A 71,934-nucleotide genomic window follows, 5' to 3' on the forward strand; every position below is an offset into this window, starting at 1 on the left:
ATTTTACATTGTTCAGTGTGTTTTGGGCTTCCGGATCAGTTGACGGAAGGTAAATTAACTTATTCCATTTCATTCTGCAGGGTTTAGGGAGATCTGAGCTGGATTGTTTACTAAGGTCATGGAAGAGGCTGACCCACAATTTGTGAGCCATCAGCTCCATTATCCTGAGACAGACAAAAAAATCCTCATTACAATGAGTATAAAGCATAGTGTATTTCTTCCATTTAAACTGTAAACACAGAAAAACCGGGTGTGACAGATTGACTTAAAAAGAGGTCATATTGGTGGACAATTTGAGGACAGAGAAGAAATAACTGTCTGTTTTGTCAAGACACACTTGTGGCTCCAAATCCAAATGAGTGCTGTAGGAAAATAGCGCTTGTTAAATGTCCACAGGGATAATATAGAAGTGGCAGAAATTGAGTGGCTGGTGCCCATTATTGGAAAACATGTCTTACACTCATTTTCTTCATCCCTTGAGATAGAATATGGAGAGAGAAAGAAGAAGGAAAAAAAACTTTGACTATTTCTTTCTTTCTCTCCTGGCACAAAGCCATTCAGAAACTCCTGCAGCATAGAAGCATTACAGAGATAGTGTTACCCTGGAAATATAAATTATTATTAATTTATTCAACTTTTGGCCACTGTTAACCAAATTAGACAAAAACCACCACACCGCCCTCCCTCACTTTCTTTTGCTAAGCAGATATTCTCTCTGGGATTAGCACAAGGCCACCACATTCAAAACTTAGGTCATTTACATATAATTCTGCAAACTTGCAGTGGCCCATGACAGTCTTTGTGGCTCAAATGTTGTTCTTGATCTCAACACCCCCTGCCCCAATTTTCATTTCACAGAGGAGGATAAACCCTGCTTTAGATTTACAATGGCTTTGGGATAAAAGTCTTGTCCCCTTGTTTCACATACACACACACACACACACACACACACCCCTCAGATATTTCCCTGACTCTCTGAACCTCCTGTCTCCATCTCTAGCCCTGAAATGCCTCCTCTCATTTCTGCCTTCTGCAATAAAGACCGAGAATTACTTTGGAAGTAGTTTCAATTTCCTTCCATTAAGGACAATAATGTTAGTCTTGGCCAGAGAAGTATGAGGAGGCAGAGTTAAGAGTTCAGTGTGTCTCCCTCCCATCTTGTCTTCCCACAATGTGTCGGTTCATGCCGCCTCCCCTTCTTATGCGCTCTCCTTTTAAGTAAGTTGTATAGTGCTGGTTTCCAGGAGCCCTCAACAAAACACAGAGAAAACTTCCCAGTGGTTTGGGCTGGAGGTGATCCATTGTTGCATCTCTGAAAGGGGCAATCTCTTGTTCCTTGGGCTTCATCCTTGATTGGGCAAGAATAAAAATAATCATCCCCATGAAATCAAAGGTTCTCTCTGCCCATGGGAGTAAGGAACAAAGCTGCTTGCTAGGACCAGGCCTCAGTCTCCTTGAATTTGCCTTAACTGCTGGAGGAGCCTTACAGTCAGCATGGGTCTACCCAGTGACCGGCAGCCTTCTTAATACAGAGGTCACTTGTGCTTTCAAGCGTTATTGAACAAACAAACCACTCATGGCTAGAGACTCTTCAGCCTGGACTGCCCCAGGACCATGCAACAGGGTGAAGTGAGAGACAGAGACCAGTCAAGAGCCAATGGGAAGGTGGCAGGCAAGATTCAAATACTAATACTAATACTAATACTAATACTAATACTAATAATAATGCAATATGGACACAGGGCTTTGTACACTCTTCCCATACTCCCAAATGTCTTCTTTCAGCAGTCAGAAACATGTGCTGTCCAATACCAGCTGTGAGTCATGAAATGGCATCAAGCAGGCCCCTAGCTGCACAAAACCCCAGAGAGCTAGGTACACCTTCACCTGATATAACACAATAGCATTCTCATCACTCATGATAGAGGTGGTTTTAGGGTAGTACGACTGGTGTGGCCACACTGTGCACTGGCACTGGGGGTGGGGTGGGGGGACGGCGCTGCAACAGTGATGTAGGACAGAGCACAAGAGGCAGGGAGGGAGCTGGATTTTAGTGTCGCCCAAGGCGCCACGGAAATTTGAGGTCCCCAAATCTGCCACTGAACACAGCTTGCTTGTTCTTTCATAGCAGGAAAAAACGATTTATTATAATTCATATAAGCACTTGCACAGCTATGTACAGGACCGCGTTGCGGTTGACTCCTGCATATAGACAACTAAGGCACACCCCTCCAAATACATGTACCCTCTTCAAAATGATAGGCAGTTTTCACAGAAAGGCTGAAAAGCTGTTCTGTGGGTTTGGTTTTTTTTTTTTTTTTTTTTTTTGAAAAAACCCAACCAGGTAGCTGTGTTAGTCTTCTGTAGGGGCAAAAACAGCAAAGATGGGGGACGACGACACCTTATTATAGTAGGTATTTTTGCAGGCATGAGTCCATTTCAAAAGCTTATGCCAGAAGAAGTTTTTTAGTCTTAAAAATGCCACAAGGCTCATTTTTCCTGCTGCCTGCAACGGACTAACACAGTCTTCCTAACAATGTCTACTTAACAATGTTAAGTTTTATTTAGTGCAGTGTGTCTAACTCCCAGGTAAATGGGCTAGGATTGCAGCATAACACAGCGAACCCTCTGGAAATGTTTTGCTTTTAAATGAGCTTCTCACCCTTCTAGTATTCTCATAGTATTTTCATAGTATTCTATGAAAATACTTCCCATATATTTTGGAAAGGGTAAATTTATTTCGAGAGTATTTCATCCTCTTGTCAGACAGGTGCTCATGTTAGCTTTCATGTTGAAACAATATTCTTTTGTTGCTTTTAGTGGGGTGTGGGTTTTCGGTTTGCTTTTGGGGAGAAACTTTTATGAGATTGTGGTAACACTGCTTATCTGTTGCTGCTTGTTGATGCACACCTGTCAAAGTTCACTTCTGTGCAGCAATATAATACCTATGCCGTTGTGCACAAGTTCATCTTAGGTTTTTGTTTCTGGGTGTGTGCTTTTTCCTTTTTATTTTTAAAGGATCCACAGCCCTTGAGCCAAGACAATGTAGAAGTGAAAAGATGCAGCAGAGTCCCTGTGGTGGGCTCAACTTAAAGAGTCCTGCAGGGTTAAAGGGGAGAATGTTCAGATTCATCCAAGACCTGAGAAACTTGACATATGTAACCCTTACATGCATTGCGTATAGAAGCCAGAAAATAAAGGTGCCCTCCTAATGAGGTTTTTTTGCGGTTGGGTGAGCGGAAGGGGTTGCTTCAGAAGACTAATAACTGAAAAACCTTCCAGGGCTTTTGTCCGGAGCAATGGCAGGCACTTTCCATCCCTTTTGAGGAAGGGGTGGAGAAAAGGCAGCCTTTGGGGAGCCTCCACGAGAGATGTGGGTTTTAAGGGCGACCCAGGTCATACAGAACTAATCAAGCGAAAACAATAATAAAATTAGCCTGACAGTCAGCAAGTATCTGAGAGGACTTTATCAGAAAAAAAGAAAGAAAATGGGGGGGGGGGAGAGAAATGGGGAAAGAAAGAAAGAAACTCACTTGGAGCAAATCCGCAAGGTGTCATTGTGCAAATGGGGAGGGCGGGAGGATTAAATTATTTATTCATTGTTAATTTATTTATTTATGTATGTGTAAACGACTTAGCTGCTGCAGGTGCTCAGAGGCGTTTATGAAAAGGCCCAGTTTGAGAGCCAAGGAGAGAATATTGGTCCATTTAACTCATTATTTCCTTTAAGGCGATCAAAACATTGACTTTTATATAGAAGATAGAGACTGGGTTGGGGTGGGTGGGGACACATGTGTGCCGGGACTCATGCAGGGTCTAAGCAACCTTAAGAAGGAAAGCATTTATCTCGCATTCAGGAACTGCAGGGTAGGGAGGCGGGAAAGAGAGAGGAGGCTCAGTGGTGGAGTTTAATGTCCTGCAAATTAGCAAATGAATGCTTATGTCAATAAGCAAAAGAAAAAAGAAAAAAAGGGGGGGAGAGAACCACTAGTTTGTTTAAACAGATTATTAAAAGAAAGCGTCTTGGCAATATGCAGAAAATGTGTTGTTGTTGCTGCTTTTCTTCCTATTCTTTAGTAAAGAACAGCTACAGTTTTTACTTAAGACACTTGTCCTCATGTGATCTTGAACATAGATGACATATTTCCAGGGCTGAAACCTAAGAAGCATCCATTGGCTGTTCTTGGGAACATGCTTGCTATTTAAGAGGCTGAATCCAACAAGTTAACAACAGGGCCCATCCTGTACCCACCTAAAGGTGCAAGAGGACCAGAAGCCTAAAGCGGCCCTGCCATTAGCGTCCCATCGTATTTCCAGAAGGATCTAGATATGTGGGTGCAGAGTGCAGCTATTCTGTTTTCCTCCTATGTTTATGGTATTTCAAAGTGTCATCTCATGTTTCTGTGACCCAGCAGAGCATGCCGCAGTGGGGATGCTGTGTAGGACATGACCCTGGGAGGGAGAGGAACAAGGCATCTCAGCATGGAAGGGGTGGGGAGGCACAAGGCAAGAAGTCAAGTCTCTCAGAAAAAGCATCATCGCATCAAGTTAATGCCTGGTGAGGAAGGGATCCTGCTGCTTTTGTGTACTTCTCTAAAGAAAGACAGGAAGCCCAGAGAATTATGTGCCACAAGAGACTCTTAATTAAGCAGCAGAACAGGATATTGCTGAATAAGGAGGTGCTAATTAGATATGCCTCACCAAAGCAAAGCTGGGAAGCAGTGCTGTTGTGTTCTGTAGCAGCAGGGCAAGGAAAACTGCTATTGTACCTCAGGGACTAATTGGCTTAAAGTGGCACAAGCTTTCCTAGACAACTGCCTGCTTCAACAGTTAAAAGGAACTGCAGATGTAAGCAACCTAAGGACCGTGGGTTGATTTCAGGTGGTTCTTCCAGCCCCCTTGTAAAATGGCCACCCCTACCACTTTCTCTGAGGTAATAGTGGTGTGTTATCATATGGGATGCGGGTGGCGCTGTGGTCTAAACCACAGAAAGCACTGTTTAAAAGCACATCAAAGTGCAAGTAGATAAACAAGTACTGCTCCATCAGGAAGGTAAAAGGCGTTTCTGTGCGCTGCTCTGGTTCACCAAAAGCAGCTTGTCATGCTGGCCACATGACCCAGAAGCTGTCTGTGGACAAACACCAGCTCCCTTGGCCTATAAAGCGAGATGAGCACGCAACCCCAGAGTCATCCGCGACTGGACCTAACAGTCAGGGCGATCATATGGCAGCAGGGAGAGAATGAAGCAATACAGAGAAAAGCCTTTGCAGGCCCTGGGACCCACATTGCCAACCACTGAAGAAAGGGACTAAAAAGGTAAAGTGTATGGAACATGGTTAATGTTGACAGTTACTGGTATAACACAAGGAGTTATATGCTGGCAGTAGCTTGCCCTCACCTAGCCAGGGCGAAACCAACAAGGCTGGGAGGTTGCCTGCTAATGATGGGGTTACACTCCCTCTGAAGGACATAGCTTGTGGGTACTCCTGGACAGCGGTGCCAACTTGAATAAAATATGGGGAGGAGGGACAGGTAAGCCCCACCCTGCATAATTGATCACATGATGCAACACATGCACACCATTTGAATGGCAATGCCCATTAATGTTTTTGTGGGCAGGCCCCTCAAATATTTTATGGGCGGGGGCCAAAGGGTCCTCAACCCCTAGGAGTTGGCTCCTATGCTCCTGGATCCTCTGCTGTCGCTTGAGGCTCAGATCGCCTCAGTGGCATGGAATGCCTTCCATCAGCTTCAGCTGATGGCCCAGCTACACTCCTATCTGGACAGATAGGGATAGGGACAGATAGCCCAATTTCTGTAGTTTATTATCCAGTAAGCTCTAGGTTGGATTACTGCAACATGTTAAATGCAGGGCTCCTCTGAAGATGGTTTAGCTGGTCAGAGTTCAGCGGCCAGGTTGCTCACTGGGCCAAAACTGTTTGAGCATATTACACCGATCCTGGCCTGACTGCACTGGCTGCTAATCAGCTTCTGGACCCAATTCAAAGCACTAGTGTTGACCTATAAAGCCTTAAGTGGTTCAGGACCTCAAGGACTGCCTCTCCCCATACAAACCATCCCATACTCTGTGTTCATCACCTTCTTCATGTGCCTCCTCCTTGTGAGGTCTGGAGGGTGGCAACACAAAAACAGGCCTGCTCTGTAGTGGCTCCCCATTTGCGGAATGCTCTCCCCAGGGAGGTTTGCCTGGTGCCTTCATTATATATATTTTAGGTGCCAGGTGGAAAAGTTCCTCTTCAACCAGGCCCTTGGCTGATTAATATTCTACAGCATTTTAAATGTGTTTGTTGGAAGGGGGAGGGTTTATTGTTTTGCTGCTTTGTTTTAATTATTTGCTCGTTTTTATCCTGTATTTTATTTATGTGAAATGCCCCGAGATCTTAAGATGAAGGGCAGTATATCAATCAAGCAAGCAAGCAAACAAACAAACAAACAAACAACAAGGCTAGTTCCACATAGAGAGCATTGCAGAAATCCAGCCTTGAGGTTACCAGCATGTGTTCAAGCTATCCCAGTCCAGAAACAGCATGCAACCACAAAATATACTGCTGAGCTATAGCTTATTATATGGACACCCTTCCTTATGCTTTGCCATAGAAGTTCCAGAAAGTCGGCCACCTTCTGGTATTATTTTGGTATTGCAGGTGAGTGCTAGGGCAATGGCGTCCGTTTTCTCAAAAACCTGACCAAAATACCCACACATTTACAATGATTCCTATTTAGGAACAACGATCCAATTTTTCTGGTACCTGTTCTTGGCAAAACACTGTCTCAATTTTTCTCAGGGAGGCAGAGTTTGTGCAGGCCTCTTACCGCACTGCATCTGTCAGTCTTTGGTGTTCAGCCCTCCTTCCTCAGGTCTCTCGAAGGCACGTTACCGATTGCGGGGCAAATGCACCTCGACTGTAGTGCATATACATAGGAACGCATGCACCTAAGCACTAAGACATCACAGGCTGCCATTCCAACATAGCTGTTTCATTTTAACTATTAAATATAATACAGTGGTACCTCTGGTTACAAACTTAATTCGTTCCGGAGGTCTGTTCTTAACCTGAAACCGTTCTTAACCTGAGGTACCACATTAGCTAATGGGGCCTCCCACTGCTGCCAGCGTGTGATTTCTGTTCTCATCCTGAGGTAAAGTTCTCAACCCGAGGTACTACTTCCGGGTTAGCGGAGTCTGTAACCCAAAGTGTTTGTAACCTGAGGTGTTTGTAACCCGAGGTACCACTGTATAGGAAGCAGAAGGGTATGTTGTGGCTGGCCACTGCAGTAAAAAAGAATGCAAGGAGGCGGCCGATGTGGCTCCCTCCACTGGGCCAGCTGCTCCTCTACCTAATGGGAGGGCTGGCCCTTTCCCCGCCACCCTCAAACTCTGACAAGTGTAACTTTTCACATATTCAGGTGGAGGCTTGTTTCGTGGCTTACTGACAGCCTATGAGCTTTCACAGCTAAGCGATGCTGAACCACGGCGTGGGCTGGGCCTGGTTGTGTTGACAGAAGCAGAAGTGCAGCTGTTTCCGTGCTTTGCTATGTCACATGCTATAAGTGGACAGTGGCACTCAGGGTGGGCAAAGTTTCTATTAATTTAAAAATATCAGCAGACAAATAAAGTGAAAGAAATGGAAGGGTGGGGGGAGAAAAAGGTGAAGGAAACTGAAAAAAATATATAGGTATATAAATAATGCTATTATTCCCGCAAGCATACAATTATTAACGAGTCATTTTAATTCTTATAAATGCATTCCAAGGATCGTTATATCTATCCATGTGTCTAAAAGCAACCCGTTCACATGTTGCAAGAGTTGTCATATCTTCTATTCATTGATCAAAGGGGGGGGGGGGTGTAGTGTTCTCTTTCCAGTGAGTCAATATCAATCTTTTGGCAGATGTAAGGGCACGGAAAGTCTCTCTATGATGACCCACATAACTGGTATGTGGTTTAGGATAATATTATCATTTGACAATTTTAATTCCCCTCCCCCAAAAATAGTATTTATACATCCTAATGCTTTTATCCAAAAATGTGTAAGTGTTGGACATTGCATAAACGTATGTTTCAAAGAAGCAAAATGTGAGCAAAGATGATGACCTCATTGACCGGGGGCTGCTAACATGGGACTGACCTCCCTGGACAGCTTGCAATATGGATTCCTTTTGATGGCTTATGCTCAGACATACACTAGCAGGAATCAAAATATTTGCTAATGTTAAGGTCAAATGATTTGGCATGAGAGAAGGCCAGCTCCCAACTGCAGCACTTTTAATAGACCTACTATATTTGGAGACTTGTTGGGCAGGCTGAAATTTCTGTAGCTCAGATTACTCTGTAAGAAGCCGACGGTAAGAAATATATTCCATATTGTCTGAAGGTCCTTCATACTTACACTTTGGGAGAACTCTAAAGAATCAAGCTGAGAAAACGTATGCTAAAAGAGCTAGATTCCCCCGTTTATTTGGGATGGAAATATCAAAATGTGCCATTCTTTGCACATTTCTTGGGTGTAAGCCCAACAGGACTCACTGTGACATATGTATGAGTCAATTAGGCTGCCCAAAGAAGTAAAATAATTTCCTAGCAGCATAGAATAACCACTTCAAAACTGAGGGGATGGGAATCATGTTTTGTGTCTAAACGAGATGTTGCTAAACTGAATTCATTACCCCGGATATTGTTTTGGGTTTTTGTGGTCGCTCAGAAAACATGGCCATCGTTACAATAAATGCATAGATTCATTTTGCAATGCACGTTAATTTGACATCTTGTGCCCTTTTTGAAAAGCCAAGTGTAGGACACTGATCGATACACACACCCACAAAACACATCACACCCTCGCGCAATATGGATTCAACTTTCCTATATATGAACATAATAACATGAGGAGAGCCTGCTGGACCAAGCCAATGGTCTAGCATCATGTTCTCACGTGAGCCAGCCAAATGCCTGTGAGAAACACACAAGCAGAATTTGAGTGCAGCCTCCTTGATAGACTTTAAACTGCCAACTTAAGAATTCCACAGAATTGTATGCCCGAGAGGGTTAAAGAAGAAGCACTGCGCCCTCTGCAGGCTTAGACAAAGAACTGGTTTCTTTTCATCAATATTTTATCATGCTTATAAAAGAACTTGGCTTTAAAGGTGCTATTTTAGTTTCCTTTGTTAAAAAAATATGCCTCTTTTCCTCAAAGCTCCCATTATTTGTTTGTTTATTCTGATTTTTTAAAAAATATTATGAATGCAACAGAAAAAGCAATTTAAATTTAAATGTAAAATAGTAATAATAACTATAATTTTAAAACAGCAGCAACAACAATAAACCATCACCAGCTGACATTAAAAATGAGAATATTCCATCAATCCTGATTTCAGTGTATAAAGTAATGTGCACTATCCAAATATCTGAATAGGTATTCCAACAAAATTGAGATTAAAAACCAGGTGTTCATACGTAAAAATGCCCCTTATATATTAAAATATTTCTGGCTAGGCAGAGCTCTAGCTATGCATTTAAACAGTTCTTTTGTGTCCCCCACCCCACCCCTCTGCAAGGACACTGAGTTGAAGTTGATAAATTGTCAGAGTTAAATGTATAAATTAAAGATTCAGGTATGCACATGGAGTATCTATTGTTTTGAGTTGTTAGACAGCCAGTGTATAGGTTTTCAATTGCCCATGAAAACGTGTGCATTGAAAGGGGGGCTCAAATTCTCGCCTGCCCCTCATAAATATATATTTGAATTGTGGAGGGAATGGACAAGGAAAAAAACAGCACTTCTCATTTATTAGCAGGGAAAGGACTGGACAGATAGCATGGCCCGCTTTTCTGTTCAGGCCTGACTTTCTAACCTAGGTCTACAGCTGCTGTGACCGGGGTCAAGTGATATGTCACTCTGTCAGATCACACAGAGAGGCAGTGGCTCTTCCCGGATTAGAACTCAGCCACATGGCCCCTCTGAAAAGATTTCTAAGAAGTGCCAGAGCTGACTGTCCACTGCTTAAACCTTATGCTAAAAGGTTTTAGACATCTCAGTCAAAAGGTATTGTAAATATGGGGACAAAGCGTGTAAATTCTTAACTGTGGGACCTGCATATAGGAGAGAGCCAGACTTCTGATCTTCGATAATTAAACTGGGTAATAAAAGCTATACTATGGAAATATGAGTTCAATTTTATACTGGTCCACAAGCGCCAAAACGTCTGTTGCTAATGAGCTCAGATATGTCACCTTTGCAGTAACAGTTTTGTCTTAAAAGCTGGTGGTTATGATGTGGCATTATAACCGAATCCAGATTTGCTTCTCCAACCTTTTGTCATCGTGGTGCAACACCCCATATCCACCTCCACCCCATTTTATTGTATACAATGCTAGGTTTCTTATTCCTTTGGACATCTGTTAATTATGGTATCTTACAAAAACTCCACACCTAGAAATAGTGAAGGGGCTACACGTCTAGGAAGTCCATGGCTCAAAACTCACCGCCAGCAGGAGGTCAGCTTTGGCAGTCTTATTTCTGCAAAATGAAGATGATAAATACTGACTTACTTTACAGAGCTGTCGAAAGGATTACTGGGGAGAGTCCAGCTCAGGTCCAGCTAGGAGGCTCCTCAGAGACATCTGGTTGCCCACTGTGAAAACAGGATACTGAACCAGAATAGGTCATTGGCCTGATCCAAAATGACTGCTATTTTCCAATAGTTTCACTGTCCTTCTCTCTTTTAAAAGGCTTGGTTTGTGGTGATTTGCATGTGAACTGGCAAAGTGATTTTGACTTGCCTGGTAAGAAACAATGATGGTCTGTGAGGCAACTGTGACATGGAAGGTGAAGCCCTATCCCTGTCCCCCCCTGAATTTCTTGCTTGAACTGCTACCATCACCTGCCCTGCATACCTGGAACCCTTAACAAATTCCACAAATTAGCAGTTTGTGAGAGGGATCAAGAGACTGGATTTGTCCTTCTTTGGTTCCTTCTCTCCCTGATCAGTGGGAGTGCACTATGTGTTGGCTACTTCCCCCTCCACCATTACATGATCTGCAGTGTGGTTATTTCCACCCATTCCTTTTCTTTTGTCTTTGGTATTTGTGTAGCTTTAAAAAACAACATGCTGGCCACATGACCTGGAAGCTGCCTGTGGACAAACGCTGGCTCCCTTGGACTATAGAGTGAGATGAGCGCCGCAACCCCAGAGTCGTCCACGACTGGACCTAACAGTCAGGGGTACCTGTACCCTTACCATAAAAAACAAACCAATTTTTGTTTCAGTGCTAAAGTGCAAGTGCAGTTGTCATCATCATCATCCTTTTTTTTTTCCTTTTTTTTTTTGCTTGGCTTATATTTCTGCCACATGTTATTAAGGTTTTAAATGATAATTTTAGGTTATATTTTAGTGATCAAGATTTAATATATATTTTTATCTGCTGCTATATCTGAATTGTCTCTGTTATACCCAATTGCAATTCAGTGTATTCCTGTTGTGTTTTATGATTTTCCAGATATTGTAAGTGAGCTGGAACTGGACTGTGACCGTAATAATAAAATTCTATTTCTATCACATGAAGCTTGGGCCTTGTGTGGTTCACACATGGGAGTGGGCAACTGAAGTACATTGGGGTGGGATGAATTCTGTCACAGCCTCTATTTCGGTTCATACCAGGAAAGAATTAGTGAAAGAGACATCAGCTAGCATCTCGCAAGCTATCTCTGCTTGCATCCAGAGAAAGCAAGATACACAAAAATGGGGCTATTATGAGGGCCAGAGAGAGAGCAGATTAGGCCCTTAGGCCTCTAGCTGCCTGTGCCCATATCCATACCCTACGTCTAAAGCACCATTATACGACTTTAACAGTCATGGCTTCCCCCACAGAACTGTGGGAACCGTTGCTTGTTAAGGGGACAAAGCTACAATTTCCAAAGTGATTTAACAACCAATCTCCCTTCCCAAGGAACTCTAGAAATTGTAGCTCTGTGAGGGAAATAGGGGGTTTCTAATAACTTTCAGCACCCTTAGAAAAGTACAGTTCCCAGGAGTCTTTGGGGGAAGATAGGACCTCTATAGTATAATAGTGTTTTAATTGTATGGTGCAAATGGTACTCTAAAGTGCCACATACCTGCCATTTACTACAATGATTAATATTCTTTTTATTAGTATCACATAGCTTCCAACATTCCTCAGATGAAAACAGGGACGCCCTATTTCATCATCATCATCATCATCACCCTGCCCACCTGACTGGGTTGCCCCAGCCACTCTGGGCAGCTTCCAACATATATAAAAATATAATTAAACATTAAACATTTCCCATATACAGGGCTCCCTTCAGATGGGTTGGGGGGTCAGATAACTCCATACCCTCCAACATTTCTCTGATAAAAAAGGGACGTCCTAAGGAAAAGCGGGACATTCTGGGATCAAATCAGAAACCGGGACAGCTTCTGTAAATCCAGGACTGTCCCTGGAAAATAGGGACACTTGGAGGGCCTGGTATTATCCACAAGCCATTCCTATACCAGATTCACCAGAATGTGCTAAATGAACACAAGATTAAGTATACCATGAGAGTCACAATTAGCCCAAAGGAGAGACTCCTAGCATTTCATTAAAGAGGCTTAAGTAATCTTTGTTTTAAATCAGCGCTCATGGGAACATAAAAACTTCATTGCCTGCAGTGTACATTCAATTTATCTCCTGAATTCTAAATTCTGCATTAACAGCAGTCATGTAAAAGTGTTAGAGAGATTCAAATTAGTTTTTGGGTGTCTCTTTTGAAAACATTCTCACATCTAGTGACAAAATCCAGCTAGAAATTCCCCAGATCCCCTCCTTTCTTTTGCTGGAAGGTGTGATCAGTGTTGGCATCTGATTGCTGGGTGCATCTCATTGGATCAGGGCCTTTGAGGTGATGTTAGATGATATGAAGTTTCAACCTTGATCAGTTTTTTGCACAAGGAAACCATTGAGTGATGTAACATTTAGCCATTGAGTGATGTTACATTTACTTAATTGTTGTGTAGTCTGCCATAGAAAAAATGAAGTTGGTACTTGTGCTTTGATGTATATACTGTATTCCTTTCTATGTATCACATAGATTCATTAGGTGCTTTAGATAGGGTCCTATCTCTCAGTCACAATAATCCCATTGATAAAGTGGGAATAGTAACACTCTGTCTCATATGGGATATTGAGGAAATGACAGGGAAATGTTTTTTATCTTCACTGAGTTTCGGGGATAGGGCTGGCTGTAGATAAAAATTAATTAATGATCAAAGGAGTCAATGTCATCCCAAAACAAAAGTTTATAATAGCACTGGAGTAACAAGATCTTCATTGGGGAAATGTTGGACTGAAAATTTCAGAGTCGTTATGGCTCCATTGGAATCAGGACTAACCAGTAACCATTCTTAGCGAAGCATATAGATATAAATATTAGATAATAAATATAGACAAAGAAAGGAAGATATAAGACAAATGTGTAAAAGCACCCATATCAGAAAAATAACTTGCACAGTAAAAGAAAGGCAAATAAAATGTATAGACAATTAACGGGTGAAGCCTTTTGCAATATATGTTGCTTGAGAAACCAACAATTCCATGGAGACCAGAAAGCATTTGACACATTTTGACCCCAAAGGCGGCATTCCAAATCTTTTCAATAGTGTCCTATGAGAAGCAGCTTGTATGACTTGGACCAAACTAACTTTTAAACTGTTACCTAAGTGGCAAACATGAATAATTGCAGACCTTGACTGTTTTTCATAGATCAGAAATACCTAGGATAGAGACGTTCTTTAAGTTTATTGCAGGGTCTACTCAAGCACATGCTTAAGCAACTGTGAACAGGACCTGGTTGCTTAACTGCAAAACTGCTGTTTATTCACAGACCTGACATTTCCTTTTCCAAATGCTGGACTCAGATGACAGCAGGCACTTCATTGTTTGTTTGTTATTTTTAAAAGTGGATTATTGTCATAAAGCCTACATAGAAGTACTTTCTGTCCTAAGTCTATGGTTTTATTCCCACCTGCCACATTTATTTCCCACTACAGTAATTTCTTCCACTGGCTATGTATCTGCACCCAATATTTGCATCATAGCTGTTGTTAAAGTAGGTTGTTTTCTAACCATGGTTTACTAGGCAAAACTGTTAATATTTAGCATTTCAGCCTTCAAGAGTGTTGTCTGAACATACACAATTTCAAGGCAGTTATGTGTAGCGAGAAACTAGCCAAGCCAGCATAGGAGCACATCGAGCTTGGGCACCCAACAGCAAGCATGCCTTGCGTTGCCAAAGAAAATAAGAAAAGGCTGCGCATTAGACAGACAGACAGAATAAATGTGCTTTTTCTCAGGCAAAAGGATAAAAAAAAATTAGATGCAAACTTTACATTTAAAACTGCATTGTTCCCCTTTTAATCTGGCCACCATCCGAGTGGTGATCTGGATGTTAGAGAAGAGATGAATGGGAGACATTGGCAGGGATTGGAGCTTGCGGATGAATGTGGAAATGTAGAATGGATGTTTCTTTTTTCTGGCTTTGAGTTGACTGTTGTTTCTGTCTGTTTTTGAGAACTGATCCAAGGGACAGGGAAGTCAGTGTGGGCGCCTCTAAGGAAGGCCCTCCTCTACAGCTGCAGCTCAGCGGATTAGGAAGCTTCATCCACAAGGCAACATTACACAAGTAGCCTTTGAACAAAAGTCATAGATACTATTAATGATATGGTAATCCTTAATCGAGCTACCTCCCAGTAGTGATTATACTGACATGGGAAGAATATCTAAGTCGTAAAAGCAGCCCATAACAACACTGCGCTATTGTTCGCCCCAAGCTTGACCACGACTAACTTTTACCAGCATCTCTAACGTCACCTTTCTCTCCCCCCACCCTCACCATCACCACCCTGATCCTACTTATTTTTAAGATGGGCTTTTTTTCCTCCCCCCCCCCAAGTTCCCACACACATTTTGTACCGTCTCAAAACTCACACTGCCAAACGCGTCAAGCGATCATTTCCATCCGAGACCAAAGACCACACAAAGGTTAGTTCTGTAGGTCCCAGTGAAGATGTTTTAATTGGCTGACAAAAGGCACAGTGGATCATTTGACTTGTAAATCCTCTCTCTCTCTCTCTCTCTCTCTCTCTCTCTGAGATAACACAGCCGGAATTAGACAAGTCTGGTGTTCACTGTAGTGCTGCACCCCATATTCTCCAGCAAATATTTTTTGACATGAAATGAAGGACTTCAGGAGGCTACAGCCAATATGTTTCTGGACCCATTGTTTGCATTTTGTTGCACCTGTTCATAACCAATTTGAAGCCCCTCTTGGTTGCTACTACAGTATCAATTCTCCTCCCACCCAAATACATTCTCTTTTTCTGAGACTCCAATCCCAGTGATCCCCTTCTGGAGTTTAAAGTTATCTGGAGAGTACCTCTTACAGATACTCCTGCATGCTGAGGTAGAAGAGTGGGGACCAGAGATCAGGTGACACCCATATTTGGAATGTCCTCCTTTGGCCTATATTGCTTATTGCTACTCCTTTGAATTTTGCAGTGTCATCCTATACCTTTCTACCCAGAAGTAAATCCTGCTGAGTTCAATGTGATCTTGGTCCCAGATAAATGCATATAGGATTACAACCTTAGACTCCAGGTAAAGAGAGTTTTCTTTGGCCAGAGCCTTTGACTTTTTTTGTTGCTTTCTGCTTGTATTGTGATACTAATATAATTTAAATGTGTTGCTGCTTTTGAATTTGTGCCGCTCCACCCATTCTCAAAACCAAAATCTTTGGTGAGAAAAAATATATTTGTGGAGAGAGTTAAATCTGCCCTTGTAGAAACCAGCTTTGCCACAATTCCACAGAAGCATTTCAGTCCCACACTTTCTAAATGTGGCATCAATGTGAGTGTCTGCATGCAACTAAGAATATTCAGTGTTGCTTAAATAAATGAAGAAAAATGAGAGAAGGCTGCCTGGGAACCATATGATGACCTGTACCAGGATAACATTGGGCCAGGCTGCGCAATTGATTTGTCGATTGCTAAGTCAGTGTTTCAGTTCTGCCATATGAATCCAAGTTTTGGCATTTACATAAAATACCTTCACCAGTCACAGCCTCTGCATCCTAATGATAAATACAGTAATGGAATGCTTTATTTGGCTTTTAAGTTCCATGTTAAACCAATACTGTTGGCTATTTTATTTTGAAAAGTAAAACTTTTGAAAAAACACAAAAATCTAATGGTGCATGGATACCAGAAGAATCCTCAAGTTAGTTTCGTCCCCATAAAAGGTTAAGACACATGCAATCACTAGTAGTTTGTGATAGAGCTATGATGGATAAGTCTTATCAAATGGGGAGTGGAACATAAACCTAACCCATTGCAAACATTATGGGTTTGTATGTGTGCAGACACAATATCCACCACTCTTGTTTTTACAAGCATTTAAAAGCTTCAAGGGAAATTGAGAAAGAATGAATTCTCATTCACTCAGAACTCTGGACTTATCTCCTAGAGAAGACTCAATATGCACACCCTTCCCCAACATATAACCTGCCCATTATAACAGAACCAACTCTAGGAACGCAGATCTAAGCAGTCAGACACAGAAACACCTTCAATAAAAAAGCTTCACTAAAAAAGTATGTCTTACAAACCTTTTGAAAAAGTTGTTCACTTGTCACACTTGCAAACATATTCCCAGTTCAAACAAGAACGTTTTCACACATGAGATTAAGAACCACCAGATTTGAGCCACTTTCATATTCTTTCTGCCATCTGTGAGTATTTTCAAAGCATGACAAGTTGGAATAAAAATTGCAAGTGCCTTGTAGCCCGTATAGGTTTTACCTCCATGGTAAGGACCAAATTTAAGCCTAGGTTGATTCAACTCTCAAATCTGAAAACGCTGGAGCTCTTGTGTGTGAAAATGCCCTGAATGTCAAACTTTGTTCAGTACTTAAACACCAATTAAGCTGTCACTGAATGAGTCAAATTGCATTTCCTGAAAATATTAAATGCTATAAAATGCAACGCGGCCAGATAGCCTGAACCTGCTCTCGTGGATTATTGCAAAGCTTCTCTAGCGAACAGAAATTGATTGACATATGACAAATGCAAAAAGTCGAGGCTGTAAATTGTGAATCAAACATGGGTATGAACTGGGGAAATTTGACATTTCCATCTTCATCAAGAGGGATTCTGTCAAGTAGAAGCTCAAACTCTTCATCAGTAATCTGCACGCCAAACTTGGAACAAACAGCAGTTCGCTGCAGTCACTCATGGAGTTCACATTTGGGTCAGCGGAACCTACAATACCCCAAGCATATGGCTGCCATTAACTCTTTGTTACAGCTTCGGTCCCCAAGATCAAGAGCAGCACGTGAATATCAGAGGTTAATCAGGGTTTTGATCGCTTCAGCTTTCTCTGAGAAAGAAATTCTGCCACAGAAATCCCTCCATTGGTGGTGCACAGAAATAGAAATACCAGCATACTGAGCGATGTGTGATTGTCCCCTTTGAAAAGTTATTCATTACACTAAAACACTGGTATCGCTGAAACTAGTTAACTCTGAAAAGGCCTTTTCTTTGGACTGTTTAGCATGAAAGAAAATGTAGAGAAAATGTGAGAGGGCTTCTTTTTTCCGAGGTTGCAAAAAGCTTCTTACTGCCTTTTTGCAAAGCATTTTCATAATGGCCTTCGATACATTTTGCATACAAATATTTTTAAAGCGCCTGTGTTTATTCACAGGCAAGAAAGTGTTTTCATAAAAACATAATCCATGAAATACCAGCATAAATAGGAATGACTTCAGCGATAATAATGAACAAGGCATTCATTCTCCATTTTGCAGAGCTGATAAGGCAGGGCTGACTTCTGGAGAGCTGGGGAAGACAGGCTTCCTTAGGGGAAAGCCAATGAAAGGGTTTACTTGTGCAATGTGGATTTGTCATTTTGGTCCCACCATTCCCCTTTCCCTGCTGCTCCATATAAATCAACAACCGGAATGAACTTCCTTTCATATGCATGACATTTAAAACATTTTTTTAAAGTGAAGTCACAAAAGGAACTTCTTCATTTTTTGTTTGTCCTTGTTTACAACCATCTGCCCAGATTGCTTCCCCCCATAGCTGTCAACGTTTCCCTTTTTTAAAGGGAAATTCCCTTATTCCCAATAGGATTCCTCACAAGAAAAGGGAAAAGTTGACAGCTATGCTTCCCCCCCCCCCATCAAGTCTATTAAACAGTTGCTTCATCTATGTGCTGCTTCCACGAATTGGCTATGCTTATTTATTTGATTGGTTTCACAGATTTCTAAACTGCTTCTAAACTCTCAAACTGTTGTACAATGAGATGAAATGAGATAACACACAAAAGATGCAGGACCTTTCCAGTTGGCCATTTTATTAATGATTTGTGATCATGATGGTATCAAAGCAATTATACATGATCCTGCTATTAATGCTGTTTCAGCTTGCAAAGGTTTTAGGGTGTGCATACTGCTTTGTTTCTAATCAGTACATGTCCCTTAACTTCCTTGCGGAAATCATGTAAGTTGTTGTAACACAAATAACATTGAGGGAGCATTGCAGAAAAACTAATAGGGTGAAACTATGTGTGGACACCACCCATGCACTATTATTGCATTGATGCAAAATTGCAGAAGCAGTGGCTTGGGGGTCCCATAGACTTAAAAAAAAACAAGATAAAAAAGATACAGACTATAAAATCAATAAAAACCCATTTCTAAAATTTGTACAATTGTACAAACCAATGTTGTTGGTGTATTTATATACAGTGGTACCTCGGGTTAAGTACTTAATTCGTTCCGGAGGTCCGTACTTAACCTGAAAATGTTCTTAACCTGAAGCACCACTTTAGCTAATGGGGCCTCCTGCTGCTGCTGCGCCGCCGGAGCACAATTTCTGTTCTCATCCTGGAGCAAAGTTCTTAACCCGAGGTACTATTTCTGGCTAGCGGAGTCTGTAACCTGAAGTGTATGTAACCCGAGGGACCACTGTAATGCCTTTATATCTGAGTTTTTGGTTCACCTTTTTTAAAGATGATGCAGAATTGTTGGGAGAGGTCTGTGGATTAGCCACCCAGAAACACTTGGTGGGGTTTGAGGATTAGCCACTCCTGCTAGGCAAATACCTAATTATTGTTATTGTTATTATTTGTTTGTACCCCACCCATCTGACTGGGTTAACCCAGTCAGATGGGTGGCTTCCAACACATAAAAACATAACACAAAATTAAACTTTTAAAAACTTCCCTTCAGATGTCTTCTAAAGGTTGTATAGTTACTTATCTGCTTGACATTTGATGGGAGGGTGTTCCACAGGGTTGGCACCACTGTCAAGAAAGCCCTCTGCCTGTAGCTTCACCTCTCAAAGTGAGGGGCACACCAGAAAGCCTTCAGAGTTGGACCTTAGTGTCTAGGTGGTGGAGACACTCCTTCAGGTATACAGGGCCATGGCTGTACATACATCCTATTGAACTCAGTGGTCTTACTTCTAGATAGACGTATAAAATCACACTGTAAGTTCTCACTGAAATCAATGGGACATAAGTACAAGTAACTTAGTTCTGTAGCCAATCGATGATTATGAAGACTATTATTAATAATAAAAGTTGCATACTTTTTATTATATGATGCAATAAGTGCAATTGATTGAAGCAATAATATTCCAACCTTTGCTGGCACCCTTCTCTGATCCCCTCTACCCTTACTAGGTAAAGGTAAAGGTAAAGGAATCCTGGACGGTTAAGTCCAGTCAAAGGTGACTATGGGGTTGCAGCGCTCATCTCACTTTCAGGATGAGGGAGCCGGTGTTTATCTGCAGACAGCTTTCCAGGTCATGTGGCCAGCAGGACTAAACCGCTTCTGGCACAACCAGACACTGTGAGAGAAACCAGAGTGCACAGAAATGCCATTTACCTTCCAACCGCAGCAGTACCTATTTATCTACTTGCACTGGTGTGCTTTTGGGCTGCTAAGTTGGCTGGAGCTGGGACAGAGCAACGGGAGCTCACCCCGTTGCAGGGATTTGAACCACTGACCTTCTGATTGGCAAGCCCAAGAGGCTCTGTGGTTTAGACCACAGCGCCACCCGCGTGCCATTACTAGCACCCTCACACCTACCCATTGCAATAAGGGTCAGAAGGCTGAAGTGGCAGTAGTGATCTGGGTGGTGGGTGGGACCTGCCCAAATGCTGGACAGGGGCAGATCCACTATGAGACTAATGAAGCTTAAGCTTCAGGGCACCTAATCCCAGAGGGGCACCAGAAGCTACTTTAATCCATATGGCTTTTTAAAAATGGAGTCTAATAGACCCACTATTTGTTGTATATATTTCAACAATCCCGAAGTTTGAGAGTCAGCTGTTGTAAAAGTGGAGGGTTGCTGTACAGCAATTTTAAGCAAAATCCGAGATGCAGTAGTTTTTTGTTTTCATTGTGGTAATCTGGCATGGAACAACCCCACTAAAGAATATAACAGTGGCTACCCAGATCTCGGTGCTTGTTGTGAAAGTGCCTCCAAAACAGTTCAAGCTTCAAGCCCCTCAAATGTACACCCGCCAGTAGCTGAGCTTGAGGCGTAAACTTTCTTGTACTAGAGCCCACTTTATCAGATCTAAGCAATGGATACTCTGCCATCTAGTGGCAGAAAAATATTCAGCTGTAGCAAAGCTCGGTTGAAATGTAACTTAGGATACCTACTGCTCCTACAAATCTTACAATGTAGGCACATCCCTCCCAGGGATTGGTGACTATATCCATTTTAGATTCTAATATTTGCATTCTTAAATTAAGTTCTACACATTTCCATGTCAGTTTTCATTCTTTTTTTAAATCCTCATGAAAATTCACTAGCATTTTTGTGTGAATTTGTCCCCATATGTGCATTGTTTATGCAACATAAATTTCCAAATTTTGATCCTTGTGATTTATTCATTGTTTTAGCCAGCTTGTAATTTATTCTTAACCACTCAACTTCATTATAGCCTTGCTAACTATTTCCAGAGTTTAGTTTATTTTATTTACCAGCTTGTAATTTTACTGATTCCGAACTTGCTTGACTTCATTATAGGCTTGCTAGAAAGTTGCCAACAGAGACAGGAACACAAAATGGCACTAGGTTGCTAATTTGCTTCAGCAGCAGCCTATGCAGCCTTTGGACAAAATGTGGAAGGGGAGAAATGAAAAAGGAAAAGGTTACTGCTCAGAAATCACATGCAGAAGTTCTGTTCTATTTATGCTCACCATTCTGTGTGACAGCTTGACACAGAGCAGGTGACGTTATAGACACCCAGGATCTTGGCTCTGTTCCTGAAGTCACATGCATGGCTATGTTTTAAATACTGACACCAGCACAAATTCCCTTATGCAATGCATTTCAGCACATCAGATTGGTTGTATGAACTTTCCAATGTATGAGCAGTTCACATGAAGCATCACCTTTTGCAGAATATCCATAATGCATAAAATTATGATCCAGACACTGCTTAGGAGTCCTTCACATTGCATCCCTTTCCTGCTTCTTTTTGCAAAGAAGCAAACCATCACATATGATGCTGGTAGTCTACATTGCTATACAACCATGGGGACATCTCCCCACTGCCACACTATCACTTCTGTCTGTGGGGAAGAATTAAGCAAATCAAGCATCACCACAATCATGTGTCTGCTTGGAGCATATTACATATATGAGTTAGGAGAAAGGGCCATGTCACTGCTTCGCTATGTAAGCAACCAGTGAGTATGTGGCTCAGAGCTTCCAGGTGCCATTTCTGATGCTTCTGGGATGCGGGTGGCGCAGTGTTCTAAATCACTGAGACTCTTGGGCTTGCCGATCAGAAGGTCAGTGGTTAGAATACCCGCGATGGGGTGAGCTCCCATAGCTCTGTCCCAGCTCCTGCCAACCTGGCAGTTTGAAAGCATACCAGTGCAAATAGATAAATAGGTTCCACTGTGGCAGGAAGGTAAATGGCGTTTCCATGTGCTCTGGTTTCTGTCACAGTGTTCTGTTGCACCAGTAGTCATGCTGGCCACATGACCGGGAAAGCTGTCTGTCGACAAATGCCGGCTCCCTTGGTCTGAAAGTGAGATGAGCACTGCACCCCCATAGTTGCCTTTGACTAGACTTACTCTCCAGCGGTCCTTTACCTTACCTTTTTTTAACCTTCTGGTGCTTGTATATATTGCATTGGGACTAGGGCAACGAGATGCAATTGAGGACATTACCGGAATAAGAAAAGCTGAACATCCCAAAAGTTTATTTCTTGATGTGATCATGAACTATCAAAGAACACCTTGGCTTTCTTTTGCTCGTCGGTTAAGCAAACCTTACTTTGACAATGGTAGGTCTTATCTCCAAATAAATGCAGTTACAATAAGTGAATTAGGTGTTTTAGACACTTGGACAAATTCACTCCTGCCACAGTCCCAATGCTAGAACTTCAGAAGAGATGGCAAATACCAGCATAATCTGAAACTATTAACATTTTAGCTGCAGGTACAAAATAGAAGATGAATGTCACTGAGAAATGAATGTACATTTTGAAACAGAACTGTGTGGAAGTTTTAAAAATTGTTTTTCCTTATTCATATCTTCCAGAGCCAAGGTAGATAATAGTGATTTTAGCATGGCTAAGATGGAAATGGGTCTCTCCGGAGATGCACAGCAGGGATAATATTACAGTGAATATGTTATAAGGTTATTTCAGGTCACTTGTCTTAGAACAGAGAGAGAATCCAGTTGCTACAGCAGTCTGCTTTCCAAGCAGCAGAAGTCCTTGAGTTTTGGCTTTGTACCTTATTATTCAGGTGAAAAGTCATCTGACCTCAGAAGGCCAGTACTAAAATAAGCCAGTTTACTGAGAGATCTACAGGTCAACTCAGGGGAAGTAGTCCCAGGTAAATAAGGTCCCTTGCCTCTTAGCAACTAAAACTCCCCTTAATTAACCCTATCCTTCCCATCACTGAAACTGCATTGATCTGGGGTAACAAAATGTAATGGATGGCAGGACTCCTGTACCTTTAAAGATTGCATGGGAGAGCTTTTGCCACCTTAGAATGGCAAACTGTTCCCACTTCTGTACAGCTGCTTAAAGTACAAGAACTCTCATGCAAGAAAAGTTGGCTGTGATGATCTGTAAGAGATGCCCAACGTATTTAAAGTAGCTCTATGCAATAAAGAAAAGGGCTTTATAATGCAGAGATAGGAAAGGAAATCAGAGCGAGACATAGCCTGAAGCTTTGATAAACATGAAGAACTTCCTTTGGCCATTTTTCTCTATAGTTGCACCACTACTTTACATAGCAGTGGTGTCTATGTTACATACTTTGCACTGGAAGCTAAAGTGGAAAACTGGTTCACAAGTAGAGCAGAAGTTGACAACAATGGTGCCTAAACTTTTCCTATTCCTTTCCTTTGCACCATCCACAAAGGTGTTTGCTTGATACACTTAGGTTTCCATGCCTTTTCCTCCCTGCATATGCCGCAGGTGAAGTGGTGATTGTGCTTATTGTATATACCACCCATTGCCAGAATCTCCTACATCCATTTTCAAATGGAGTAATGCAGAACCAATCTGCAACGAGCTCCCCCCCACAAAAAAAACAACAACAAACTTTCAGGGGCAAAAAATATGTTAGATTCTGTGTGGACTACATAGAAAAAATGTAGTCAACATTGATTCTAGAATAAAATGTTGTGCGCACACAGCCTGAGCCTCTTTTGTGAAAATGCCTGTCCAGCAAATAATGCAAAGGATGTGAAGCTGCATACTCATCATAAATTTAAAACACATTTAAAATGCATTTCCTCCCAAAGAATCATGAGAACTGTAGTTGCCCCTCACAGAGCTAAGAGTTACAGTTCCCACCACCTGTAACAAAATACAGTCATACCTTGGATCCCAAACGCCTTAGTAGTTGGATGTTTTGGCTCCCAAACGCCGCAAACCCAGAAGTGAGTGTTCTGGTTTGCGAGCGTTCTTTGGAGTCCAAAAGTCTGATGGGGCATCTGCAGCTTCCGATTTGCTGCAGGAGCTTCCTGAAGCCAATCAGAAGCCGCGCTTTGGTTTCCGAATGTTTTGGAAGTTGAACGGACTTCCGGAATGGATTCTGTTCAGTTTCCAAGGTACAACTGTGCTTTCCAGGATGTTTTTGGAAGGGGGTAGAGAATTGTGCTTTAAATGTATGCTGTATGCACAGTATGAGAATATTTTATGGTTGTTGCCATCTGTCTGTCTCAAGAGACAATGGAGTGCCCCTCTGGGAGGTGAAGTCAAACCACTGTGTTAGTGGCACTGAAGTGACCTCCCCAGGGTGCAAGCCGAGGCAGTGTGCATAGAGGTCCTGGGCTGTCCATATGACATCAGCCTCACTGATATGGTCCAAAGGAAAGCAGAGCAATATGTATGGCACCAGCTTTGTTGTGGAAGTTGCCGGAATGAGGTGTACAAGGCACCATCTTAGGAACTCCACTCCGAATTTGTGTAGGGTTTACTCCTTAGCCTTTCTTCTCCTGAATATATTCTGCAAGGTTTAGGGTCAGAGTTTTCCTTCTCCTAAATGGGCTGCCTTCCCAGATTGAAATGCCTACATCCACAAGATCCATGATGTCAGGCAGTGACCGGATTATACTGTATACAAGCACCTCCTGTACTTATAGTTCATATTTTGGGTTACGAACTTTCCATTTCCTAGTCATATGCTCCTGGAACCTCCCACCAGCCTCCTTTCCACCTAAAGAGTGACACCTGCCTTCTGATCACATGCAGTGGTTCTCCTTTCAAGGCACTACTAGGAAAAGAGCAATAACTCCTCCTCACTACATCCATGAATGGAGAGAAACTGCTGGCATGAGGAAGACTCTCTCTCAGTGGAACTTTAAAGCTGCAGCTCTGCGCTTTGCAAGAAAACTCATTGGTCTCCCTTCATATTCTAATCAGCATCTTAAATATGGACGCACACTCCTTACTTCATTACTTTTCAGAGTTCACCATGCACAATAAGTAAATTATGAAGGCAAAAACAGATGTGTACATGAGGAAGGTCATAGCTAAATGGCACAGCACTTGCTTTTCATGGGCAAGGGTACAAAGGATCTCTGCAGGTGAGCTGAGACAGGCCTCTGCCCTAGACACTGGTGGGCTGCTGCCAGCCAGAGTAGGCAATAGAGAATTAGAAAGACAAAACAAAGGGCATATGAAAACACTCCTAATTATACTAAATTGGAAATAAAAGCAGGTGAATGGAGGACAGGGCTGTCAGTGGCCACTAGCTTGTTCAGGTCTAGGGAGTGCATAATAAAGAACCTGATCTGATCTGGCTATTAGCCACAATGTCTGTGTTCTACTTCAATAGATAGATAGATGATAGATAGATAGATAGATAGATAGATAGATAGATAGATAGATAGATAGATATAGAACTGCAGTGGCCTTACAAACTGAAAATAATAATGTTTGGGTGCAACGAGTGTGACCCAGTAGGAAGGAAACGGACCGGGAAGATCCTGAATCCATCCCCGGGCAGGTACATCTTCAGCCAATCACTGTATCTCAGCTTCCCTAGCCTACCTCATAAGGCTGCTGTGCAGGCTAAAAAATAGAACCCCACCTGCTGAGCTCATTGCAGGAAGAAGGGCGGGTTTCTTTTATTTCATATGTTGTAACAGCGCGCACAGGCGCGCGCGCCACCAGCGCGAGGGCGCAGCGCGCATCTTCGTGCCCTTCCCCATTTCCCGCGGCGCCGCTTGCGCTCCTCCTCGCCAGAACTTCGGTCGCCCTGCGGAAGGGTTAACTCTTCCGCCCAGAGAGTGTCAGTTTCGCCCCCTCACCCCCCCCCCCCGGCCAGGGCCGCCCCGTGTGCTATTAATAATAGCGCGAGCACATGCCGTGACATTACGCTCTCCAACAGGGAGCAGCAGATAACTTTACTTTGTCCTTGCCGAGACGTCCCCCTCGCCAGGGCTGCCCCTTCAGGGGAGAGCAGCATGGCGGCTTTGCCCCGGTGCCCTCGCCTCACGGGGGGGTCCCAGCCAATGTGCGCGCGGAACGGCCCCCGGCCGGCCCCCTCCGGCTATCGCGAGACCCAGGGGGGAGCTATAAATAGTTGAAAAGGGGGTAAGGGTCCGTCCATTTGGAACGCGGGTGCTTTAGGTTGGGGGGGCGCAGCTGGGTGGGGAGGTGCCTGTGGACAGCTCCTCCATTAGCAAAAAAAGAAAACAAATAATAAAAGGAAGAAAAGAGGAGGGGGCGATTGGTGTGTCGCTCTGACTTGCCTCCATCATGTCTGACCAAGCTCTCAGTTTCCTTAAGGACTTCTTGGCTGGTGGGATTGCTGCTGCCATTTCCAAAACTGCCGTAGCACCTATTGAAAGAGTGAAACTGCTGCTACAGGTAAGGAGGTTGGGTTTCTAAATTGGTGTGCTTGCGCGTGCACAAAATAAGCTGCCCAAAAAGTCAACCCACACCTGTTCCTGGAAAGGTTGCATCGTTCTGTTGACCTAAAAGTAAATGGCAGGGACATTCTTTCCAGATAGACAAGGACAACAAGTTGTCTAGGATTTTTTTTTTCGTTTAGAAATTCATATGTCCTTTGTTAGAAGTGGTGATGGTTTGGTGATGGCGATGCCTTAAGTTTCCTGCCCTCAAGAGCTGTTGCTTGGCTGTATCTCTAAGGAAAGGATCTTCCTGTGACTCAGGAGTGGAGCAGGAATTCTACTGTCAGATGGGCTAGAGCTTGAAGTGACTAAATATGGAAACTCCAGTTGTGCAGTTCTGATTACACAAGACCAGCGCAGCTCTTTTTTCCTTGGCTCTGTTTATAGCACAGATCTGCAAGTGTGCTGAGCATTGGGGGAAATGCCTTGAAATCTTTGGTGTTTTATTCTTTTCTTTTCAGTGTGTGCTTGCACGTATATGGCAGATGGCCATTAAGTCCAATGACTTGAAAAAAAATACACCAAAAAACTTTTGTGAAAGGAATGGTGTTTTGTACCATATATGTGTCAGGGAAATTTCCTTCGTTTGAACCAGTCTGGGGGGAAAGTGCTATTTGCTACTAGGATCAGTGGCTTGATAGCTAACTGGAGGTCAGCTGAAGGACATGAACTCTTGGGAGGGCCATATAAATGGAAGAATGACTTCTTGCATATGTAGCCAGTCTCCATTTAATACTGCATATGCTACCTAATCACCATGGTTTTGAAAAAAGAAAGTGTGTTCATAATAAAGAAAATCAAGCTAGTCCATAGCCTATCAAGAACTTCATATGTGTGTGATTGGAAGGAAGAGCAACTGCAGTTCTTCCACTTTCCATTTCTAATGGTCAAGTAAGTTATTATAGTTACACATTATGTGCAGCTGTTATGCCCTGGTGTTGTAGCAAACGATGCTAATCTCAAGCGGATGGCCAACTTTGGCACAAAACAGCAATCAAAGATAAAGCTGCAGGTGCAAAGATAGGAATGGCTATTTCTTCCAATTGAGAGGTTGTGTATAATGTGCCACAATGATTTTTTTTCCTTCCTTCCTTCCTTCCTTCCTTCCTTCCTTCCTTCCTTCCCCCCTCTCTCCATCTGTCTTTCTTCCCATCCCTTTTCTTCCTTTAACAGGTCCAGCATGCCAGCCAACAGATCACAGCTGATAAGCAGTACAAGGGGATCATGGACTGTGTAGTACGGATCCCCAAGGAGCAGGGCATCATTTCCTTCTGGAGAGGCAACTTGGCCAATGTCATCCGGTACTTCCCCACCCAGGCCCTCAACTTTGCCTTCAAGGACAAGTACAAGCAGATCTTCCTTGGGGGTGTGGACAGGCACAAGCAGTTCTGGCGTTACTTTGCCGGCAACTTGGCCTCTGGGGGTGCTGCAGGAGCAACTTCTCTCTGCTTCGTTTACCCGCTGGATTTTGCCAGGACCAGGCTAGCTGCTGATGTGGGCAAAGGGGCGAGTGAAAGGCAGTTCACTGGGCTGGGCAACTGTATTGCCAAAATCTACAAATCTGATGGCCTGAAGGGTCTCTACTTGGGATTCAATGTTTCAGTCCAGGGCATCATCATCTACAGAGCAGCATATTTTGGCGTCTATGATACAGCTAAGGGTAAGAAAGGGAAGCCACTTGATGTTAGTCGAGTAGCAAAACACAGCCTAGATTCTGTGAGTTATAGCGTTTTCCCTGAATGTAGAATATGAAATATTTAAACATGCTCCCAAAAGAGGGTTCTTCTTGATTCAATAGTTTGGTAAGTATTTCTCGTTAAGACAGGTCTGAAGTGTGCTTCATCTTTCTCCCTTTTCTTAGAAAGAAAGAAAACAGGGCAGTTCTTAAATGTCCACCTCCTCATCCAAGTATTTTCAAATATTTATAATGGGTATAATTTGTATTATATGTAGTTATGAGTTAACTTCATAGGGCCATGCACTAGTAAGGCTCTTTTAATTGCCAGCATAGGGAACCAGGCAGCCCTACCCATGCCCCATTACTCCGATAACCTATCCTACCCTTGTTGTGACTCTCATCATACAAGCTCCTTAGTCTCCTTCAACCAATCATCTCTTAATATTTGCCCAACTGGCCAAGAGATCAGCACATATGGATATTCTAGACATAAAGCTAAATATTCCCACCTAGTAAAAAAAATACCTTTCCTTAGGTTCCTACTCTAAGTTCTGGCAGTAGAAGCAATTCCCAAAAAGTGTCATTGTAGTGTAATAGTTTGAGTGCTGGATTTGAACTGTGAATATATGGGCTTAAATTCCTGAAGTATACAGAGTGAGACTTTGGGAGTGGCCTAATTTCATGGGTCTGTTAGGATAAAGTGAGATAGTCCCATGTTTGCCACCTAAGCTGGTTGGAGGAAGGTTGGATGCTAACTGAGTGGACTACTCAGCGTCTACGTATATCTGAGGATGGCTTAACTGTTTGGTTGACAATCCTAAACTTTCCTGTAACTAAGGATTGTATGAATGCACTTGCTATCTGGTAAAGCTATACATTCTAGGCACTGAAAACACAACAGCATCTGCGTATATGTACGTCTTCCCAAAGCAGCGTGCAAAATGACTCGCCTTGGAATTCTGCTGCAGCTGCTGACGTCTAGAATAATAGAATCTTAGAGTTGGAAGGGACCCAAGGGTCATCTAGTCCAACCCCTGCAATGCAGGAATCTCTGTCATGTGACTTGGATTGATTTGGTGTAAAACAAAACTTAACTGGCATGATTGGTCTTGCTTGAGGTAGAATTGATAAAGTCGTACTGATAACACCCTCTCCCCACCCCTCTCTCTTCCTCTTCCTCTTCCTTCTCCTGTCTTTGGGTAATCTTCTCCCAATGGTAGGTATGCTGCCTGATCCAAAGAATGTACACATCATAGTAAGCTGGATGATAGCACAGACCGTTACTGCGGTAGCTGGGCTGGTGTCTTACCCCTTTGACACTGTCCGACGTAGGATGATGATGCAGTCTGGTAGGAAAGGAGGTAAGAAAATAACCCTACATTTTTGTAATGTTGCCAAAAAAAATTCCTCCATTTTAAATGCTCAAGGGAAGCTAGAAGCCTTAAAAACCAAGTACTTTTCCTTAAGAGGTTAGATTGAAACAGAGACACAGGTGCAATTGACGGTAATAATTATTATTATTGACGCAGTTTCCTTGAGCAATGCCATTTGATTTTATATTACAGCTTTTCTGTTTGGTGTATGTTTACATTTTGTAGTAAAGTGCATTAATAGTACAGTGCTATTTCTGTTCTGCAGTCTTTGGGCAAGTTATATTTATCTACATTTGTCCTGTTTTATAGTACTGAGTTTTGGTATGCGTGTATACAAATCGAAGGGAGGAAGGTTCTTTCACTCCCTGAAGCAAGTAAAGAGCAGAGAACTGTATTCCAGGTCTTGGGAGGGGTTGGGAATTAAGGCAGTATTGCGATGGTCTTTTTCTCCAGGTAATGTAACTATGTTCTACCTGTCCATGTTTGTCTTCCACAGCTGATATCATGTACAAAGGCACAATCGACTGCTGGAAGAAGATAGCTAAAGATGAAGGGGGCAAGGCTTTCTTCAAAGGCGCCTGGTCCAATGTGTTGAGAGGCATGGGCGGTGCTTTTGTATTGGTCTTGTATGATGAGATCAAGAAATACGTCTAAGACTCAAATGGCTTGATTCAAATGAAAGTTCTCTTTTGTAAGGTACCTACATGTGGTTTAATGGGCAACAAAGTATTTCCTAGGGAAATAGAGATGGCTTTTGTGGGTTAAATCCAATTCAGAGACCAGGTTGCAACAGTGTAAGATAGATCAATGGTTTGTTCATTAGATTACAGCCAAACTCTTTTGTATGGAAAAACTAAAGAGGCACCTGTATATATAAATATATTTGACAAAGATCCATTAATATATTCCTATATTTAAGTGCGTTTCCTGAAGGCGGCAAGTTACACAGTATTCAGATAACTAGAAATGTGAATTCAATAAATACTATTTAAATCAAAGCTCTGCCAATTTTCTTTTCCTGCATGGCTCTTATTTATAAAGGTAGCTTCAAAGACTGTGGAAAACATGGGCATGTTACCTTGCATTTGTGCCACCCAAAAAACTACAACCATGTGAATGGTTCTGACCTGTGTATGTCAAACACTGCCAAAAATATGTCATGAGAAGTACAGTCATACAGGGATGAAGCCCAAGTGCTTTAAATAAACAAACTACAGAAAGTGAAGCATAATTTCAATGGATTTCTGTGTGTAATTTCTCTGGATTAAAATCAGGCAATCACTTTTTGTGGTTTAAAATTGTGTAACATGAATTATTCAAGTTTTATCTCTTGTGCTTAATCATTGGTGTAATTGCTGCAGAAGATAGCATATATACATTTTTTTAAAAAAAAAAGGTTTTAGTTTTAGCTTCTGTCCTCCCTTCGCACTTACTGGAAGTTTGTGGGTGAAGATTAAGTGTGGGCAGGTGTTGTCGTACCTGTATAGCTAGAACGGACCTGTTCTCACAAGAAAACCAGACAGGCTCAAATGAGGGCAGGCAGGAATATGAGAATCCCAGTAGGTACTTTTTATGAAGCTGGAAAATAATCAACAATTCTGAGAATAAGGTATAGGGAGAAGAGAGGGAATGCATGTAAGAACAAGGTAGACTTCAAATAAATAAAAATATTTTTGAAACAACTTTCAACTACTTTAAGGGGAAAGTGCATGAAAACCGTAATAGGCAGCTATAGACTTATCTGAAATTTAATATATGAAGAACAAGAAAATGGGGGAAGTGAGGAAGAATTTTTTTTAAAAAAACAACAACAACCTGATCTTAAATGCCCTGATCAAATAATTACTGGAAAGCAAAGGAAAATAACTTTCTTTAAAAAAAAAAATTTAAAGAACAACAACAACCTGATCTTAAATGCCCTGATCAAATAATTACTGGAAAGCAAAGGAAAATAACTTTCTTTAAAAAAAGAGACTTGCAGGATAATTCTATACATGCCTTGTCTGAAGTAAGTCCCACTGAATTTAGTGGATTCATTCAACAGTTACTAGCTATAGCATTGCAGCCTAAAGCACTTGTGATATCCTCCTTATTCAGATTAGACACATAGAAACCAATGGTGAAAGATCTTAGGTCAGTTATGAATAGGGCAGTTCGCTGTCTCCTATCCTATAATCTGCATATACACACGTGAGAGTATGTGTTGAGGTAATGGGATACCACTCCATAACACACCCAAAATGGCATATGGCCCAGTAGAGGGTTGGGTCAAAGGTGAATGTGGCCCTTGCACAAAATGCAAGCTAGAAACTCCCCACCACCACTTTTACACATGCTATAATGAACCAGATAAACACTGCAATTCCATTTATTTCTGCACTAAGAACAAATTTGTCTTGTGTTTTTAATGTATTTGTTAAATATGTGGCAGCATACTATCATCAAATACGACGGGCCATTTATTATACTTGCCTACCATGATACATGTAACAATCTAGCGATAAAACTTTTTCAGCAGGGGGCCAGCTCACTAATGAATTCCTATGCCCCACAAATAACCCAGAGATGCATTTTAAATAAAAGCACACATTCTACTCATATAAAAACACACTGATTCCTGGACCATCTGCGGGCCAGATTTAGAAGGCAGTTGGGCTGGATCCGGCCCCCGGGCCTTAGTTTGCCTACCCATGGCTTAAGAGGAATCTTACCTGTGACACTTTTGGTGCAGTGCCCTGTAAGGTCATTGGCACTGTTGTCAAGTGTTGTTTTTATTTTGCTTTTGTAATTATAGGAAGCGGAAGCAGCATCTTGAAGCTGATGGAAAATTAATCAGCAAAAGACTATTTTTAACTCCTGCCACAGTGGATTATAGATTAGCACTTTGTGGTCTGCAGTTCTGGTTCAAATTGCTTAGCATAAATGTATTGGGATCTGTTTCTTGTCATTCCCTCTATGCCTGTGATTCAGGCTAGAACCTTGATAATTATATAGCAAGAGGAGCTCCATGCGTACACAAGAAAAAGGTCTCAGCAGGCTTGTCCAAGCCCCAAGGTATATCAAAGTGCCAAAAGAACCCCAACCTTTTTAAAAAAGACCCCCCTTTTTTACAAAAATATTAAACACAACTGTTTATATATGCAGCACGTGCCTAATTCACCCACATCTTCTGCGATTAAAAACGGTACTAGGGCTTACACGATGCTCTTCCAAAGGCCATTTTGGCCAAATTTGATGTGAGATGGAAGATGCTGGAGCAGAGGGAGCTTAGAGGAAGAAAACAGAAGAGCCTGCCAATGGCCCATCTGGTCCAGCATCCTGTTCTCACAGAGGCCACCTGATGCCCACAGGAAGCCAAAAAGCAGGATCTGAGCACAATACCAACCTCCCCACTTGTGATTCCCAGCATTCAGGAGCATACTGCCTCCAACAGTGGAAGCAGAGCAGAGCCATTTTGGCTAGTACCATATATCACCGCCTAATCGTCGCCACCACATAATAGCCCTTTTTCGGTCCATAAAATCTGTCCCAAAGCATTCACCACATGATAGTCACAGGGCATTCTCAGCACGCATTCTCTGTACTAGCCCAATCCATGCCTTCAGAGTTCCCATGTTCAGGAGTGTCACTCCACCCCATCCCGGGCGCTTCAAAGGCTCCCACAATACACAAAGTGGAGATTTACTTTTTGTTGTTGTTGCTTAGTCGTTTAGTCATGTCCGACTCTTCGTGACCTCATGGACCAGAGCATGCCAGGCACTCTTGTCTTCTACTGCCTCCCGCAATTTGGTCAAACTTCGAGAACACTGTCCAACCATTTTGTCGTCTGTCGTCCCCTTCACCTTGTGCCCTCCATCTTTCCCATCATCAGGGTCTTTTCCAGGGAGTCTTCTCTTCTCATGAGGTGGCCAAAGTATTGGAGCCTCAACTTCACGATCTGTCCTTCCAGTGAGCACTCAGGGCTGATTTCCTTAAGAATGGATACATTTGATCTTCTTGCAGTCCATGGGACTCTCAGGAGTCTCCTCCAGCACCATAATTCAAAAGCAGCTTTACTTGTACCAGCCTATTATACAGTAAATATGTTTTGTGTTTATAAGCAGTTATCCCTAGGATATTTTTGGTAGTCCTGACAAACGGTTATTGGTTCCATACCAAACGACATCTGGGAAAAGATCTCTAAAAAGACATGGCATGAGAATCTTGAAGCAGCATTGCATCATGAATTGGACAGCCCAGTTGGGGTTGGTTTTGCTCCTACCCTTGCTTGCTCTGCTTCCAGACAGAGGCCTCTGAAGGCTGCCAGCTTGCAGGTGCTGGGATAAGAGGGAATGTTTCTTGTTCAGAGAAAGTCTTAAAATCACAAAGGCAGACTGCTAATCATGCATCCAAACGACGGCAAAACAATCCTATTATGAGAGTTGTACAAATGATGTGTTGCCATTTGGCAATGTGTAAGTTAACAGAGCAGTGTGCTTCCTGTAGTAAATGCAGTAATTGCATTTGCTACATGGAGATTAGCTTGGAACTGAGGCAGTAAAATCTCATATTTATGAAAGGGCTGCTACAGCTGTTGTTTGTTTCCTACACAGGCAAAAGTATCAAGAAATCCTTTGTTAGAAATGGAAGAACATGCCAACCATCCACCTCCATTTCAACCCTCAGCTGCCTTCTTCACAAATTATTAGAGGTTTTCTACTGTCACTGTAAGCCACAGACATTATATGTGCTTGAAAGCAAAAAAATGACACCTCACAGTAGCCAACAACTCTAGGCATAATTCAGAAAGTTCTTGTACAGTATAGAGAATTGCCATTCAAGTAAAAAAAATAAATCAAAGTTCCCTGTGCCTTTTTTGCTATCTGACATTTGAGTATTTTATCCAAATAAGATTTCTAGGTTGAGTCCACTAAATCTCTTGAAATGCCACCATCCTCAATCCTTGGCCTCTTTGATGCATTTTCCAGCATCATAATCATCAAGATGTTTGTTAATTCTGAGCGATACACTGATTGAAGACAAGGTTAAGAGCATTCTGCTAAATTAAGTGCCTCCAGAGGCCTCATAATAGCCATGTACAGCACACTTTAGCCTAAAACAAGAAAGAAGCAAATTATGAAGCACCCTATTATGCTGATGCACAGCTTTCAGCTGTCCTAGTTTCTGGCAATCCTTCCCTGATTTCAAATTAGAAAGGCTCTCTGCTAATTAGGAGCTGTGGACATTATTAGAAGGGAAGAGGAGATTTCAAATCTGCAACCCAGCATTGAAAACTTCTGAATGAAAGTGAGCCTTCATTTTTCCAAGTCATTGTGGCCCAGGCTTTACCTTGTAGGAAAAATGTGGATACTGTTCTCATTTTCACACAGATTTATTATTTGGCTCAGGGCTGGCCCAATGCATTTTGGCACAAGAGTCAGACCCCAAAATGGAGCCACCCCACCATCCTTGCCTGTGAAGAAGGGGGCCAGGAAGATCTGCATCAGGAACGAGGGTGGTGGGAAAAAAGAAAGATTCACATCAAGATCTGCTGCCCTGGTGGCAGTTATTTCACCTCATCTCATGGACCCAATTGTCAAAGTTAAGCACTTATGAGAACCAGTGAGCAAGAACAAGACACGTTTGACTAACCTACAAAAGTCAATGGGCCTTAAACACGCTTAACTATGGCCAGCTGCTAAATTGTGTCATTAATAAAAATTTGTACAAGACACTAGGAGTTAGTTACTGATGGATGCAAACAGAGTTTTGCAAAGCTGATGTATGTAAAGCTAGAATTTTGAAGTCGTAGTGACTGCATTACCATCGGAAGGTAGGTAAAGCTGTCTTTCTGTGCTTCCTAAATTATTTTTTAAAAACCTTACAATAAGAAAACTAGTACTAGCAACCGAAGGTTGGGATTCTACTACATGTGTAAAACTAGCACAAGGCCTATTTTAGAATGAACATATCTATCTATCTACCCTTTAATTCCTGCAGCTTGAAGTCTGGGGGAAAATCTAGCTAAAAGCAGTACAGTGGTACCTCGGGTTAAGTACTTAATTCATTCCAGAGGTCTGTTCTTAACCTGAAACTGTTCTTAACCTGAAGCGCCACTTTAGCTAATGGGGCCTCCAGCTGCCGCCACGCCGCTGGAGCATGATTTCTGTTCTCATCTTGAAGCAAAGTTTTTAACCCGAGGTACTATTTCTGGGTTAGCGGAGTCTGTAACCTGAAGCGTATGTAACCTGAAGGGTCTGTAACCCAAGGTACCACTGTATTGCCTGCTCGTTTTTGTTGCACAGCCTGCCAGCAAATGGTCTGAAAATGAGGATACCATTACAACTTTTGAAGCTAGTTTCACCCTTAAGCTACATGAATGAGAAGCTGTCAAGAAACTACATTAAGCTGCTCTGAGCTCTTTAGAAGAAGGGTGGGGGTAGAACTGTAAAACATAATACATACATATGGGTCATATAACAAAACAGGTAGGCATTGCTTTCCCTGAGCAAATTGATATCAGCTTTTATCTCTGCAAATGTTTATCACTACTATTGTTCCTTCCGAAAAGGAGACGATGTTCTTGGGTGTCTTTCCAGAAGCAGAAATATAATTATCTTGCTTCCAGCTAAAGTTACAGGCAAAGCACTTTAGACTGCAAATACATCAAACAGGCAATTATTTCTAACCCTCTTCATGGAAACTGCTGATGCCCTTAATTAGCAGAAGATACTAACCAGAACTTCAGGGGAAATGTCTATACTGTACCGGTACTGCAGAAATGAACAGCAAAAAGCCAATGAAGTGATGGGAGAACGTCAAGACTACACTCTTGGATGCTGTGCAAGTAAATGACATCTCATATATTATGTGAGACATGTAAACAGAACTTGCTTTGTGGGCAAAAGGAGCAGAACACATAGACACCAGTTTCTGCCTCCAAACTGATCACCACTTGCTTCAAGCTAACAGAACAGAAAGCAGCCAATATACATAGAACAATACACTTTTAAGAACACAGAAAGCTGCCTTATACCAGGACTTTGGGCCCCTCTCATTAATACTCAATATATGAGACTCTCTCATCTTAGCAGATGCTTGACATAATCAGCAGGATAGGATTATTACAGCTTTGCCCTGCAAGTGGCCTTTCCCAATAAGTATCTCACAGTATGGCAAACTAGCTAGCTATTCAGTCAAATCCAGAAAGGAGGTATTTGTGAAAATGAACGCGTGCTGTATCTCTGTACACTAACCTAAGTTACCTCTGAATCTTTGATTAAACCTTTCCTGCTTGTACATCAAATCATGTTTAACTCTTCTGTGAAGCTCCAAAATCTGCATAGGATAACAACTATAGTTTCTCAGGGGGGCTCTCCATGCACTGAATTATGTACACTAAAATCAAGTGTTTTCTGCACACACATAAATAGCTTGTGTATAACTGACACAGCTTTATTTATACTAAAGAGCCGAGATAGGCTATGGTTCTCTGTAGCACATAAATATTGTGTGGTTAATGTAGTGTTTGCTCCTTCACATTGTGCGAGGCAACTAGCAAGAATCTACAGTAGGCCTGCAAATTACATGGGGTTTAAGTTCCGGGGATCGCAACTAAAGCCAAAATCACACCAAAAGTCACTGGGTTCAGTGGCAGGTGGGGATTAACAAAGCCATTTTTCCTGGAACCCTGCAACCTTTCAATTTTTTGCCATGCGCATAAATCTGCATGTTAAGTTAAATGTGTGCAAGTTGTGGGCTTACCATACTCCAAACAAACCAGAACGCTACCCAGAAAATACACCATCAATAGAACTTGTGTTTCAGGTAGAAACATTATTTTCTATATCAAAGAATAATGGGGAATCACTACAGAGTGCTAGAGCTGGTAATCAGTACAGAGAGAACTTTAATTAGAAGAAGGAAGGGAATTTGATTCTATGACAGACTTACTAAACTTAAGCTCCAAATTTACCTCATTTTGTTTATACCTGGATAAAATATTCACAGAAAGGAAGTACAATGCTGAATACAGATGTAATTCAATTAATCCTTTACTTAAAGCTTTAAAAAGAGTGACATACAAGTTTCATGTCTTCCATAATCAATCAAGTAAAACATTTAAGATGACATAGTTTAAAGCTAGCACACACTGTGCTTTCTACGAAGAGAAAAAAGTCACGGAAAGGTTTAAAAGTGCTTAGTAGCTTTTTTAAAAAAACAGTGCAACCAGAAGATGGCTTGCTCATTTGTACTTCATTCAAGAAACAGTGAAACTCTACATAAAGAACCATTCAATCAGCATAATTGTGCATATACTTCACACTGGCAGAGCTACTGAAACGTTGGTTACATTGCAAGGTCAATAAGAGAGCTTTAGTTCACAGAGGCTACTCTTTTCCACACCATTGCCTAAATGTTTACTGCTTAAGACATTAAAATCACTGTCAAAATTGAGTTTAATCTACAAAAAGGAGAGCTTCATTTACCGGTAATTAACAAAAGGTTTGCCAAGCTTTAACGGGAGACAATGGATAAAACCAAATGTACTGCTTAAGTTACAAGTCGTAAGGGTCAGCATAGAAAGTTGGTGGTGCTTACCTCCCGTCACCAGCATGGTTGCACCTTACAAGGAGGCAGAGAAACAAGATGGCCTGTGGAGTGCAAACACATATGGTGCTCCTGCCAGCATGTTCACACCGCATCAGGTACACCTTTGTCTTGCCCCTCCTGGTAAGGGCACAGCAACCAAGGGGAGGGTCACGTAAGCACCTCCATCCCTCCATTCTGACTGCTACTGGATCCATGTAATATTAAAACATTTAAAGATAACATTTCTCCGTATTGAGCATGGAAACCTGATCAAAAATCATTATTGGAATGTGACACGGAAGCAGCAGCAAAGCATAAGTTCATCTGAAAGCACTCAGCCAAACAGAACCATTTCAAGAATCACCATAAAGAAACGGAGTTGAATTGTACTGCATATCGTCACTCTACCATTTCCACAAGACCTCATAAATAATTATACTGAACACCAGCAATGTAATTCTCGTTGAAGACTGCATAAATTGAATGTGCTAAATTAAAAACAGCAGCTACACTGTAAGAAACAAAAGATTGAGCAACTAATCCAATGCAAATGTTTATTGTACAATGAAAAATGAAATGCATTTTTTTTACACTTTTACACTGGTCCAAAAGTGCTAGAAGTTCACCCTCTACTCTTCACATCTGAACTTCAGTTGTGACTGAAGAACATAAATAAGATTTACAGTGCCACTTTTCTTATACAAATATATCATTAGCAGAAATACTGATTGGGAAGATATTATCCAACATATATAGTAAAGATCTTGCTTGCTCAAAAAACAACAACAATAATAATAATCAGTGTTGTATCTGTTTGTAGTTAATGTCACTTTCCAGTGTCCTTTAATCACCAACAGTGAATATTACAATACTCTTGCACAGACTTTACAGCAATCTGCAAATACATCAGAATTAAAAATCTGGTGGCAAAGTGCAAATAACTTAGAGCCAGGCAGTACGAATACTAGTGGGTTTCAATCGCTGCAGGGCACCACTGGATGAGTCATAAACGGGTCTTTCACTTCTCCGACTCACGGTACTAGATGCACTGTGGCTGGATGCTCGCGAAGCACCTCCTGTGGGGAAGGACACAGAAAAGGGACAGTGTTAAGGTGCTTGCATAACTCTGCCATTTTGAAAAACAAAGCCATTTAAAATCTATGCAAGCAACTCCACGTTTTGTCATCAGAAATACTGGGTTAGGGTCTTAACAATTTCAAATGGGGCTCAGCTCATGGGAAAGGGCTTTCTCCATGCCTGCTTTCTGCTGCTGTCTTCTGAACCCTCAAAAAGCCACTTCTGAGAATCTAGGACATTTGGAGCAACACTTTGGCTCCAACCGTAACGTGTATTTCGCTCTTGAAATGTACCCCCATAGAATCAAGAAATCTGATTTTCCACCCCGTAAATATTTATATATTGTTTTTTTCTTTTTCTTTTCTTCTTCTCTTTTTCCATAAAATATTAACACAAAAATAATAATCTGAAATTTAGTCACAAGTAACCCTAACCCAAAACACTCCAGGGGACTAGAAGATGCTGAACAGTAATGCGGACTTCCTTTAAAAGAGGGAACATGAACTCTAGAATTAATCAACATTCGCTAGAAGGATGAAATTTGGTAGTCATGTTGCCCAAAGCATTTTGTTTGCAAGAAAAATCTGAGAATGGGACTTGTTCATCTCCCCATATAACTCTCAATGCTTAGCTGGACATGAAGGACGACACACACAGAGCAATGCCAAGTTGCAAATGGGACCAAATACTGGGGTTTAGTAATCTTATTTTCTTTTCACACATTTGAATCATGTTGAGACTTGGGGATGAAGACATCCAGGATTATGCATGTATACTTGAAAGCATGGTTCACTATTACAAAAAATACATAATGAAAAGCGCAAACTCTGCTTACGAGAAGGGCTGTGGTGGCTTAAGGCAGACTTCCCTCGCCTTGGAGAGGGAGCAGAACTGAGGTAACTCATCTGCCGCTGATAGTCCATGAGCTGTTCAGAGCGCCTCATACCAGCCGTCGGCTTCACTGCTTCAAGCCTCTTCAAAAAAGCCTTAAATTTAATTTGTTACAAATATTACTTTTTATTTAGAGGAAATCCATAGCAGTTATCATAACTAATTAAAGCTGAATACCATTTCTTTGCTATGATATACCAGTAATTTGTGTTAGGGAATCATGGGCAGCAGAAAAGCTTACTTTTAAAGAACTAAACCAAGCCAAATTTTATGTTGTTGATATAACAGTTAAATGGTAAAGTAGCGCATTATGTTTCCTACCAGCCTAATTCAAACACCAACAAAAAAGCAGTGTCAAACTTTGGAGTGATTGTCGGGTTTATACATTAGATCAGCTAATGGGGTCAGATTGTGAATTTTGTTGTTTTATGTATTACGGCTTAAGTATCAGTTACTGGTGAGGGCCAAATAGTAATCTAATCGCTGCAGTTACCACTCCTGTTGTAATTTATGTTCAGATACTCTTAAACAATATTCCTATAAGCATGGGGATTAATGGCAGGAAAGCAGAAGCTGTGAGCCCTTCTGATTGCCAAGGTATTTTGAACTTGAAAGAATAAACACACACTATCCATTGAGCAACTGCCTGAGGGCCTGGCCACCCTTGCTACATTTGAACATTTTTTTTTATAAACACCAATTTCACGAGGCTACCTATCTAGATGGCTTATACTGACTTCTGTGTTTAGTTTTGGAAGGAAGTACTGATAGCTATTATATTCTTGATTTGTGTAGACAGCGTGTACTGTCACTCTCTGCCCCCATCTCCCTGCCCCCTGAGCTTTCTTTGTTTTTCCCTTCTTCTTTTTTATATTTGGTACTTAAATAAATGTGGTTGTTTTTTTAAAAGCTCAAACTTACTCCCCCCAACAGTGCTTTATTCAAAATGGAAGTCAAATGTGAGGGAGACCACACACTGAAGCTACCAGCTACACATGAATTATGAAACAACTGGCCACTGGACTCTTGGACAGGTGTTTGGCTTTGTTTATATGATGTCTCCTCTAATTTAATTTGCAACAGAAACCAGAATTATTTTTCACAGCAGAGGCAGCAGAGTACATTTCAAACCTAAATTTAGCTTCTTTAGCTAGTTGAACTAGAAATAAAATTTCTATCTCGTACCTTAACTCCACATTTTCAGGTTTTTATCCCTGCTTCTCTAACAGAAAACCCAAAACTATCAGACACATCAATGCAATCATTTTGCTTGATGCCACTGGTGGGTCATATAAAATCTAAATATTTAGTATGGGCAAGTATGCGAGGAGATAGTGTGTTTGTGTCTCAGTGTGGTGTTGTGGAAAGGATGTCTGCCTTGGATTAGGGAGAGTCCAAGTTCAAATTCCTTCCCTGCCTAAAAGACATCTGAGTTATCTTGGGCCAGTCAAAATCTAGCAGTCAGGATTACCTCACAGAAGAAGGGGGAAAGGCAACATAAAAATGTAATAATAAAAAAGAGGAAATGCTTTTCTAGAAGAAAAATATCTTCAGCTACAGCAACGTACTTCACGATGCCAATTCTGTTTACATGCAACAGTCACAGGAAAAACAGGAAACTGGTTTTTGTCCAGTATAAACAGCTGTCTATATAAAAATGGCCAGAACACACAGACTATCCTGTATTACTTGGCACTGGTTCATTTTCCCCAATACAGTTAAAAAATAAGTGCTGTTGTGAACTTTCCAGAAAAAAATGAACTGGAGCATTTCCATAAACAAATAAGGTTAATTTGCTGAGGTAATTTGCATTGGATTTCAACTCAATTTAGCAAGTTAGCATTTTACTCCTATTTAGTAAACTTAGCTAAATACTACCCTGTATCACTGCTACTACTAACAGTTGCACTGAAATATTCCTTAATATAAGGATAAGTTCCACTGTCATTCAACAAATTAATTAATTTGCAGTCTGATATTTGGTTCTGAGAAGTAACAGAAGCATAGTAAAGGAAATTTTGGATTAAGGTGCTTAAAAAGTTGTCTTCATAAAACCAAGGGCAGGGGAGATAATCAATTTAGACTGAGGATTTCAAAATTTATTTAAACTTACATTGCTATCGATGTGGTGCTTGGGGAGAGCGCAGGAAAATGTTCTTGCACTAACTGAACAAATACTTACTTTAACAATGTATTAAGGGGAAAATAGAGAGAAGTGGCAAAGAAAGGGCTTTGACTGTAATCTAGAGCAGTGGGGAATGTAAAAATAAAAGGTTACTTTAAAATGTAAGTGGAAATTTTACTCATACAAAAATTATGCTATAAGGTATATTATATATATATAACTAGTTATTTCACAATGGTCAGGAAAGAGCGTCCTGAGGCTATTACGTATCAATTGTCAGAAAGGCTGTTTTCAGATATAACTCAGTCTAAACCATAGGTTAGCATTACAAGAGCAAGCCCCAATGACTTTTGAGATTGTGGGTTCCTTCTTATGGCAGTCAGAAGCTTTCACTTCCACTTTAAATTAACGGCAGTTTAGCTCATCGCCTGATCCCTAAACTGTGCTTAATCTTCCTTATGATTAACTGAAACAGGCCAGCTTCATCAACTATGATTTGGCTTGTTTCAGGGGAAAAAACCCCCATCATTAAAATTAATTAGTTTGTTAGAGTTTGGATGACATGACAAATTGCAGTTAATCTAAAATGGAAGTGAAAGCTTCTGAACCTCTCCTCATGGCTCCAATGAGAGAAGGATGGAGGCCTGAGGCATTCTGTGGGCTGCTATCATAACACTAAACCATGGCTTAGTGTTATATCTGAACAAGGCCAGCAAATTACATTGATGCTGAACAGTCACACTCAAAGGACACCTGTCAAGTGAGGAAAAATTAAAACTTCAAAATAAGCCACAAACTTTGTTTTAACCTGTAAATGTGTTTCTATCTAGGAAGGGTAGCAGAAAACAACATGGAAGATCTGCTCCCCTATGTAGGAATGCATATAGAAAAATTCGATATGAAGAAAAAAAGATTTAAAAGGATAATTGACTTTAGAATGGGACCCATGACTAAAGACAAGCTAACCATGTACCAATAACTAAATGAAGTATAAATGCAACCTGGGTAATTATAATGAAATGCTAAATAACCAAAACAGAAATTGAACACTCGGTAGTTAGAGTTCACCAAAAAAGAACCTTTTAGGTCAATCTTCTGAAAGATCACCAGTTTTTTGAACAAGTGTGGTCAATCTATTTCATTTAGAGCATGAGGGATGTGGTTGCTAAAACTGGGAAATATGAGCTCAATGCAATTACAGTATATCAAAAGAACCAACAAGCAAAGAACAAATACATTTGCCTCTTGGTGAAAACATGGACAGATATTTCTGTCTACAGCTCTTAGCAGAGAATATAATCCCTGATAAAGAAAATGTACATGGACCAACCTCATGGCACAAAATTCACCAAGTATGTGTATATGTCAATATATCTGATGCTATGAAGAATAATGCAACTGCAGATGTGTTAAGAGGGTGTGTGTGGGAATTACAGTATCATAATGTCATCAAACCATTCTGCAATGAATTTACATCCAGAATATTTGTATGCATTTGTGGTAGCTGCACCTCAAAAGAATATAATTGAACCTGTGAAGGTTCAGAAAGAGACCAACAGAGCAATGGGATTGCAGGGTGGGGATACACAAGGAAAGGCATCAAGTGCTTAGACTTCTTAGTACAGGAATTTTTAAAATAAAATCCTGAGTATTGGAGAGACAGAGTACATTATGTAATTTACTGCAAATTTAGGATTCATAAACCCTTAGCAGAGATCAGAATTCTTATGCAAAAAGCAGACAGACCATGAATCAAACTCTCTCTGTTGCTGCATGTAATAATACTTTGCAAAATTACATTATATTACTATTTGATCAGCTCTAGATAAAGACCTATTACATGGAAATGCGAGTTTCCATTTGCCTCAATATGTGTTACTATGGTTACAACAATGGTTCAATGGTAATGGAACAAGCAAATATACAGATAATGAAACTGACTGCTAGCTATCGCCTCAATTATTTCCATTTCATTTTATGTTGTGGGCTACATTCTTCGTGCTATTGACACACTATTAATGTACTCTCTTAGTACAAGATAATTTGTTTTTCTTCTTCCTTGCTACCAAGATGACAGTTCAAGAACTCCTCAAGTTAATTTTCTTTTTTCCTAGGGTGTGGTAGATAGGGATCCCTCCAACCCACTCCTTATCGGAGGTGTGGAGCCCTTGTATATAGTAGGCTGCATCTCAACCATGCAAAAGAGTCAAAAGGTTTACACACAACTGTGCATCCAGACAAATAAGGCAGCATGCACACTATTCCTTTAAAGTGTATATGAAGCACATTATTTCCCTCAAAGAATTCTGGGCGCCATTTACCCCTCACTGTGTTACAGTTCCCAACAACCCTTAAGAAACCACAGTGTCCAGAATTCTTTGAGGGAAAGAATGTGCTTTAAAGGTACAGTGTGTACGCAGCCCAAGAGAAATTATCAAAATTTAGGAACACATTCCAGCCAGGGGAAAGTACTCAAGAAGGGCATAGAACAGGGTCAATGAGGAGGGAGATGTGACTATGGCACTGCAGCCGATAAGACTGGGTGTGCTGCACCATGGTAGTATGTACTGCAGTTGGGGGCTGTGTCATTGCTGGGGGTTCACTGGTTCCTTCTCTGTGTGGGTGGCATGTGGACTTCATAGTTCACACAATGGTGGACTGCGATTGTGTTTCCAGGGATGCTGGGGGCATGCCATTTTTATACTGCTTTTTATTTTCTGGTTGGCTGGTTCCCTCTCTTCCCTCTTGGGTTGAACATGGACAGAATGTGGCAGATGTTACAATGACACATCTCTCCAAATCATAGCAATAGTACAATGACACTGCTCAATGACATATTGAAGATTGTAATAGATGCACTTAGTAGGTACAAAACTCCGCTTAATAAACGAAAGAACTTCAACTAACCAGATTCTCTCTGTCAATCCTTTGCTGCTCTCTCTGCCTGTTGATGGCACTGTGGTACATCTTCGGTGCTGGGCCTGAAGGCTTCTTCAGGGAGGTACTTTTGCTCCTGGGCTTTGCAGAGTGCTTTGTCAATTCCTTTAAGAGCCTTTGGTTCTCCCGATCAATTTGCCGAACTTCCTCATTTGTGAAAGAGTAGTTTTTCCTTGACCCTATAGAGGACTGATCCAAGACCAGCTTCTGTTGTTCTTTTTTCTCCAGCTGCAGAAAAGCTTTAAAAAAAAATAAACCTTTGAGAAGCCAACATAGATGAAGGGGGTTGTATATCTTCACTTGAAATCCAGAAATATCTGAGTTCAGATTTAACCAGCTAACTCAACTGAGGCGGTTACCTCGTTTCAGCCTATAGCTTTTAAATGGCAACACATGCATACGTAGCAAAAGCTTATAGCAGCTTTTTCCAGCATGGTGTCCTGTGGGTGTTGCTGCACTATGACTCCCATAATGCTCCAAACCATTGACTATGCTGGCTTGTGTTGCTGAGAGTTGTAGCCCAAATACTCAGAGGGCCCCAGATTGGGAAAGGCTAGCCTAGAGAGAACACAATATTGCCACTACCATGGCACTGAAGAATACTTGCAGTGCACTATTTTGCAAGGTTATTTATCCCAGTGTGTTCAATGGCGCTTAGTTCTAGAAAATTGTGCGTAAGGTTGCAATATTAGGCTCCAAGTGTAAGAGGCACACCAACTCTCATTTGTTTCCAAACAAAAGAAACAGAATGCATGTAAACCATAAAAAGTCATGACATAGCACAGAAGTATACTTAAGGAGGAATCCAACACATATGTGAAGCTGGGTCTATGAAGACCTGATGTGCATTATAATTCTTAAACATGAGCTAGGACTGGGCAATGTGAGCACTTGGCCACATCTAGAAATACATGGTGAGCTGATAATATAGATAATTTTGAAAATGTACATGCAGTTAAGATAAAGTTCTAAAACCAGAGGCACACTTGCAAACTGGAGATACTATTGTGGGTGCTTATCACTACCTATTTTATTAGCTATAGCAAAATGCTTCAAGTCTAATTTCAGCAGGCAGAGGGATGCAGGAAGGGACCCTGTAGTCACATATAGTCTACCCACAAGTACCATATTGGTGATCCCTGAGTTAAGATGTCCTACACTGGCAGTTGCTATGGAAGAGTCTCTCCATACTTGGAGAACCACACTATATCAACTTACATTTCTCATCATTGGCAATATGTACACTGCTGAAAGAAACATGAGCATTAGCCAAGGACAGTATGTTTTAGAGTTTCAAACACCAGATACTCTGTTCTTCAACCTTGTGTGCTATTGAGTTAGGCACAGAGGTGTGGTTAAGCAACCCAAAGTGACATGGCAAAGGGCCTACAAATAGTACAAAATATTTAAACAAACATTTCTCGACATTTGCCTTGCATTTTTCATTCTGGGGATTGTAGGATTTCATTTCCATGATTCAACTTCTAGCATTATAGGAAGTATACCGTCTCTGAGCAAAAGCCTTGACTACTGATGATTTCAGGCGTGCTTAGGTTATCTTCAAGGAAGTATCTTGCCTACTTCTAACCTATGATTCTGCCACATATGAAGAAAAGAAACTGTTGCTTTCTGCTGAATGGATATGAGACTGCTCAACTGATTTGTTTACAGTAGGCAGAGTTTATTTCAGAGGCCTCTGGCACAGATACATATCCTCTAGTAACTTTTTGCTGTTTAGTTTATCAAAAGTAAACCATGGACTGGAATTTAAAATCAAATGCTTCCCAATTTGCATCAAAGCAGACAACTGTGCAATTGATGGTAGCCTTAAGGTGTGAGTCTTGGGCAGGCAACTCCCTTGTAAGTGTAACAAAAACCCACAGTGATGTTAGAGAGCCTGAAATTGTTGAACAAGTTTGATTTGTCTTTAGGGACTTAAATGGCAAGAGTAAAAGCAGACAGAAGGTGGTACATAAATTTTAAATCTTAATTAGGTTCAAACCCTACAGAAATCAAGGGAACATATGGTGTGTTGAATGGTGTGTTCAGAAACTCTGCATGGATAGGGACCTCCACTACTCTTAGATAAGCTTCTAGGTGACTCTCCAAACCCTTACACTAGTGACCGAGATTGAAATAATAAGCAGTATCATAAACTGCAAACAGTAGGAAAATAAGTTTTGGGAAAGGGCTACACAGTTCATGGAAAGAGAGAGAGATTTTAGCTGTAGGGGTATGCATTTAACTATTCTCGATGTTTTAAGAGGTTTTAAATATAATTTATTTTATGTTGCACTGTTTTGCTGCTTAGTTGATTGCTATGTTGGGCTATGTTGAGAGGAAGGGTGGAACAGAAACATAATAAATAATGATGATAAGGTAAAAAAGGTAAAGGTAAATGACCCCTGGATAGTTATGTCTAGTCAAAGCCGACTAAGGGGTGTGGAACTCATCTTGCTTCAGGTTGAGCTGGCATTTGTCCACGGACAGCTTTCTTGGTCATGTGGCCAGCATGACTAAATCGCTTCTGGGGCAACGGAACACCATGATGGAAACCAGAGCACACGGAGACACCATTTACCTTCCTGCCACAGTGGTACCTATTTATCTACTTGCACTGGCATGCTTTCAAACTGCTAGGTTGATAAGTAATTATAAGCCAGGATTAAGAAAGAAACCTAACAGGAAAAGCATACAGAGAAGAGAGCTAGTTGTTCCATCCTAATACCCATCTTCGCTAGGGGCGAAATACCAAGAACTGGTAGAAGAGTTGCAGCTAGGGGAACAGTATCATGAGGTGCATACAGTGAAGAAAGGGAATGATTTATTTCCAGCAAAATCACAAAAACTGATAAGAGTTTCCCCAAAATTAATAAAAGGTGCTCTCACACTACTTAGTACTGAATTTCACGCCAGTGTGAAATTAAACTAAATTAAAAGTGTTATTCTTCCATGTGCTCAGTTTTTCCCAATATATCAGTATACAATTCTACGTTACCACTACTCCACCTGTACTTCAGTTAAATACAACAGGTTTGATTCAAAGGTGCCCTTCTACTCACAGAAAACTGTTTTGTATCTGGCAGTGGAGTGCTAGGTAAGGTAAGTGAAATTACATCAAAAGATTACAATTATGCCTGCATGATAGTTTGTGACCTGGCCAACAAAAAGATGTGGATGAAACAAGCAAGTCCAAAGAACCTTTGTGCACAGAGGACCAGCTGTGTGGTTATTTAGCAACCTTTACATGTTCTGTTCTAATGCTTTACATATTGGAATGTGGCAAAACAACTATTAAATATTCCATATTAAAGAGTCACTTACACATCTCAACCCTTCATTGCTTGAAGCTTCTACATAGATAATTTCTTCTAAATTAGAGTGCTTTAGTTCTCTGCAATGGATAAAGCACCCCAGTCTTGCTCTATCATACAGTCCCTATGGAGGACAGTTAAAAATGCATTGTTTAATACTGAAACACAAGGTCACCTTAGGAAACGAAGTGAAATCTTAAAACTCCTAGATTAGTAGATTAAAATGATTGTTGCTAGATATAATATACAGTGAAGTTGTGCAAGACTAATCTTTCCTACAGCTCACTGAGAACAGTTAAAAATGTGCATATTGTGAACACTTGGCTTCTGCTTCATAAGCAATGCCATCATAAACAAAGGTAAAACAAAAGTCCTAAGGCACAAGAAGGGAGTTTTCCACTTCTGGCCCCCCTCCTACAAATAATATAGGAGTGTTTTCATATAGCCAAAAATGTGCTCAAGAATATTCTATCACCACAATTACTATAGATTCGTTCAGAGAAGTGCTAATTTTCTAGAAAAAGAGGTGCTGGAATTCATCACAAACACTTCCCTCCTTCTCTTAGAATGGTTATGGCGCCCACATGAGAGGTGGAAGTTAGTTCTGGCTGAAAAAAGCCCTGATTAAGAGATTGTTGATTTGTTACCTGGCACCAGGTTTTCTCCTTTCACCATGGGTAGAAGTTAACAATCTGGAACAGGGATAAGGAAACTATGGTCCTCCAGATGTTTTTTGGCTATAGCTCTCATCATCCCTTACCAGGGATGATGGTTAGGAATAAAGGAGACTCGTCCAGCAACAAATAATCTGCATGAACATCAGCACAGAGCTTAATAGCTGTATTCAAGACTTGTCTGATTCAGCTGCACCAAGGAGTCAAGCCCCAGGCATGTTCTTTGGCAACTTTTGCAAAATGGTCACAAATAAGAAAATATTTTGGGTGGTATTTGTAAACCAATACCAGTTGGTTTGGCAGTTTGGGATATACAGTACTTAATGTAATCTGTTAAAACTTTGTTAGGGTGATCATGTTGAACTTAAAAGGGACTTCACTATGAAATATATTTTATGTACAATTGTGAGATAATCAAAACAAATTGTACTGGAAAGCTGTGATCACTATAAAATGACAATTGATGCCATCAATATTAGCTATGCCCGCCCAGGATAAATACATCTATGTGTCTCAACTATAAGCCAATCTACCTATCTATAAGCCAAAACCAATCTACAGTTCTTCCTGCCCAATCTGCTTCTGCAGGTAAGACACTGGAACCAAGACTATGACAACAGACTACCATGAACAACTTCACATATCCTTAGAATATTGCACCTATCCATGGACTGCAAAATCTTTCTGGAGACAATCCTGGCTTAAAACCAGAGCTTACATATAACATGTGTACAGTATACATATTTTTATTAAACAGGTGGTCTATGGCAGCACCCAGACTGTTTCCAGGATTAGGATGAAACTATGTGCTAGGTGCTGTACAAAATAAATGTAGATTGATTTTGACTACAGAAATGTTTAGTTACATATTCCAAGTCATGTTTAACATTTTGCCCATTAAAGTAACCTCTCTTTAATGCTGCCCCTTAAAGTTTAAATTCATCTCTCTAATTTCTGCCTACAGCACTCACCTATTTTCTGCCAGCAAATTCCTGAAACCTGGGATGTTTCATCACATTGATCTATATCAAGTCTAATTGTATGGAGAAATCCTCTTTCCTGCTGTTCAACTCTTGAAACACTTCTGATGCTGCAATGATTACTGCCAGGATGTCATAATACAGAATCTGCTTACATGACATCAGCAGTGCGTCATAATAGATTGGCACCGGACATCTCATATCAGAGCAGTGTAATCAAATGATAGAAAGCATTCAACAAACTACATATATTTGTACTAATTCCAGAATTCTCAGCTCCAGCCAATAACCATTCCACAACATTTGAAGTCATATTGGTGTTATCTCTAGATTGGTTACATTCTTAACTTTTTAAAAACTTTTCTAAAACAAAAGGACATGCCTATGTGATCATCACCTGAGGCCCTTCTTTGTGTGTCTCCTTCGCAAAAGGTCTGGAGGGCAGCAATATGAGAACAGGCCTTTTCTGTGGTGGCTCCCCTCTTGTGGAATGTTCTCCCCAGGGAGGCTCACCTGCCGCCTTCATTACCTATCTTCAGGTTCCAGGCAAAAACAACCCTCCTCTCCCAGGCCTTTGGCCAATTAAGCAATCTATGGCCTTTTAAACTGTGCATGTAGGTGGGGTGTTATTGTTCTTATTTATGTTCTAGGTATGTAGTTTTTTGTTTTTATATTGTAAATCATCCTGTGATCTTTAGATGAAGTTCGGTAAAAAAAAATATTAATAGCTAATTCTTTATTTATGCTAAATTCTGCAGCTTAGCTGCATTTAACTTGTAAAGAGAGCGCAGGACACATAATTCCTCCCATTAAAAAATTAATAGCTAATAATTTATTTATTTATGCTAAATTCTGCAGCTTAGCTGCATTTAACTTGTAAAGAGAGCGCAGGACACATAATTCCTCCCATTCTTTTGCAAAACTGGGCTGTACTTGCTCTTCCGAATGAGTTATAATGTGGAAAGTGTCCTCTCTGGGTGGACTGAAATCTGTGGTTTATTGTGCTAATTTCTATCGTTTATTGTTTTGTGTACAAGGGAGACTTCCGTTCCCTATCATGCATTGACGTGCATGTCCAATTGAGTCAATACAAGTTGCCAAAAAACTGTAATGAGCTACTGAGAAGTAAAGCAGCCTCTTCTGCTAATTGACCCAGAGCTCTGTGTTCAGAGAGCTCCAATTGCATTCTAAGACAGGCTTCCTCAACCTCGGCCCTCCAGATGTTTTGAGACTACAATTCCCATCATACCTGACCACTGGTCGTGCTAGCTAGGGATCATGGGAGTTGTAGGCCAAAAACATCTGGAGGGCTGAGGTTGAGGAAGCCTGTTCTAAGAGTCCTATTCTAACTCACTTATGCTCAGAGACAGACAAATGGCTCCCTTCATCTACAGAACATTTTTATATTTGCATTACAAAAACTGGAGGCTAAACAGGAGGCTAAAACAGCGTGGTCTTTGCATTGTGTAAATATGTGACATGAAAAAAGGTACGCAAAAGGAGAAGTTGGGCTGCAAGGGAAAAAAAATCCAAAGTCTGTATTTGGGCAATACCTTTATTGGGTCAACCCAAATGCCACAAATTAGAAGGCAGGAACTCTATATTAGGCTAGATGGCAAACAGAGCAAGGGGGGAGGCGGAGAAGGGAAAAGTTAGATGACAGATGGAGTCTGCATCTGATCACAATCTCAAGATGCAATGTGAGAGAAGAAAGCAGACATTAAAATGAGGTTTCAGGTTGTCTCTGGGGCTGCTGGCAAGAAAGAAAATAAAATTCTCTTCACCTGAGTTAAAAGATGCATACATTATCAAGGCTCTTCTGGAGTGTTAACAGTTAAAGAACATACCCTTTCATAAACCAAATTACCAGTGATGCAAGAACAGAAGAAATATTACCTTGAAAATAAGTCTATCCAGAATTCAAGTGCAAGAGGATGAATAAGTATTTATCATTATCAAAGGATATGAATAGTGTTCTAGCATCACATTTTAAAGCGATGATGATCTGAGATCTTTTCAGTCTTGATCTGATAAAATATCTTTAAACATTCAAAAACCATGATTAAGCTAATGTGTACTCCCATTCTACATCAAAGTGACTTAAACGGTTAATAATCCATATTTATTTTTTTGGTGATGTTGAGTTTCTTTTTATATATCATATATTTTCAAGAATTAATTGGAAAACCCTCCCCTCGCTCTTTTGATTTATCACCCTCTTTCAAAAGTGCCTGAAAAATGTAACATTCAGTTTACGACTGAAGTACGTAATTTTGTGTTGCTAATATCAGATACTATTTCCCCAAGACTGACACCTGGATAGTTCCTGCAGAGGAAAGGCATGTGTGAACTTATGTGCAACTGAGGACACTTCTGAACAGCAGAGTTTCATACACATGACAATTTTATATGCTTGGATTATCAATTTCTGCCCTGCAGGAGGAGATCAGCACACATTTCCTCTACTTCATACCAGTGAATTTAGTACATTGTGTTCAAACAGTTCTCAGGCAGCATCTAGACTTTTGATCACGTCTTCCCAAGGAGTACAACTAATAAACTTCTATTGCAGTAAAGAAGGGAAGTTTTACAGAGTCCTGGAGTTTTCCCATATTCACGGTTTGCCCTCTAAAACAATACCTCTAGTTGATTTTCAGAATAGTTGCTACCATGGGTGCAATACTTTGGCAAATTTAAGACAGGGAGATAAAAAGTCTTGAAGGCTCTGTATGGGTTGAGAGAGTTTGAGTCCAATAGAGCATTGATGCTTTAGGCTACAAGGTAATTGATGCTTTCTTTTCCTTTTTTACATGGAAAGGTGTTTGGATGTGTTTACCAGAACCACAAACTAATAGACAAGCATATGCTGAATTCCTGTTTCATTATTAATTTGATAATTGTAATGATCACCTCATAATAACAAGCCACCTTAATTAAATACATAGCATTGAGTCATCACTGATTATTGCCTCTCAGTAATTTATTCAACAATGAACCTCTGCTAGGAGAGAAAAGGTTGACATGTATAAGCTACAAGCATCCTAACATCTGAAAACTGCCACTTGAAAATAATAACTTATTTTACTATAAATATACACTGAGTGTCCATTGTTATGATGAACCATGAGATCTGGTTGTTGCTGTGGGGCGAAAGTGAGTAGAAGGAAAATTGGGTTGGGAGGGCCTTGGTGAACTAGGATCACCACACCCAGTTTATCTTTCAGGAGATAACCAAGTTTCCCCAGTCCCCCTTGAATGTGATTTTTTTGGCTGGGCCATAGCAGCTCTGCTGGGAAAAAAAGGTGTCTTCCATTGACTGCCTCTTTAGTTTCTAAGCCGTCCACAGAATTTGGCTGCAAATTTCAGGTTCTCTTTTCAACTACAAACCTTAGCTAGCAATGTACTATTTAAACACGTACATACATAGAATCAAGAGTCTGCTTCAGAGGTTATATGTTGTCATTTATGCTACTATGGCCATGCAGATTTTTACTACTACTCTGAATTCAAAAATATATCCAGTGGAATCAATGGTGACCTTTTGAGCTTGTTGCACAGATGGGCCGGGCAGACCCAGATTCAAACACCCACTCAATCACTAAGCACCGTGGGGAAACCTTGGTCCTGTAATTATTTATCAGCCTAACCTCCATAGCAACTTATATGCATTGATGGAAGTATAAAATGGACAGGGAAAACTCTTTGTCCTTCCTTGAGTTCATTGGAGAGAAGGCACAATATAAATGTAATAAACAGAAATAAATTGAAAAGACGTTTGTCGTGTATAGAGTGCAGTCTATCTAAATAATAACTTTACCAAACAAATATTTTTGTTAACAATTGCTGTTCCATAGAACTCAAGGGAAAAACTGAAAATGTTTATCCAGATCTGAAAGAACAGCAGAGACATACATATTATATCAGAATGTTATTATTTTGAGAGCAAATCCCATATTTTTAAAGTTAAGAAAATGTCACCTTTCAAAAGATGATTCAAGTCCACAGCCTCCTGCAGGACCTTTTGATGACATTTGTGATCCAAGTCGGGTTCTAAGGAGAAACAGAAATCCAGTCAGCGCTTGTAATTGTTCTCCTCAAAAGTGTAAAGCTTTTTGCACCTCATGCTTACCATATAACTCCTGGCTCACATTTTCTTGTCTTTTAACCTTTAGTTTCTTATCATTAGATGCTGCAAGTTCAAAAGACTGGATGGGGCTGATGTCTGGAGTTGACAGAGGAGTCACATCAGTCACAGTATCTTCAGACTCTTCTGCATAGTCACCGAGCTTGGGTTTTACTTCCACCGATTTAATTCCTGGGCTGGGTTTTTGTCTCAGAGAAAGAAGGGCCAAGCTACATTTGCTTTTCTTTTTTGAAGAAGAGCAGGATGAGTCTGACAAGCAACCGTCTGAATCTGAGCAGTCTGTATCAGAACTACAGGATAGGCAATGTGAGGAGGAGGAAGACGAGGAGGAACTGACTGCAATATTCTTGCTAACCTTTGCACTATTAGACTGCTTAGACAACTTAAGTCTAACCCTCTGGTTTCTGCTGTCATCGCTACTGTCTTCTTCATCTGTATAGTAGTTTTCCTCAGATGCTTTAACTATTTGGTCAACTTGAGAGGAAATATTTTTTCCATGCGTTCCTTTACCTTGTGCTGAAATCCTACCAGATGTACTTGCCTTTTCTGAATTTAGAGAAGCTAACGACAACACAGCATTTTCAGGATCACAAGCACCATTGATTAATTCCTCCCCCTCCTGAGATTCTGTATGTTTATTTGCTTTGTCCTCTTCCTCAGTACAGTTATCCTCCACCACTTTGGTTTCCGTGTTCAAGCCAGGTTTGCCTGTAATCGTATCTTCCCTTTGTGTGTGCTCACCATTTCCCTTCTCATCTGTTTTTGATGTTGCTCCTTTCCTCGCCGCATCTTCTTCAAAGTCACTATCGAAGAAAGAGTGATCCACTTCACAGTCTGACACATCTTCATACATACGGTCCATGATCAAAAAAAGGTGCTGAAATGCGGTTCCTGCAAATGGAACACCAGAATTACTAACTGAGAAATTTAAAAAATATAGGTTCAAAACCCACTCTACAACTACAAGTCAATCCGTCAATCTCCTTTATTGGCATAGAAAAAGTGCATTCTATACATGGATCAGAACACAATACAGTTAACAAAACATAGTAGGAGATACTTTAGGATAAAGCTGTCCAAACATTGTGAGGTATGAAAATGGCTCTTAGGACCTATGGTGATGTAATTTCATGGCGTCACTCAAACATTTTGCCACATTCTCCACAACGTCATTACTACAATTGTTCAGCAGATAGAAAACCCTGGAAGAGCCAGTGTGATAAATCCCCTCCTTCAATAAGGGGGCCAAATACTTATCATATATTTTTGCATAAAATGGCCAATAAAACAAAACATGTGTGATGCATTCAACCTGTTTTGTGCCACAAGGGCAGTATCAGAGTATGGGATTTTCAAAAATCTACCTTGCAAAACTGCAGATGATAAGACATTAAATCTTGCGAGGGAAAGAGCTCTGAGTAGGTGGGGATCGTAAAGCTGGTGTAAATATGAAATGTCCTGGCCAAAGAGGGTGGAATTCCCAACCCCAATGGGGAACAGGGTTTATTGGCTGTGCAACTAATGGTTTGGAATTCAATCTCCAGGATTCTGCGCTTGATTGTCTAGAATGCTTCCAATTGTGGGAGCATAAGCAGCAACTCAAGTGATAGGCCACAGGTTCTGATTTTGCTTTCAATGTGACCTAACCATTTGGAGTGGTGGGATTCTGCCAGCATGCGGAAAGTTAAAGAAGAAGGATTGGATATGAAATGTAGGTGGAGCTAGAGGTCTTATAGAGCTGCTTAAGTTTGCATCCCTATATCTCTGCCCAACTTTAAGTCTATGCAGAATGTTAATCATTTATCTTTTTAAAAAAGACAATAATGATCCTAGAGGGGATTTTGTTGCTTCTTTTCCCACCATTTCATAAGGAAATTTGATATTGCATGGAATTGCTTGTTTCTGTTCTGAGCTTAACATTTTCATATAATCTAAAGGTGCACAAAACCTTACTACGCTGAATTGACAGCTCCTGGCAAAGTCTCACATAGAAAGCCACTAAAATGCTTCCATAGGAAGCTCAAGGAAATGCAACATAGAAAAATACAATTTTTAAAATGTCTGATAATTGCCACTGTTGCTTCCTGAGTATCATTGTTGAAAGCGAGGGAGGATGCAGAGAACATTTCACAGATGCATGTGATGCCAACTGTGTGTACGCAGAAGGCAAGCACGCTGGCACGCACGCAACACTGATCCGGACTATTCTAGTCATGGGAAGTATGTTTTACAGTGGGAGTGGGGTACCTGTGCTCCCAATGTTGTTGGACTATAATTCCCATCACCCCTGACCACTGGCAATGGTGGATGGGGCTGATGGGTGGTGGAGTCCAACAAATATCGTATTTACTCGAGTCTAATGCGCCATCAAATCTAATGCGCACCTCAATTTTCACAACATAATTTGGCCAAAATAGGTGAGTATTAGATTTGAGTAAATACGGTATATTGTTATAGACTAAGGGGTATTCCCCCTAAACCTTAGGAATGAATAAATGTTAGGATTTTGATTAACTGGGATACGGATTAAGACACAAACTTCCCACTGCGCGGCAGTGGGAGGAGCAGGCACCCGGTTTTTGTAACAATATGAAAGGCTAGGTAAAGGTAAAGGGACCCCTGACCATTGGGTCCAGTCGTGACCGACTCTAGGGTTGCAGTGCTCATCTTGCTTTATTGGCCGAGGGAGCCGGTGTACAGCTTCCGGGTCATGTGGCCAGCATGACTAAGCCACTTCTGGCGAACCAGAGCAGTGCACGGAAACACCGTTTACCTTCCTGCTGGAGTGGTACCTATTTATCTACTTGCACTTTGACGTGCTTTCGAACTGCTACGTTGGCAGGAGAAGGGACCAAGCAATGGGAGCTCACCCCGCCACGGGGATTTGAACCGCCAACCTTCTGATCGGCAAATCCTAGGCTCTGTGGTTTAACCCACAGCGCCACCCACGTCCCTCACAGGTTGTCTAATCCTGCTTTACAGAAAGAAAGGATCCATATTAACAGATGCTGTAAAGCTCTGCCACTCTCTTACCTTACCACTACAGGTATCTATGTATTGAGGTAAACAAAAGGAAGCAGGCTCCAGCCTGCCTGGCTACCGCTTTATTTGATCTGGACTCCCTGGCCCATGGCAAAGAAAAATGAAGAAGGTGGTAGAATGATCTATACCACTTCAGACTGTTGGTGAGGTGGCTGAATTGCTTTTTAATTTTTTTAAAAAATAAAATCTCCCTACATGTAGAAAGCTAGCACAGTAAGGAGAAGCCTGGGCTAGAATCATTGTCTCCTATGTGCTTCCCTGCCTCACTTCTACTTGCAGGGAGGCATTTGTATGTTTAACATTATGAAGGATTCAAAACATACTTCCTCCCCACGATCACTCGCATCTGAAGTAGTACAGCCCAACCTACCCAGCTCTGAGTATTCTGCTATCTATCTAGACCAGGTCCACCGCAGAACGCAGGAAGCCCACCGCTCCTTTGCCTGCACAAAGCGAAGTTTAACACTGGGAGATGGCTTCAGGCTCACTCTTCTAAAAGGCATAAGCATTCCCCATTCGTGGTAGATCCCTAACGCCACGTGCCCTCCCCAGTCACAGCCAAACAGGCTCCGGCTGCCTAGGAAGACATCTGTCAAGAGCGCGGCTTCCTCCCTCCTGAGTCGTGACCGCGATGCGTCAGGGCGCAATGGGAGCGACTATAATCGCGCGCAACTCGCCCCCCCCTCCCGCAACGACCTTTGCTGGCGACAAAAGCCCGCCCGCCCGTCAAGCCGAAGCCTAATGATAATTATTGCAGCGACATTGCACGGAGGATTAACGAAGGAGCTCCTCGAAAAGGCGAAGGAGGCTGTATATAGGCTAGCCACGCGCAGAAAATTGGTTGCATGCAGGCGGGGTCGGACAGAGGGCAAACCCCTTCCTCTCCTCGATTGGAAAAAGCCAGACCCCGCCACTACGGCCAATGCTCCTCCGATACGTCGGAGGAAACGCCGGCACACGCCCGCCACCTTCCCGCTTTGTTGTGGTTACACAGCCCGCGGCGAGGCGTCGGAGGGCGGCGGGTCGGCGCTCTGCAGCAGCGGCTGCGCCGACACCCACCTCCCTGCAGAGGAGGCGGGAGGGCGAGCAGCCTGGGGCAAGCAAGGCTCGGGTACTCACCGCGGGCCGGGCGGGCAGAAGGCGTCGCTAGCGCTCCGGCGCTTGGAGGCCCCTTCGGAGAGCGCGTCTCCACCAAGCCCGGCTTCTCCCGCCCGGCCTTGCGTTTGCGTAACCACGGGAAGGGCGGGATTGGGGAGAGGAGGGGAAAGAGGCTGCTTCCGTCTCCGCGTGGGCATGTGTAATAGTTCCCTTTCCAATGCAGCAGGTGGAAGCCTTGAGCTCGCTCGCTCGCTCGCTTTGCCTTTTTAGAGGCGCTTGCCAAGGTGTGCCCTCAGGCTGCCAGCAGACTCCTCGGCTAATCTTGGATATGCCGGCAGGCTAGCTAGGCGGCCGTAGCCGCTTACTCTCTAGCTAAGGTCAAATCTTCGTCTGATAAATGGTAGCGACTGGCAATGCCGCAAATAGAGCATGTAATCCCCGCAGATTAGATCTCGGATCTTTTTGCCTTTTCTGTCGCCATCACCCAGCGTCAAGAGAGCCCCTTAAAGGTGTGCTATAAACATTAAGAGCTTCCTCCTCCTTCGATGGCTCCTTCACGAGGCTGCTCAAAGGGTTTTGTAAATAAGATCTGCTACAATCAGTGTAAATAATGCGATCTCTTGGTTCCCAAATTCCTCGTGGCATCTACACAACCGTTGCCTTAAACTTCCCTTTCAAGTGAGTTATGGCTGACTGAGTGTTTAAGTTGCATTCCCAAAAGCCTTAAGGAGTAGTCTTAATATGGTCTCTAATTTGGGGTTAAGTCTCATTAAGAAGTGGAATCTTCCGATTAAACGTGCAAACCCCTGTGTTGCAAGGCTACTGTTCAATACACGCTTATCACTCAATCCCATTGTTTTGATTTCTGAGGAAATGCATAGGATCATGGTGCAAGTCTCATTTAATTTAACATCCGTTAGGGTTACAGCCTGAAGCAGGATCTAGGCATATTTACTTGAGAATAAGGTCCACATTATATTCAATGGTTATATAAAATAATTAGCAATAATTATCAAATGTAAGGTCCCACACTTAGGCAGGAATAAGCAGCTGCACAAATATAAAATGGGCGACACTCTGGCCTGCCAGTAGTAAATGTGGTTCTTAGTAGACCACAAGCTTAACATGGGAAAATAGTGTGATGCAGCACCCCCCCCCAAAAAAAAAGGAAAATAAAAAAAACTAATGCTATTCTAGATTACATCAACAGAAGACCCAACTTGAAAGAAATGAGATGCCAGCTAAAGATCAGGAAGAACTTTCTGACAGCAATGGTAGCCAACCCACAAGGGATACAGGGCTAGGTGGACGAGTGGACAATCATTATCTCCAGGATGTTTCTAACATGAAACATTAACTGCCCCCCCCATGGTATAGCAGAAGCCTTGCTATGCTTGCATGAATTTGCAGACTGCTAGGGTAAGAGAGATAAGGAGCGCAGGTGGCGCTGTGGGTTAAAGCCTCAGCGCCTAGGGCTTGCCGATCGAAAGGTCGGCGGTTCGAATCCCTGCGGCGGGGTGCGCTCCCGCTGCTCGGTCCCAGCGCCTGCCAACCTAGCAGTTCGAAAGCACCTCCGGGTGCAAGTAGATAAATAGGGACCGCTTACCAGCGGGAAGGTAAACGGCGTTTCCGTGTGCGGCTCTGGCTCTGGCCAGAGCAGCGATGTCACGCTGGCCACGTGACCCGGAAGTGTCTCCGGACAGCGCTGGCCCCTGGCCTCTTAAGTGAGATGGGCACACAACCCCAGAGTCTGTCAGGACTGGCCCGTACGGGCAGGGGTACCTTTACCTTTACCTAGGGTAAGAGAGATAAGAATCTACCAGTTTAGCAAATTACAGGAAATGTGACCTTTTAGGGTTTGGAAAGTACATAGGTACTGTAACAACAGAGCATGACAGGAAGCTAGGTGGCTTTCCAAAACCATATAAGAAACTGCTAATGCAAGCACGGAACAAACATGAGAGCCCCCACAAGTGGTGAGAAGATCAGAGCTTAGCATGCGCTTGTCTGTGCAGAACTTTAGCCACTTAGTAAGCTTTTAGGGACGCGGGTGGCACTGTGGGTTAAACCACAGAGTCTAGGACTTGCCGACCAGAAGGTCGGCGGTTTGAATCCCCGCTCCCGTTGCTCGGTCCCTGCTCCTGCCAACCTAGCAGTTTGAAAGCATGTCAAAGTGCAAGTAGATAAATAGGTACCGCTCCGGCAGGAAGGTAAATGGCATTTCTGTGTGCTGCTCTGGTTCGCCAGAAGCGGCTTAGTCATGCTAGCCACATGACCCGGAAGCTGTATGCCGGCTCCCTCGGCCAATAAAGCGAGATGAGCGCCGCAACCCCAGAGTTGGCCACGACTGGACCTAATGGTCAGGGGTCCCTTTACCTTTACCTTTATAGGCATCGGGTGTGAGCTCAGGCATTTTTGCAATATGTATAAGTATCTGCTTCCACCAACGTGAGGTACACAGCCTTTGTGATCTTATTCACCCTGTGTCTAGATTGATGCATCTCTCAAACTTAATACCTTTTCCACCCATCATCTCCTCAATTGGCTTTACTGCAGGAGGCAGTGCCAGAGACCCTTTTGGGGGTGGGGGGTGTTACAGTAAGAACTGTTCAACAGTGGAACTGACTCCCAGGAGAGGTGGTGAACTCTCCTTCACTGGAGATATTAAAGCAGAGGTTGGATGACCACCTGCCATGGATGCTTTAGCTGAGATTCCTGCAGCGCAGCGGGTTGGACTAGATGACCCACGGTACCCCTTCCAATAATACAACCCTGTGAACTCACGGCCATGCATAGGGTTGGGCTGCATAACTTTTGGTGCTGAAAGCGCCCTGCTATCACCCTTTATCTTGTAGCTGGGTTGCAGGATGCAGCTGGAAACACGCGCATTTTGCATGCTTCTCAAATCACAACCAGGCATTGCAAAACGCAGGAGGATTTGCAGACTTCCGCTGGAGGGAGCACTTCTTTTTCTTTTCCTGAGAAGCGAAAACCCACAGGACGGAGCCGCTGCGCGAATCTCAGCGCTAAGATTGACACCGCAACCAGCCAAGGGGAGGAAGGTAAGCGCTGGCCCGGAGCTGCTGCCTTTACGCGGCTGGTCCCGCCTTGCCCGCTGGAGCACACATGGCTCGGTTTCCAGCAGTTGCTGTCATTCAGGCGCTCCCTCCTCCTCCTCCTCCTCCTCCGCCTCCTCCTCTCGCCGCCGCGGCGCGCAAACAGGCTCAGCGGGGCCTCCGCCGGCTGCTGCGCGAGATGCGATGAACTAGAGAGCCGCTCGCCGCGAGGGCAGCAGCAGCAGCTTCTTTTGTTCGCAGTTAGGCGGCCCGGCTGCGTCGCTGTAGCTGCGCGTCCCTTCGGGGATCCCGGGCATGAGCCCGGCCGGCTGCCTGCGCCCATGCGGGGCTTTGAGTCTTGTTGACGGGGGGGACGCGACCTTGCGAGGGGGCCCCCGCGGCGGGAGATGCGCTGGTTCCCGGAGACGCCTGGAGCAGCATGTTCCCCGATGCCGACGCCGCTAACGTGTCCTCCTCCAGCAGCAGCAGCAGCAGCAGCAGCAGCGGGCAGCTCGATTCCGCCGCCACCGGCTCCCCTGCAGCTCAAAGTCCCGGCCAGTCGTGCGGGAGCGGCAGCGTCCCGGCCGCCGCCGCCGAAGAGGACGACGAGGCGGCGGCGGCGGCGACTGGTCGCGGCTTGCCCTGCTCCATGCTGGCCGCCGGACTGGGGGTGCTGTTGTTGGCGGTGTCCCTCTTCCACCTGGGCCAGCAGAAGGACGGCGAGGAGGCGGCCGAGGCTGGCGGGCAGCCCAGCCTGGCCTTGCTGCTGCTCCAGCTGGCCCTTTACCTGGCCTGCGCCGCCAGCGCCTTCGTAGTCGGCACCTTGCTGGCTCTCGTCAGCCGGAGCCGTGGCCGTCTCAGACCCCCGCCGGATTTCCGCGCTGCCTGGAACTGCCGCTACCCGGGCAGGGAAAACGCCGCTCCCTTACTGCAAGCTGCCGTGGTAAGCAAGTGCCCCTGCCATGGACCCCTTGCCTTGCGCCGAATTAAGTTTTCCAGACTCTTTTCAGAGTGCATTCCTTGCCTTCCAAAGCAGGGCTGGAGTTCAACCCAGAGTTGCCCGCGTTCTGTGCTCTCTTTTCCTGAGTTCTCCTTGGGTTCTCAGCTCCGTGGGGTGGACAGTGCCTCTGAGCCCATACAGAGTATATTTTCTTCCCGACTTGGGAATCGCAGAGATGTTCAGCCTTCCCCAGACATCTGGGGTTCAACTGTAGGCCTCCCGGGATAGTATGTTCAGGTAGACTGTAGTCCAGGCGTCTTTTTATTATTATTTAGCAAGTAAGTGTAAGATGGTCTAGGCTTGATTCCTGCCCCCACCTCAATATCTCATACCAAAATAGGAATAAGGGGGGAATCTGTGTACCTGGACTGCCCGTGTGCCTGCTTAGCGGCCTGAAACCTAATTTCATCTCCCGCTTCCCTGCTGAAAGATGACTGTCTCCTATTATTCACCTGTGCAGTGACAGTGCAGCTGCTCCAGTTATTTTGGCTGCAGTGCCCGAAGTAGCAGAGGATTATTTCAGGCCTGCAAGCTTAATACTGGTAAACTTGTTCAAAGCAGGATTAACAACAAGCAACACTAGGAAGTGTGTGCTGTTGATAGGTTTTAATGCTGCCCTGCAATGGTTGTATTTCGTTTGGGTTACTGCTTTCTCACTGTTTTTATTCATTTAAACCACGTGTCACTCAGATAACCCTTTGGAGCAATGCAGAAATACAGTAAATAAATAGAACTGGTTCAGTAGGCGAAGCTGGCCAATTTCAAATGTGTGTTCCTAAATACTATGTGCTTATGAATAAAAAGCAGAAAGACATATCTCCCTATTCAGTTGTTTAATTTGAGGTGTTCTTTTGTCAATTTGGCTTTTATATTATAGCTGGCTGAACAGGCAGGGTGACACAGCCCACTTATATGGCAGTGGTTTGGGGGGTGCCATTAAAGGGAGGCCAAATTATGAGAAGCAGCAGATGAGGATGAAGGCACCATATTGTACAGGATTTTGATGGCATTGAAGGATCTGCACTTCATTCTTACTTTTGGTAAGCTTTTGTTTACCACTACAAAGGGGAGCTTGCAGAGTGGATTTTTTCTCTATACCAAAACACGCACACACCTGTGCTCCCTAAATGTAGAAAGTTAGATGTTCACCAGCTCCGGAATATCTAGTTTTCTACATTGAGACAACCATGCCGGCTGAAGTGGTGCAGCCCACACAGATTTGTATGTATGCAAATCTAATGCGTCATCAAATCTAATGCACACCTCAATTTTTGAAACCTTGAAACCAGAAAAGTATTTCATGGCGAATGTATATGTGCCATCAAATCTAATGTGCACCCCTAATTTTCGCGACGTAATTTGGCCAAAAAAGGTGTGCATTCAAGTAAATACGGTACTGAAGAACCGTCATTCCTTATTTGCTGTGAGGATAAGTGAGAAACAGTGTTTGAATTGCCACAGATAATTTTGATTGTAGAGTGTCAGATCTACTGAAAACAATTCATAATGTTGATCATACAGGAGTTTAAGCCTGCTTCATACGCAACAATTTTCCTATATTACTTTTCTCAAGGAAAATGTACCCCACCCTGTGATTGCATGTAGTATCCTGGGGCCAGAATAGACAGATGTGTTTGTTGCACATCATAGTATACTCTTACAAATTATATCCAGAGGGGAATAATCAGTGTGAAGCACAGTAGATGAACGTTTGGTTGAGAGCTCACATATAAATAGAAGCTAAACTTGTAATATTTTTTTACTTATTCTGTAATTGGACAGACAGTGCCTTGAATTTTATGTGTCTATGATGTGGGTCAACTGATTTGTTGGCCACCACAAGCCAGCTACTATAATCACAACAAAATTCTGGACATGATATGCATAGTAGTAATGTACACTGATTTGAAACCTACTGATTATATCATCTGCCTTGCATATCAGACAAAATTATTTTGCATTGTTGGCATTGGGACTAGGCATATAGTTGGATTTATCTCCCCCATTAATGGGATTTCCATGTGTATATCTATTCTCTCTCTCTCTCTCTCTCTCTCTCTCTGTGTGTGTGTGTGTGTGTATAATTGGAAAAATTCTGCAGTAGAACCTGCCTTAGCCTGCAGTTTTAATTGGGAACTTCTTTGAATGAGAGCTGTCTTATCGTTAATCTGGGCAATTTATTAAACCATCCACTAATGGTGTCGGCCTCCAAACTCAATGGATTTTGTTGTGCTGCAAGACTTGAATTGATTTGGCTCGTCACTTGCAAACCACTAAAGATCAAGACTATTTTATTTGGCTTTAATATACTTGCTTGTTTAGCAAGGGTGGAATAAATGGCAGGCTGTTTGTTTTACCCTTGTAAAAATGGAGAAGGTGCCACCAAAAGCATGCCGCATGGGATGTGAGGGCTGATCCACAGGTAGCTGCTGTTACTCCCCGGATCATTACAGACCAAACTGCTAGTTCTTTATCTGCTAATGTAGCTTAACTGGAAGTACACTCAAAAAATCCCCATGAAATTACTCCAGTCCAAGTCCTAGCTATGTAGCAAGGGTGTTGCAAAAAAAGGCCGGCGAAGTTACTGACCCATAAAATACTTTTTAATCTGCTTGTCTTTTTGCAAGAGCTAATTGGATATACTATTGTTTAGCTTTGTGAAGTAATAGTCATAGAATATAATAAACTTTTGGATCCTTAGTGCTTTGAATACTTAGACTGCTAATTGGCCTTTAGCACTAGAATCGGTTTCATTCTGAAGTGTGACCTAATGTGTAGTTTATTGATAACAGCTATCTTTTGCCTTCCAGTTTTGAAGAGTGGGTACTCCTTGTCCTTGTTGCTTGGATTCTGTCTCTAGATAACATTCTTAGATGAGAGCAGCCTCTTGATTACTTGCGGAAATGTAACCTTGCAATTGCAAATTCTCTTGCATTTGTAGGCAGTAGAATTAACTCCTTCACAGCCCTTTCACTTTTTATGTGCCTCTGCTAGCTGTCATTTTTTGAGGGGTGGAGCTTCCCTTATAAATGCTGCTTTTCTCCTTTATGGTTGCACTCTTTTATAAGCACCTCTAGTCTTTTATACGCACCTCTAGTCTTTTCTGGGGACGCCGCGGGTGGTGCTGTGGGTTAAACCACAGAGCCTAGGACTTGCCGATCAGAAGGTCGGCAGTTCGAATCCCCATGACGGGGTGAGCTCCCGTTGCTCGGTCCCAGCTCCTGCCAACCTAGCGGTTTGAAAGCACGTCAAAGTGCAAGTAGATAAATAGGTACCGCTCCGGCAGGAAGGTAAACGGAGTTTCCGTGCACTGCTCTGGTTTGCCAGAAGCGGCTTAGTCATGCTGGCCACATGACCGAGAGGCTGTACGCTGGCTCCCTCGGCCAATAAAGCGAGATGAGCGCCGCAACCCCAGAGTCAGCCACAACTGGACCTAATGGTCAGAGGTCCCTTTACCTTTGTACTAGTCTTTTCAAGCATCCTTCCCCCTTTCCTTTACCTTTCTATCTGTCTATCTTTATCTGACACAGGCAGGTATGCTTTCGTTGGTGGGTTTTTTAAACAACAACAACACATTTTCGGTGCAGTTTTATAGGTGGCCTTAACAACATCCCATTTATTTTCAGATATTTTGTTAAAGGCCAATCTTGTAACTAGCAAAATGCGCAAGGTTGGTTTCCTGACTGGGAAAGTGGGAGCATCCTTCATTTTTGCCATTTGAGTGAGTCAGGGCAAGGAGTGGCTCTCAAACACAGCTAGTGTTGAAAATCCTAAGGAAATCACAAAGTCCCTCAGACAAAGGCTCTATAATTGCAGCACTTAGTTTCTTTTCTTTCCTGTTCTGCTTTATTTGTTTGCTTGCTTGCTCTTCATTGGTGGCATGCTGAAGTAGGTTCCCTGAAAATGGATAACATTTTATAAAAGCTGCTTAGAGTAGGGTATTTTACACCACGAAAGAGCAGGGTATTTTACTTGTTGCGAATGCTCTGTGTTTAAGAGAAATTCCAAAATCCATATTTGTTGCTGTTGGTATCCATCTATCTTGAGAGACAATGGAGTGTGCCTCCGGGGGTGAAATAACTGAAGTGACATTTCTGTAGTACAAGCCTGGGCAGTTTGTATGGAGGTCCTGCTAGGGTTGCCATGTGCCCTCTTTTTCCTGGACATGTCCTCTTTTTCAGGGGTAAAATTTGGGACAAATTGCATTTACAGTCATACCTCAGGTAACAGATGGTTCAGGCAGGTTGCGTTTTTTTGGGTTGCGGACCGTCGAAACCCGGAAGTAGTGGAACGGGTTACTTCTGGGCTTCAGCGGTCGTGCATGCACAGAAGTGCTAAATCGTGCTTTGCGCATGCACAGATGCGCTGAATCGCAACCCACCCATGCACAGACACGATGCTGCAGGTTCGCAACCCGAGCGTCCACTGTATTTGCTTAGCATCGTCTTTTTTGCTCTTCAAAATATGACAACCCTATCCTGGGCTGCCCAGATGACAAGACACCCCCCCCCCCAGGGCCTCACATGTGGTCCAAAGGAAAGGAGAGCAATTTGTTTGGCACCAAGAGTTGCCAGAAGGAGGCATTCAAGGCATCATCCAACCATCTTAGGGACTCGGCATCGCTTCTCGGCATTTTGGCTAAGATCAAGGGGACTCCACTCTGGATGTGTGTAGAGTGGAAATAACTTGTATACAATATGTTCTACCTGGTTCAGATTCTTATTTGTTACAGGCAACCAGTCCAATACTGGTTTTTATTTCTTTTCTTACGGTTGTTTCTCTTACTTTTCTTACATCCTGGAACCATAGCTGTGTTATGGAAACCCCGCCAAATGGGTGGGGTACAAATAATAAATTATTATTATTATTATTATAGCTGTCAATTTTTCCCTTTTCTTGCGAGGAATCCTATTCGGAATAAGGGAATTTCCCTTAAAAAAAGGGAAACGTTGACAGCTATGCCTGGAACTCTAAGGTTCCTACAACAGGTCTCTGTTCCAGGCGTTGACCAGACCTGGATTTTCTTAGTTTCCTCATGGTGGATGCTTGATACTCTGGTCAGGACATGCTTTGGAACTTCAGTTTCAGATTGTAAAAATATAGTGGCAATGGAAAAATCCACCTGTTTTCTACTCTTGAACTATTGACAGCACAAATGGGTAAAGTATGAAGGGGTAATTAATCTGGGTTTTTGTGTGTGTGTAATGATTGATTTGTAGACATTTTAATAACATTTCAAATTGTAGGTGTTTTGTAGACCGGAAATTATTATCTGCAGGGTACTATATTTTGTTTTTATGGTTAATTGTATTGTAACTTTTATTTATTTATTGCTACCATAGGCAGCCTAGAGAATCTCGTTCTGGGTGGGATATAAATAATCCAAGTAGATAAATATTATCCATAAAATGTAATGGAAGTATTTGTAGTCAGAACTCAGAACGTCACTCTAGTTTGTTGGGGATGAACATTATTCAGCCAAAGGAACACATTCCTTCATGAGCAATATTGCATACTAGTGGTGGGTGCAGCCACATAAACACATCTTTCTATCCAGACAGGCCAGTGGCATTACCACAGTTCTGTTTTACGTTTCAGCCAGGCAAAAGCACTTGAGGATAGACAACAGAGCCCGAGAAAAGTTATGGCCTTGAGAGAGCCCTGAGAGCTGGGAAGCATTTGACCTTCAGGCTTGAGATTTCCCACGCCCCCCTTTTGTTCTAATTTTTCAACATTGGTGTGAGTTCTGTTGCTGTAAGCACATTTTAAATAGAGCACTCTTGTAGGTCAGTGAGAAGCAGTTCCATGCGATAAGATTTGTTTTGTATTGCTTAAATCCTTTCCCAGCAAGCCTGTACTCTTTCTAGTAAGGTATTTATTGTCATGATTTTTTTTAAAAAAATGTTATTTAAGGATTCAGAGTTCATTCATTCTAATAAGTAACACCCACCCACACCCTGGCTTCTCCGCTATTTGGTTCAGGGGGAAGTTACCCAATATTAGCTTACTTGTCATTCAAGCCTGAGATTCAGATAATTGTGTAACTAATTCCCAGATGCTGTGGGCTCATTTGATCCGAACATCCAACTCCGTGTGATCATAGTAAATCGCTTTTGAATGAGGGGACTTTTGTGATACAGCATTTGGGAGAGGGTGGTCTGAGGGTGTTAAAAACAACAACAGAAATCTCTTGAGTATCCCTAAAGTAGCATAAAATATCCCTACATTAGCTTTTTAGATCCTAGTCCAAATAAAAGATAAGTGTATTCTACATTTTATGTTTATGTTGTGAGGTAAAAGAAAAAGGTAAAGGACCCCTGGACGGTTATGTCCAGTCAAAGGCGACTATAGGGTGTAGTGTTCATCTCACTTTCAGGCTGAGGGAGCCGGCGTTTGTCCACAGACAACTTTCTTGGTCATGCGGCCAGCATTACTATACTGCATCTGGCACAACGGGACATCATGACAGAAACCAGAGCGCACAGAAACATTGTTTACCTTCCCACCACAGTGGTACCTATGTATCTACTTGCACTGGCATGCTTTCGAACTGCTAGGTTGGCAGGAGCTGGGACAGAGCAATGGGACTGCCTTTGGGGGAAGGGTGGTATGCAAATTTAATTAATAATCATAATAATACATTTTATAATAATGATTAGGAAGCAGTTAAGACATGTGTACTTAAAGCAACAAAAAAGTGGCCTTCCTGTGTATGTGAATCTGAGAATAGGCCATATATTTCAGTTTAATAAGCTGAGATAGGAGCAGTGCTGTTTTTCTAGAAAAAGAGGTGCCAGAACTCATTGTGAACTTCTCTGTTTCTCTCTTAGAATGGCAATAGCACCCACCTGAGAGGTGCTGGAGCTGAGCTCCTGTGAGCTCTGGCTGGGAAAAAAAGCCCTGGATAGGAACAAACCTTTGCCCACCATATATGCCCCCTTCAGTCCTTCCTTTGTAGCATTAGTAATCAACATAGAAGCCTTTTTCCATAGTTGAAGTTGGCTTTACATCCTGGCTTCTTTGAAAACTAGTAACCTGTAGTTTTCCAGTTTGTACAAAATGGGAAATGCTAGTTATTTAGAGTCTTATTGGGTTGATTGCTTCTACAACAGAAGGGCTGTGGGCACAGGAAAAGCTTTGTTCATATGTCCGCTTATTTGGCCAAGAGGATCATTATCCAAAGCAGGCCCGAGAACTAATACCAAAATGTTATTAGAAGCAGCAACTCTTCATTATAAAACTTAAATCTGGCATTAATTGACACCCAGAGTGAGAGGGCAGGATCCACTGAGGAATATTAATTGTCTCAATATTTAACATTAAGCATGTGTGACTCATCTAGTATTGCTCCTTCACAACCTGAGTTTTTCATTTGGGCCCTAGAGTGAAATAAGATGTTTCTTTTGTGGACAGTCCATCATTTTTATGTTCCTGGCGCTATGCCTGTTTTTGTTCCTCCTCATAATTTCCTAGAAATAGTTGATGGGCTTGTTGGTGGTGCTGGTTTTTCTGTTTCTTTTCATTGACTGAAGATAACCAAGAGGGAGAGATAAATATGCACAGAACTGTGTTTGGTTGCTTGAACTGAATATCTGAGAACGCTTTGCGGAGAGGGCCATAGCTCCTTTGTTGACCTAGTTTAGACCTTTTTTGAAGCCAGTAGAACTGTTCATTTCCACACGTACCTGCCATACAATAACAGTACAGATCAACCATGTTGTCCTGGAAGTAAGTCCTATTGTATTCAATGGGACTTAGGAAAGTAGGGTTAGCACTGTAGCATATGAGGCCCTTCTTTGAGTGCCCTTTACATTTGTGGCATGGCAGGTGGCTGCAGGAAAAAGGACCTTCCCTACTTGATGGTCCAGCCCAAATGTGGAATGGTGCTTTGCTTGGCATTTCAAAGCCAAGCAAATGCTCTTAGTAAAACCTCTCTTGTAGGCTATGCTGTGTGTGCTTATTTCTGCTGCTTTTCGTAATTGCTTTTTTTATATTGTGGCGTTTAATGTTTTGGTTTTAAGAGCCTTTGGAGAGCTTCCAGTTGGACTAGACAATATGGGGGTAGATGGGCCAATGGCATGAGAGTATAAAGTGGTTTCATATGTTCATAACCCTTGAGTGTGATTCAGAAGTGTACATAAGAAAAAAGTACGCTGAGTATACAGTTAACAGCGTACAGCATGCCCATGAAATGAGAGGCCATACTTTCCATGTAGAGCACTTTCATTCCATGTTGCACAGGGGTGGGAAACCTCCAGCCCATGGGCCAAATTTGACCTGCCAAGACTCCCCATTTGGCTCACCAGGGCATTTTGGCCAAGCCCTGCCCTACACCTGCTACCATATATGACACTCACCCGCCCTTCCCCACTGCAGTGGTCCCAGCCGAATTTGAGTCCTTCCCCAAGCTGCTACTTTTAGAACAAAACGAAAAGGGAGATCCTGATCACAGATTTCGCACATTACATCACATCTGGTAGTTTTTCAGGAAACAAGGTAGGATGGGAGTGGTGCTTTTAGTATCTGTAATATTTTGACCGATGAATTTTTTTATACTATATATGTTGCATTTTTGTATGTGTATGTAATGTGATTTATGACATGGTGGCTTGCCTCACACCATCTAAACGAAGCTGTAAATACCTATTCTGAGGGTTGTTGTGATTAAAGGTGTTGCTGGTCATCTTGCACTTCAAAGACAATACTGCTGCTAACTTGGGTGAACAACTAAATCACCCTTTTTGCATAGTGTTGCTTTTAGAGTCACTGGAGATGGAGAAGCTTTGAGGGAGATGGTTTTATCTGTGGAGTTGCACATTTATTGGACACATTCAGCTGTATAAGAAGTCCTCCTAGGTGAGGTGTTGATTCCGATCATGTTTGTCCCCCTTTTGTTTGTCCCCCTTTTGTGTTGGCAGCAAATGTTGAATGTTGACTCCTTGTGACTTCATTTATATGGTTGTATTCTTATCTTGCATACTGTGGCCGTCAAATCTGCTGTGGGTTGACATTTCTAGGAGATGAATGGTTCTCTTCCCTTATTAGTTTACATGTCCTTATTTGCAAATGATAACTTAATTTTCTCGCTTCAGATTGGTCATTTAAGAAACTGAGCAACTTTTGGAGTCAGGAGACTGGCTCGGAGTTTTGGCAAACCTCAGATTTGGAAAGAAAATTACTTTTTAAATGACTGTTAGTTCGTAAGGCTGGGCTAGATGTTTTGAACGTAGTGTATGCTTTGCTGGATTTAACAATCAAATGTCATTATTTAAATACTGCATTCATCCATGTCTTAGGTGTGTGCATGTTTGCTTTCTTTCAGACTCTTTTATCTGGAAACGCACATGAATCTGTCCAGTCAAGGAGACTGATGATTTCTCATAACATGGATAAAGCTCTGAAAGAAGGTAGGACTCAAAGATAATCAGTTATTTGATGAAAAAATATTTCACACCATGGGATTTTGTAAAATAAAAATTTAAGAACCTCCCTC

General features: G+C 42.2%; 3 protein-coding genes and 1 long non-coding RNA gene across 4 annotated transcripts in view; 2 read left to right on the top strand and 2 right to left on the bottom strand.

The window, feature by feature from the left end:
* Positions 1-258: 258 nt before the first annotated feature.
* LOC307223720 lies at positions 259-26,026 on the bottom strand. The gene is made up of 3 exons (XR_013842217.1): positions 25,656-26,026; positions 10,568-10,650; positions 259-1,348 (listed from the first exon to the last, which is right to left on the bottom strand). It is a non-coding gene; the product is annotated as an uncharacterized lncRNA (long non-coding RNA).
* Positions 26,027-26,192: 166 nt separating this feature from the next.
* On the top strand, positions 26,193-30,530 carry SLC25A4 (solute carrier family 25 member 4). The gene is made up of 4 exons (XM_079989946.1): positions 26,193-26,437; positions 27,655-28,141; positions 29,380-29,520; positions 30,029-30,530. Exons 1-4 carry the CDS (start codon positions 26,327-26,329, stop codon positions 30,184-30,186), a joined length of 897 nt encoding a protein of 298 aa, XP_079846072.1. The 5' UTR covers positions 26,193-26,326; the 3' UTR covers positions 30,187-30,530.
* Positions 30,531-38,643: 8,113 nt separating this feature from the next.
* Positions 38,644-58,542, bottom strand: CFAP97 (cilia and flagella associated protein 97). Its single transcript, XM_079989925.1, has 6 exons — positions 58,407-58,542; positions 54,231-55,136; positions 54,080-54,151; positions 45,104-45,372; positions 40,016-40,166; positions 38,644-39,179 (listed from the first exon to the last, which is right to left on the bottom strand). The coding sequence occupies exons 2-6, from the start codon at positions 55,105-55,107 to the stop codon at positions 39,046-39,048; spliced, it is 1,503 nt and encodes a 500-aa protein (XP_079846051.1). The 5' UTR covers positions 55,108-55,136; positions 58,407-58,542; the 3' UTR covers positions 38,644-39,045.
* Positions 58,543-61,453: 2,911 nt separating this feature from the next.
* Positions 61,454-71,934, top strand: part of SNX25 (sorting nexin 25) — a 52,383-nt gene continuing 41,902 nt past the window's right edge. Inside the window, exons 1-2 of the mRNA XM_079989912.1 lie at positions 61,454-62,384; positions 71,764-71,848. Coding sequence (XP_079846038.1) covers positions 61,881-62,384; positions 71,764-71,848 — 589 coding nt within the window. The 5' untranslated portion in view covers positions 61,454-61,880. The remainder of the gene's footprint in view (positions 62,385-71,763; positions 71,849-71,934) is intronic.

This window comes from Podarcis cretensis (assembly GCF_951804945.1).
Source record: "Podarcis cretensis genome assembly, chromosome: 9".
NCBI lineage: Eukaryota > Metazoa > Chordata > Lepidosauria > Squamata > Lacertidae > Podarcis > Podarcis cretensis.

Bases quoted from the DNA above. Each gene is read 5' to 3' on its own strand.
- CFAP97 (XM_079989925.1), bottom strand. From the start codon at position 55,107: ATGGACCGTATGTATGAAGATGTGTCAGACTGTGAAGTGGATCACTCT. The intron at 40,167-45,103 runs GTTAGTTGAAGT...ATTAAATTTAAG, and splicing joins GGATTGACAGAGAGAATCTG to GCTTTTTTGAAGAGGCTTGA. The intron at 39,180-40,015 runs GTAAGCAGAGTT...CCTTCCCCACAG, and splicing joins AAGCCACCACAGCCCTTCTC to GAGGTGCTTCGCGAGCATCC.
- SLC25A4 (XM_079989946.1), top strand. From the start codon at position 26,327: ATGTCTGACCAAGCTCTCAGTTTCCTTAAGGACTTCTTGGCTGGTGGG. The intron at 28,142-29,379 runs GTAAGAAAGGGA...TCCCAATGGTAG, and splicing joins CGTCTATGATACAGCTAAGG to GTATGCTGCCTGATCCAAAG. The intron at 29,521-30,028 runs GTAAGAAAATAA...TGTCTTCCACAG, and splicing joins GCAGTCTGGTAGGAAAGGAG to CTGATATCATGTACAAAGGC.